This window comes from Myxine glutinosa, chromosome 13, assembly GCF_964187855.1.
Source record: "Myxine glutinosa chromosome 13, kmMyxGlut1.1, whole genome shotgun sequence".
Classification (NCBI taxonomy): Eukaryota; Metazoa; Chordata; class Myxini; order Myxiniformes; family Myxinidae; genus Myxine; species Myxine glutinosa.
In genome coordinates, this window is record NC_136273.1 from 65,271,507 (window position 1) to 65,343,595 (window position 72,089).

Consider the following 72,089-nt stretch of genomic DNA (forward strand, 5'->3'; position numbering starts at 1 on the left):
CCACCCCCATCATCATTCCCTTGTGTCCCACCCCCATCATGATTCCCTTGTGTCTCATCCCCATCATGATTCCCTCGTGTCCCACCCCCATCATGATTCCCTTGTGTCCCACCCCCATCATGATTCCCTTGTGTCCCACCCCCATCATGATTCCCTTGTGTCCCACCCCCATCATGATTCCCTTGCGTCCCACCCCCATCATGATTCCCTTGTGTCCCACCCCCAACATGATTCCATAGCATCCCACCCCCATCATGATTCCCTCGTGTCCCACCCCCAACATGATTCCCTTGTGTCCCACCCCCAACATGATTCCATAGCATCCCATCCCCATCATGATTCCCTCGTGTCCCACCCCCAACATGATTCCTTTGTGTCCCACCCCCATCATGATTGCATAGCGTCCCACCCCCATCATGATTCCCTTGTGTCTCATCCCCATCATGATTCCCTTGTGTCCCACCCCCATCATGATTCCCTTGTGTCCCACCCCCATCATGATTCCCTTGCGTCCCGCCCCCATCATGATTCCCTTGCGTCCCGCCCCCATCATGATTCCCTTGTGTCCCGCCCCCATCATGATTCCCTTGTGTCCCGCCCCCATCATGATTCCCTTGTGTCCCGCCCCCATCATGATTCCCTTGCGTCCCGCCCCCATCATGATTCCCTTGTGTCCCGCCCCCATCATGATTCCCTTGTGTCCCGCCCCCATCATGATTCCCTTGTGTCCCGCCCCCATCATGATTCCCTTGTGCCCCACCCCCATCATGATTCCCTTGTGCCCCACCCCCTTCATGATTACATGTTTCATTTTAACGTTCATAATAAATATACAAGTAAATTTAAAAAATCTCCTTTCCCGTTCCACATTTAATGCTTTGGTTTTACGTGTGAATCATTTGAACACAAGCCGAGTTTACTGACTCGTCATATGTTTGATCACGTGTAAAGTACATATGTTTAAGTAGGTACATTAGATATGAGACGTAGATTTAACATAAATATTTTTTGATGTGAACAAAGCAAAAAATTCCACTGCATGAAGTTGACAAATAAAACTTGACTTAAGCAGCTTTTCAGAACATACTTTGTAATAAATGGAGCCCTGTGTCTCACTTCCTTGATAGCTTATACTCCCAGGTTTATAAGTAAATGTGAGAGTTAGAAATAATACTATGGCAACTTGAAACTTGCCCTCAAAGAATTGAGTCCTGCATGACACTTGCTGAAGTGACTTGTTGACATCTCTGTGGTACACTGAATCCCGTGGTGAGGCAGTTGCCTTGAAACAACTTCCCTTCCCCTCCTGGAAGACAAATCTGACCGAAGGCAACCCAAGATCATTCCACAAAGCCCGCTACAAGTGTGTGTCCACTCTCAAGAGAGCCAGAAAACAACATACGTCCAACCTCAAGCATGAACTTTCAAACTTGTCCCCCTCCTTTAACCCTCTAATCTTCTAATGCATTGAAAATTTCACCGACATTAATGTATGAAATAACCCATGTGTCAAGTGCTTCCAAATGTAACCAATATAAGTAGAATGGCCACTCGGTAGAGTGCATACCACCACTGAGAGGCAAATAATAATATTAAACATAAACAATGTGTATCGTCCATGATGGCGAAACTAGGGGTGATCGTAACGCTGATTGAACAGAGGTGTGCATATCATGTGTGACATTGCTCAGGGTGAAAACGTCATGAGTAATGAGTTCATGAAGGCAGTATATGAGGAGGAACATGAAGAAAAGGAAGGGAGGTAGAATGAGAGGCCAAATAAATGGAGGAAAGGGGGAGAGAGAGCCAGGCCTAGCCTTTCGCATATGACAATGTAATTTTCATAAAATGGGTCCCTCGGGAAAGTGAATGTATTAACAGAGGAACACGTAAAAAAAATCAGTTATAGAAACCTCTCACATGGAATTTAAAGCAAAAATGCGATGTTCGGTCCCCCCGGGGACCCATTCCATGAGTTTGAGGGTTAAAACCTGGTGGGAACTTGGTAGGTCTGTCTTGGTGTATGCTCCCCTTGCATCCCTTCCCTCTCTTCAAATGGCTCCACAGCCGATTCCACCCATGAGAAAGGTGAATGCCTCAATTCTGTGTTTGCTGCCAAATCTTGTGTCCTCAACCCATATCTCTCTCTCACTCTGTACCCATCCTTCCCAGTCATAACCAACTACTCCTAGAATCGGTGTCTTCTGCACCTGAGAAGGTGGACAAGGTTCTGGCAACCCTCGACTCTAATTTGGCAACTGAACCGGACGGCATCAACTCAAGTGTCATGAACAATGGGTGTGGAGCTGTTCTTGCACTTACTCTCTGCCATTTTCTCACTGTCATTTCCCATAGGTCATTTTCAATCTGCTTGGAAATCAGCTGGAACATCACTGCATTATATAAAAAGCTGCAAAAATTGATCCCCTTAACTTCAGATCAATTTTCTTACTTCCAATCATCAGAAATGTAATGGAATCCATCATCACAGTTGACAATTCATTATTTTTCTCCAATGACCTTATCTCAGATAATCAATTCGGATTTAGACCAGGTCACTTTACCTTGAATATGCTGATTCTACTCTTCCAACAATGGATGGAGGTGACGAAGGTGTATCAATTTGAATGTCCGCACATCAAGAAAATTTTTGAATATTTAATTCTCCGGAGAGTATTCACTTGAATACAACAAGGATTACAACAAAGTTTAACAATACTATACCGACGCATATGTTGGAACCCATCTGTGGATCGGTCCCATCGGCCGATGGGTCTGACCCATCTGTGGATGCACGAGAAATGACAATGCAGACCCATCGGCCGATGGGTCTGCGCCATCTGCGGATGTGTTGTTCACCTTGAAGGAATGTGTTGACAGAATGGTGCTCTTCAATCAGGTACACAGTCATTGGAATTACATGTGGTAGGAATTTAACAGAGATGATTTTTAACACAAACAATACAATACGTTAAACAGAATTTACGGATACAATACGGATACAATTACGGATACAATTACGGATACAATTTACGGAATACGGATACAATACGTTAAACAGAATTTAACAGAGATGAATTATGATGCATACACATTCCTTCAAGGTGAACAACACATCCGTAGATGGCGCAGACCCATCGGCCGATGGGTCTGCATTGTCATTTCTCGTGCATCCACAGATGGGTCAGACCCATCGGCCGATGGGACCGATCCACAGATGGGTTCCAACACATACACTCACAGATTCAACACAACATGTCCAGCCAATCTTCTAGCGAGTGGTTGAATGCAGTTCCTTTTTATCGTAAGTTTGGGAGCAAAAGAAATCTGCTGTCTCAGGAGTCAGACTGAGAAATGGAAAGGTCAGGGGTTTTGCAGACAGACTGACGCCATGGACTCAGTAAGGCATATGTTTATCAATACACCTCCGACCATTGAGGATAAGTATCTTAAGATGAAGAGGTGCAAACTTGTTGTTTTTCCCAGCATGGAGCCTCCCGGAAACAGCTCCATTCACCTTTTGTACATTTCAATACCCTTTCAAACATTGTATCTCTTTTCTTGCATAGATTTATCAATGCTAGCCTTATTTCTAAACACAGCAAACACACAATTTCTATAATCCATAATGCAGATTTAATCAAATATTTATCACTAAAGTATAAGCTCCACTTTTATTGACTACATATATATATATCAAAGACGAACAGTAGGAAGTCTATTTAGACTTCCATAGAGGCCCACAATATCCGTCTCTCTGGACATATTTAGAACCTTCGATACATTCTGTCAACCTTTCTGGTCTTGCATCCTCTGCCCTTTTAATGCTGCCCCCCACCCCCACCCCCTACAGGATGCATGTGGTTCACCAGCAACTCCAGCCCAGTGAAAGAGCCGAAATGCAGAACCAATACACCACTCATTTGTTCAGCTCTTTTCCTGCATGTAAAACAGACATCCACACGCTCTTCAATTTCCTTCTTCCCCCCAGGTCTTTGAAATAGTTGTAAAAAAAATGCTGCTGACATCAAGTATCTCCTTTCTTTCTTTCAGCCTGATCTATGAACTTCAGTTTAGATTATTATCTGGTTACTCAACCATGTATATGCTGCACATCTTTCTCAGCAATAGTCAGAGGCCCTTAAATCTCAAAAATGAAGTTCAAAAAGTATTCACACCTCTTAACTTTTCTCACATTTTTTGTGTTACATCCTGTATTTAAAATGGTTTAAATGAAGATTTTTTTGGCACTGATTTATAGTCTATACATAATACCCCATAATGTGAAAGTGGATTTTTTTAAACAAATTAATTAAAAAATGAAAAGCTGAAATGTCACGAGTCGATATGTATTCAACCCCTTTGCTATGACACTCCATACTGAGCTCAGGTGCATCCAGTTTTCTTTTATCATCGTTGAGGTGGCTATACCACTTGATTGCAGTCCACCTGTGGCCAATATTTTTTTATTTTTTTTTGTATACAAGATCGAGGCTCGTGAAAGAGCTAACATTAATCACACAAAAAGCCAAACCGACACACAAAACACAAAAAACAAAGGGAGCGGCAGACAAGATGGGGAGAGAGGGGGAAGGACACAAACGCAACATTTGAGAGCAGGGACATCGGGAGGACTTGGGGGGAGGTGGGAGAGGAATAAAACATATGAACACTGCAAGGACTCTGGGGTGAATTACCGGGGGTAGAAAAGATCAAGGTTTTCGATGGGGGAAGATAAGAGATGGTGGTGAACAGCTGTTTTAAAGACCTGGAGGGAGGAGTGGGATTGAAGGGAGTGGGGGAGTTTGTTCCAGAGGCGGGAGAAAAGGGGAATGAAAGGGTGAAGGTGAGCAGAGAGCCTAGACTTTGGCAGTTTAACCATAAGAGGGTTGCAGGCAGATCTTGTGCGACCTGAAGGAATATTGGGGGGACAGAGCACAGAGAGAGCTGGGGGAGCAAGGCCGGGGAGGAGTCGGTAGAAGACAGAAAGACCACCAACCTGCCTGCGGTGAGTGAGTGAAAGGCCCTCGGAGTTGACTACATCGCAGGAGATTCCAATGATTCTGAAAGCTTTGGCCTCAACAGCGTGAAGCCGAGCAAGGTGTGAGGCAGGAGCACCAGCCCAAAGGGGGGAACAGTATTCCATTGAGCTGCGGATGAAAGCCTTGTATGTGGTGAGGAGCTCAGGTGTGCCAAGGAAGGACTTTGCACGACGGAGGATGCCCAGTCGGCGACTGGCTTTGGAGGCCAGCTTGGAAATGTGGTTTTCCCAAGAAAGATAATGGCAGATAGTGAGACCCAAAAGCTTGAGCGACAGAACTTCTTGGAGAGGATTGTTGAGAAAGTAGATGGGAGGGTTGTCCAGTCGGTCCTTTCGGAGAGACATTGTAAAAGTGTGAGATTTGTCAGGATTGAAAGACATGTTCCACTTGTTTGACCAGTCTGTGATTTTGTCCAGGTCTGCAGAGAGTGAGGAGGCTGCAGACTGCCGATCTGAGGGATGAGGAATGGAGCGGCAGATAGTGGAGTCATCAGCAAAGAGATAGAGAGGATTTTCCAGAGAGTCGGAGAGATCATTGATGAAGACCAGAAATAGCACAGGGCCCAGAACACTACCTTGGGGAACTCCAGCCAGAACAGGAAGGGAAGATGAGAGAAATCCATTCAGGGCCACACGTTGCCTACGACCAGAGAGGAAATCCGCAAGCCATGAGTGGAGATTTCCCTGAATACCATAGGAGGTGAGTTTGGTGAGCAGAGCTGGGTGCCAGACCGTATCGAAGGCACGTGATATGTCAAGTGAGACAGCTCTGATTTCCTGTTTGGCATTGAGGACCGCCATCCATTGTTGAGACAGCAGAAGCAACATGTCCAGAGTAGAATGACCTGGTCTGAATCCAAATTGATGATCAGAGATCAAGCCATTGGAGAAGAGGAAGGATTTGATATCTGAAGCAATGAAGCAATTAAATTTATAAGACCTGATTTAAAAAGATACACACTTTTCTATATAATGTCCCATGGTTGACGGTGCATGTCAGAGCAGAAACTCCACCCTGAAGTCCAAATAAATGTCCATAGAACTTTGAGATATAATTGTGAGGAGGCAGAGATCTGGGGAAGGGTACAAAACTAATTCTAGTGTTGAAAGTTTCCAAGAGCGCAGTGAGCTCCATCATTAGGTAATGGAAAGAATATGGAACTACCCAGACTCTTCCTAGAGATGGCTATCTGACCAAACTGAGCAACCAGGCAAAAGCGACTTTGGTCAGGGAGATGACCAAGAACCCAGTGACCACTCTGACAGAACTACAGAGTTCCTTGGCTGAGATGGGAGAACCTGCCAGAAGGACAAGTCTCTGCAGCATTTCATAAATCCAGGATTTAAAGGAGAATAGCCGGATGGAAGCCACTCCTCAGAAAAAGGCACATGACAGCACGCCTGGAGTTTGCAAAAAGGCACGTGGAAGACTCTGAGAGCATGAGGCAAAATATTCATGTCTGATGAGACGAAAATTGAACCCTTTGGCCTGAATGCAAAGCACTTATGTGGTGAAAACCGAGCACAGTTAATCACCCATCTAACACTATCCCTACCGTGAAGTATGGTGGTGGCAGCATCATGCTATGGGGATGCTTTTCAGTGGCAGGGACTGGGAGACTTGTAAGAATAGAGGGAACAATGAATAGAGCCAAATTCAGGTAAATCCTTGAGGAGAACCTGCTACAGAGTGCAAAAGACCTTAGGCTGTGGCGAAGATTTATGTTCCAACAGGACAATGACCTCAAATATACAGCCATAGAAACACTGAAATGGCTTCAGAACAAGAACGTGAAAGTCCTTGAGTGGCCCAGCCAAAGCCCAGACTTGAATCCCATTGAGAATCTGTGGAAAGACTTGAAGATTGCTGTTCACCGACGCTCCCCATCCAACTTGATAGAGCTTCAGCAAATCTGCAAGGAAGAATGGGAGAAACTCCCCAAATCCAGATGTGCCCAGCTGATACATACATACCCAAGAAGACTCAAAGCTGTAATCGCTGCCAAAGACGCTTCTACGATGTATTGACTGAGGGCTGAACACTTATGGAAATTAGATATTTATTTATTGGATTTTTTTTTTATTCCACTTTGACAATTTGGGGTATTATGTGTAGATCCGTGACAAAAAAAATCTCTATTTAATCCATTTAAAATTGAGAATGTAACCCAACAAAACGTGAAAAAAGTCAAGGGATGTGAATACTTTCTGAAGGCACGGTATATCCCTGGACATGTACCATGCATTTGTGAAGCTCACTGCCTGTGGCACACAAGGACCGCCTTCATACTTGGCTGATATGACTTTAATACGAGATATCACGTGCAACCACATTCCAAAAATATATTCTGATCATATAATAGAATACTGGTGCTCTATCATATGGAAATTGCTCACAACTTCCTTTCTCTGCATCCATATTAGAGTCCCTGTATAAAGAGAGTTGCGCCATGCGCTGACCCGAGATTTCTGGTCACGTGATTTTGTGGCGCCATTTTGTGTCTAACTTCACCGTGCGTGAACGTCAGCTTGGTACGGGAATGTTGTTTATTGCCAAACAAAATGACTGGTTGTTCTGCTTTTGGTTGTTCAAACCAATCTGGGAAATATAAGATGTATAGATTTCCAAGTGATAAAGTCAGAAGACAAATTTGGGAAGCGAAAGTCAGACGAAAGAGCTGGAAAGCGATCGACTCCTCGAGACTCTGCCAGGTAGGCCCACGCCGCTTGATGATCGATGTTCAAAAGCAATTCTATCTGCTCGGTTTTTTTTTGGTTGTCTGTCCGTTGAAAACCCTTTTAAAGGGAAGTGATTTGTGTTTGTTTATAATCTTCAAGGAGCTGACCAAAAATGCATTTCCGTGGGAAGAACCCTGCTCAATTTTTTTCGGGTAGTCCTAGCGGACCGCATATTGTCATTGATTGATGAAATGTCCCGGTACAGTGACATTGCCTGGTCTGCGGTTGGGTAGTCTGCGGGCAATGTCACTGTACTTTTTCAGAGGGAATTAATTTTGATTTTATAGGGGTGGGAAACCCATGGTCCGTTTTGTTTTCAGTTGTCTGTCCGTCCATTCAAAACTTATTCCGAGGCAAGTTATTTTTTTGGTTTAAAATCTTTAGCCTAATCGGCAATCATAAAAGCAATTATAGGGGGGGACCTGCTCAATTTTTTTGCGGGTTGGGCAGCCATCCATACGTCCAAAATTTGACGAGTTATTGTTTGCTTTGTACAGTGCTCATGCGTCTTGTGAGGGGGATGCTCACTTGTGAGGAGTGAACGGAGTAGTGATGAGTCTCACTTGTGAGGAGTGAACGGAGTAGTGATGAGTTTCACTTGTGAGGAGTGAACGTAGTGGGATGAAGTGTTGGTCTGGTCAGAGTGTTGTATTACGGGCAGAGTTTTCTTACGGTCTGAATGTATGAATCATGTTCTGTACTGAATGTATGAACCAAGTTTTGTACTGAATGTTTACTGTGTTGGCCTCATCGTGTTCCTGGTGAAATTAAACAAGTTATGGTGAATACGACGTCGTATCTGTGCTTTTCCATATCTGTTCGACTAGAGTCTAGACGAACCGTGCACACTGCAGGTATTTTTAAAAGTTTTTTCTCTGTTTAATTACGGCTTGGCGCAGTCGAAAATTAAGTGTTAATTAAGTCGCCAGCTATGAAACATATTAATCGATCAGGCAATATCCATCAGAGTTCTGGGCAAGGGTGTAGTAATAAATGAACGTTTCAATCTTACTAGATGCCGATGACGTTTTCCTTATGTCAGAGACAGAAGCTGACTTGCAGCTTGTTAAATCATTACAATGGAAATTGAATATAAATGTCGATAAAACTAAAGTTGTACACTATAGAAATATGGCAATACCAGGTACAGAATTTGTTTTAAGTGTGTTAGACTATATGTCGGCTGGAAGTCCTACACCGGAATTGCTCTCGGCACCCTTTAAAAAATATTGGATATGCCCACACTCCTTTCTAAAAGTTATTAAAATTCAGAGAACGACAGCATTGGTTTGTCTTACTTATAATGTTAGCTCTTATATGCAATGTTGGCTTGTAATATGCATTGCCATACCACTTTTAATATCACCACACAGCTCTTTTTCACGGCAATAGCTGAGTTTTTGACAAAACAAATATCACCTGTATGTAATAATAAGACTAAATATGTGTAGTAAATTTTTTTTTAGCAGGTTTAGAATATATCACCCCATATCGCGAATGTACATGTATATCTAATCCGACACACTTAGACACAAAATGGCGTCCAAATTTGAGTTGACACAACTCTCTATATACAGGGACTCTAATCCATATTAGTCTTATTTCATTGAGTATATTATATGCAGCTCTAATTTGTGCAGATAGGATGTGGTGAAAGTGCAAAAAGCAATTCAACGAATCTGGATCAATGGACAGGAAGTAAGTTAGGTGTAGGGCCACTTCAGGGAAATGCTCTGTGGAGATATCTGTTCATTACCGACCTCCACAACAGCTTAATCTTCATCTCAGTTGAACGAATTGTCTTTTTTTTAATACAATTGAACAAACAATATTTCTTTTTATCGAGTTTGGTATTTGAATGGTAATCGTAATCATCATAAATTTGTGGAAACTCTGAATACTGTACACAGTATCCCATTACCCAGTAAAGTTGACGAATAGATGAATGTGTTTGTTTGATTGTTGTACGGTCAAATATACAGAACTAGAACGCCACTCAGTAGAGCGCATACTCCCGCCGTGGGTCAAGTTGGAATAGTACGATTTCACAAACGTTTGAGGGAGTAGTTCAGTGACAACACAAGACAAGACAACACAAGACAGACACTGCACAGATATATATTTAGAATATATAGAAGATAATGTAAAAAAAAAGAACAAGGCAATTTCACTTACATTTTCGGATTCAGCGTTCAATTATATATAAGTGAGTGTATTTTGAGGCATGTGTGACTTCAAATAAAATTGTAAGACAGAAAAACGTTCGTTTCATTCCTTAGGGATACAACATGTAAAAGTGGCCCAAACGTCAAAACAAAACTCGCTCATTTTAAGTCGTACAAGCTAATGCGACCACTCATTCTTCTGGGAAGAATCCCGTGCACATGCTTGTCACACTTATAACTCACCGAAGTCTTTATGAGTTCATCAAATACTGACACCGCGATTGACATTCGCTGAGGTAAATGTTGATCTCTTCTGAGGTTAAAAAAAGAAAAGAAAAAAAAAAAACAGTTTTAAAGCATTATACGTATCAAACGATAAATTTTATGAAACGGGGAGACAGAATACACACTTTGGTGGTTTTAAAATGACAGAATATGTCTTTATTAGAAAAAAAAACGAACCTTGAAGATGATGCTGCTAACAAAATACACCGCTCTAACGCATAACCACGAGTTTAAACTACATTTACAACAAATATGAAAACTATTTTCATATCACAATGTTAAATATAGAATATATAGAAGATAATGTAAAAAAAAAATGAGCCCTATCTTCCAATGGTAAACAATCCTTCAAAAAATTCCTGGATCCGGAATAATATCCTGAGCTTCGCCAAAAACTAATCAATTCTTCCTTATCCCAAGCATCCCACCAACTTTCATCCAAATCCGTTCAGAACTTTTCCAGATATCTTGTTCACAAACACACGAACACACACACACACACACACATCGAATGCATTATGCACGATCGAATGCATTACTCCCTGGCGGGAGTAATAAGTACAAAGGATTAAGGCTGTACAGTAGAATACAGTATTACAATCTTCTACAGACAATGCTGTATGCTAGAATGTCAAGTCCAGTAAAGAAATAAATAAACAAATAAATAAAAGCATAATATTGAAGCGCGGTGCGACGCGCTACTTGTTTAGCGTGGACAACGCGGTAAGTTAAAAGAGTCTTTATTGCAAGAGCTCCACTGTAGTACTGGAGCGCTCCGGGCTGCGCGCCCGGTGTATATCCCGAGGCCACGCCTACCCCTCGGGCGTGGCCGCCGCCCACTTGGTGCGCAGAATGATGCCATCACGCCAGTGAGCTTTCGTGTCCGCCACACGTGCCCCCCCAGAATTCCCGCGCACCTGGAGGGCCAGTTTGCGGGGCAAACGGATGACCCGGCCGAAGCGCCCTCTGGCGACTGGCGGCGTCCGGGGTGCAGGGATGCCAGCTGGGATGCCTCCGGCTGCACCCGGGATGGGTGCCGGACCGGGGGGCGGCGTGACGGCGGGGCTGGGCGGTGCCGGGGGTCCGCCCGCAGGGGGGCGGCCTCGACGCGGTGGCCGAGCCATCGGCGGTGGGTGGTCCACGTCGAGGTGGGCCGGCTTGAGGCGATCCACTGAGACGCGGTCGGGAGTACCGCCGATGTCCAAGGTGAAATGATTCACCCCGGTCTCCAGCACGTGGAAAGGCCCGTCGTACGGGGGCCGCAGTGGTGTCCGGTGGGCGTCGTGCCGGACAAAGACGTACTCCGCAGTGCGAACCTCCGGGGTGACGTGCGTAGGTGGGTGCCCGTGGTGCGCCGTCGGCACTGGGGCGAACCTCCGGGCGGTCTCCTGCAGCGCGGAGCACTCCTGCGTCGCGGACCATGGTGCCGTGGGGTCGGGGAGGAACTCGCCCGGCACCCGCAGCGGTTGTCCGAAGACCAACTCCGCCGCGGATGCGCGCAGGTCGTCCTTGGGTGCCGTCCGGAGGCCCAGCAGGACCCAGGGGAGCCTGTCGACCCAGCCGCCGTCGCTGAGGGTGGCTCGGAGCGCGGCCTTCAACGAGCGGTAGAAACGCTCGCACAGGCCGTTGGCCTGGGGGTGGTAGGCCGTCGTTCGGTGCAGCTGGACCCCGACCCCCCGCGCGACCGCCCCCCAGAGCTCCGAGGTGAACTGGGGGCCGCGGTCGGACGAGATGTCCGAGGGGGCGCCGAACCGGGCGACCCAGGTGGCGAAGAACGCCTGCGCGACGTCCGCCGCCGTCGTCGCCGCCAAAGGCATGGCCTCCGGCCACCGGGTGGTGCGGTCCACCATTGTGAGGACATGGGTGAAACCCCGCGAGGGTGGCAGAGGTCCCACCAGGTCCACGTGAACGTGGTCGAACCTACGCTCCGGCACCGTAAACGGGGCCAATGGAGCCTGGGTGTGTCGGTGCACCTTCGCGCGCTGGCACGCGAGGCACATTCTGGCCCAGCCGCGGACGGCCTTCCGGAGGCCATGCCAGACAAATTTGTCGGCGACCAAACTCTGGCAGGCCTTCGTGCCTGGGTGGGACAGGCCGTGGATGGCGTCAAAAACCTGGCGCTGCCCGCGGGCACGATGGGGCAAGGCCGCCCGAGGGAGACGTCGCACAAGAGGGCCGCGCCGTCGAACGGCACCTCGGTGATGCGGAGGCCCGTGACGGCGGTCCGCAAGGCCTGGACGTCGGGGTCGGCGGCCTGGTCCGCCGCCATCCGGGCATAGTCGATGCCGAGGTGGACTGCGTGGGCGACGGACCGGGAAAGGCAATCCGCCACCGGGTTGTCCTTCCCCGCGACGTGCCGGATGTCCGTCGTATATTCGGACATGGCCGAGAGGTGACGCTGCTGCCGGGCCGACCACGGCTCGGTGACCTTGCCCATCGCGAAGACCAGTGGCTTGTGGTCGACGAAGGCCGTGAACGCACGGCCCTCAAGCAGATGGCGGAAGTGCCTGACCACCAGGTGGAGCCCGAGCAACTCGCGGTCGAAGGTACTATAACGGCGTTCGGGCGGGCGAAGCTGCCGACTGAAGAACGCCAGCAGTTGCCAAGCACCACGCACCCATTGCTCATGCACCGCACCCACCGCGTAGTCCGAGGCGTCGGTGGTGAGGGCGATCGGTGCATCGGGCGCCGGGTGCTCGAGCATGGTGGCGTTGGCCAAGGCGAGCTTCGCGCCGACGAACGCCGCGTCCATCTGCTCAGTCCAGGTAACGTCACCTTTGCCCGGCTTCCCTCGGAGGGCCTCGTGCAGGGGGCGCAGGAGCTGGGCGATGCGGGGCAGGAACCGATGGTAAAAGTTTACCATGCCCAGGAACTCCTGGAGCCCCTTGATCGTGCGGGGGCGCGGAAACCCCTTCACCGCCTCCACCTTGGCCGGTAGGGGGACGGCCCCGTGCCTGGTGCGCGGTGCCCCAAAAAGTCGATTTCGGCGACGTCGAACCGGCACTTGGCGGGGTTCACGATGAGGCCAAGCTGGCCCAGGCGTTTGAAGAGCGTGCGGAGATGGTGGAGGTGCTCTTCGCGGAACGCGCTGGCAACGAGGATGTCGTCCAGGTAGACGTACACGAAATCCAAGTCACGCAAGGCGCTGTCCATTAGTCGCTGGAACGCCTGAGCCGCATTCTTCAACCCGAAGGGCATCCGAAGAAATTCGAAAAGTCCGAATGGCGTGATGACCGCCGTCTTCGGGATGTCCTCCGGCCTGACGGGGACCTGATGGTAACCGCATATGAGGTCCACCTTTGAAAAGAAGGACATGCCCGCCAACCGGGCGGAGAAGTCCTGGATGTGGGGGACGGGGTAGCGGTCGGGGGTGGTGGCATCTTTGAGGCGCCGGTAGTCCCCGCACGGTCGCCATCCCCCGCCGGGCTTTGGCATGATGTGGAGCGGCGACGCCCAAGCACTCTCGGAGCGCCGCACGATGCCGAGCCGCTCCAGCGTAGCGAACTCCGCTTTAGCTACCGCGAGCTTCGTCGGCTCGAGGCGGCGTGTCCGGGCATAGACCGGTGGCCCGGCGGTGGAGATGTGGTGTTCCACCCCGTGCTTGACGGCCCCCGCCGAGAAGGTGGGCCGCGTGAGGGCCGGGAAGCCGGCGAGGAGGCGGGTGAATTCGTCCGCTGCCGGAAGCGTACAGATCAACCTGGCCGGAACCGAACCGCTCAGCAAGCCGCTCGGCGAGCCGCTCGATGAGCCGCTCCGTGAGCTGCTCAACGAGCTGGGCAGCACGCAAGCGAGCGAGCTGAACGTCTCGGCCTGGACGAGCCTTCTGTGCTTTACGTCCACCAACAGCCCATTAGCGCACAGGAAGTCCGCGCCGAGCAGTGCCATGGGCACGTCGGCAGTGACGAACGACCACCGGAAAACCTGCCCTCCGAACCACAGAGAGAGGCAGCGTTTTCCGTATGTGCGTATGGACGTACTGTTGGCAGCAATCAGCGTGGGGCCCTGGCCCGCGGTTTGCTTGTCGGACGTACCGGCGGGAACGACACTCACCTGCGCTCCCGTGTCGCAAAGGGAACGGCGCCCGGATAAGGTGTCCGTTATGAACAGTAGGCTGTTTGAACGGCCCGCGCTCAGTGCCACTACCGAGGGCCGGCCCGGGCGTTTCCCGACCTGCCGAATGAGCACGGCGGGCGACACTGCCGAGCCTCGTGGCCGAACTGGGCGTGGAAAAAACACCAGGTTGGCGGCGGAGGCGGCGGAGGCCGCGGTTTTCCCCGCGGCGGCGGTGGTGGGCAGGGCGTGGCGGCGGCCGCGAGGTGTGCATCAGCATCAGCCACGAGGTGTGCATCAGCCTCGGGATGCGCGACGGCCGCGCCAAAACTCGCCTGCATGTCCAAAGCCGCGAAGAACTTGTCGGCCTCGGCAGCAAGAGCTCGGGGTTCCGTCGTCGCAGAACCGGCCAACGCGAGGCATACTCGTGCCGGCAGCTGGCATCGAAATAACGCCCGGAATAGAGCATTCGGGGTTTCGTCGCCCATCAGCGACCCGCATATGGTCCATGTGGACCGACGGTCGCGTGTCACCGAGCTCGGGGAGGTCCAGGAGGCGGTCGGCCCGTGCGTCCACCGTGAGGCCGAACGTGGGGAGGAGGAGACGCTTGATCGCCTCGTACCTGCCGTCGGCCGGTGGGTTCCTCAGGACCGACACGACGCGGGTGGCCGTGCCAGGCCCGAGGGAGGCGACCACGTGGCAGTGCGCCTCCCAGAACTCGGGGAGTTTGATTGTGACCGCGTTGGTTGCCATTGCTGTGGCGTGTTCGGGTGGTCAGCGACGGCTGACCAGAACGTCGGAGGGTCACCAATGAAGCGCGGTGCTACGCGCGCTACTTGTTTAGCAAGGAGGAAGCGGACAACGCAGTAAGTTAAAAGAGTCTTTATTGCAAGAGCTCCACTGTAGCACTGGAGCGCTCCGGGCTGCACGCCCGGTGTATATCCCGAGGCCACGCTTACCCCTCGGGCGTGGCCGCCGCCCACTTGGTGCGCGGAATGATGCCATCACGCCAGTGAGCTTTCGTGTCCGCCACAATATTGTTGTTTCAAAAATGGTGGCCTTCAATTTGATGTGAATAGTTAAACTGCAGTTCTTATTGCAGGATATGAATTGGTGAGAGGCACTGTCTTTCAACAACAGCAGCAACAACAGGCATTTTAAGGCCATTCCCTGCTAGAGCGGGGGTTAGCCTTGCGGTCCCCATGACAATCTTCTCCATACTGTCTTTGAAAGAGTAAATAAAAATGAGGATGCAATTGTGAAGGAATCGTCTTCTTGATTTTCCTTAAATCCTCCACATTCTTATTAGCACATTTTGATTGATCGATAACATCCATAGGATAGATCCTCGGCATCATGGTTTCTGTGACCCAAGGGAGTTGGAGATTTTGTGATCAATGTCAAATGCATGAAAACCAGTCCTTACACCATTTTTTTTTTAGATTTACGGTAGGGGATGATGATGATTATTATTATGATGATTATGATGGTGATGATGATGATTATGTTATGTTTGCAACAAGCTTCTTCTACAGTATCTATGCAAATGCTCAAAATCATTTAATTTAGCGGATCAGTGTCCCTTAGAAATAGTGTATAATGTTCGATCAATATCCAGCTTACACACTCAAGTGGCTAATTAAAGAAGTTATTTTGTGACACACCACAAATGTATTATTGCACAAAGGGCATGACGATCGACCTGGAGAGTATTCCACAATCCGAGTCATCAGGTGGGGACGATATATGTGCCATGCAGGGCAGGTCATACACAAAGCTCCAATTTCTGCCTTTTTTGAGAAAGCCCAATTTTCATATCCTGTATGAACCGATCGAGTTGCCATGTGAATTGCTGACCTTCCTTGGGCCTCGGAGTTAATCTCGTCAATAACACGACGGCGCAGCAGAATTCTGCTGAAGACGCCACCGTTTCAATCTCGCTCTCCCCGCACTTTCCAGCCGGTAATCTCTCCTCAAATGCCACGCTTGGGTTTGTGATTAGATTTCCCAACCGTTTCCTGAGTGCCTCAAAAGTTTTGCCTTTGTGTGCTGATTCATCCCGGATTTGGTTTAAAAATCTGCGGCGCTCTGCTTCATCAGGCCATTGCCGTCCGTGTTACAATAATGGCTGCGAACATCCGAGGGTCTAGCTTTGCCAGGCTGACCTTCGAATTGACCTGAACGCATCATTATATTTTTGATGTTGTATTGTTTATGTTTGCTTATTACGTGCGAAAAGCGAAGATTTTTCAAGTATATTGCTTGGTCGCGTTTGTCTATGCCAATCGCCTACAGGTCACACTTTTGAACTGATCTCAATAAAACCTTCACGAAACTGTAGAGTTGGTCATAAGCAAGAAGCCTATTGATTTTGAGGTCAAAAGGTCAACTTACGCCAAAGGTCAGCAACTTTGTCGAATTTCTAAAATCATCAATTTCATCCAATTGACTTGTGATCGCAAGAGGATTTGCATATTCGTCATTTAATTAAACCACCAATTATTTTAATCCAAGAGGAATGTCCTTTCTGTCTAATGTCTAATATCTGTACTTTCCATTGTGCAGCCCCCACCTCGGGTGGCCTTAAAGGGTTTTGCCATGGGCGATAACTCATCAATAAAAGAAAAAAAGGAGAAAGAAAGGATTTTCACACCAGGTATACAAATTTAACCAATTATTTTTGAGGTCAACATAGGCCACAAGGTCAGCATAGGTCAGATTTCTAAAATTGTCAATTTTCATATGATTGACTTGAAATTTGAATAGCATTTACATATCAGACGAATGAATCAACCACTAATAATTTTTGTGGTCAACATAAGCCAAAGGTCAACAACTTAGGTGCAATTTTTAAAATCCTCAATTTTCATCCGATTGACTTGAAATTTGAAGAGGATTTCCATATCAGGTCACTGATTCAACCACCAATTATTTTTGAGGTCTAAAAGTCAAAAGGTCGACATGGGCCTGATCTCCAAAATCAGCAATGTCCATCCGATTGACTTGAAATTTGAAGAGGATTTGCATACCAGGTCTACAAATGTAACAACTAAATATTTTTGAGGTCAACATAGGCCATATGGTCAACATAGGCCAAATTTTAAAAAATGTCGATTTCAATCCAATTGACTTGAAATGTGAAGACGATTTGCATGTCATGTCACTGAATTCAACCACCAATTATTTTTGAGGTCAACATAGGACAAAGGCCAACAACTTATTTTTGGGATTTCACAAGTATCGAATGCACTACGTATTTATTGGTTGTCTGTTTGTTCGAGAATTGTCTAAAGGTCACAATTTTAAACCGATCTTCACAAAACTTCACCAAATTGTTGAGGTGGTCATAAGCAATAAGCCTATTGATTTTGAGCTCAAAAGGTCAACTTAGGCCAAAGGTCAACAACTTTGTCGAATTTCTAAAATCATCAATTTTCATCCAATTGACTTGCAATTGCAAGAGGATTTGCATATTCGTCATTTAATTAAACGACCAATTATTTTAATCCAAGAGGAATGTCCTTTCTGTCTAATGTCTAATATCTGTACTTTCCATTGTGCAGCCCCCACCTCGGGTGGCCTTGAAGGGTTTTGCCATGGGCGATAACTCATCAATAAAAGAAAAAAAGGAGAAAGAAACGATTTTCACACCAGGTATACAAATTTAACCAATCATTTTTTAGGTCAACATAGGCCACAAGGTCAACATAGGTCAGATTTCTAAAATTGTCAATTTTCATATGATTGACTTGAAATTTGAATAGCATTTACATATCAGACGAATGAATCAACCACTAATAATTTTTGTGGTCAACATAAGCCAAAGGTCAACAACTTAGGTGCAATTTTTAAAATCCTCAATTTTCATCCGATTGACTTGACATTTGAAGAGGATTTCCATATCAGGTCACTGATTCAACCACCAATTATTTTTGAGGTCTAAAAGTCAAAAGGTCGACATGGGCCTGATCTCCAAAATCAGCAATGTCCATCCGATTGACTTGAAATTTGAAGAGGATTTTCATATCAGGTCACTGAATTCAACCACCAATTATTTTTGAGGTCTAAAGGTCAACATAGGCCGAATTTCTAAAATTGTCAATTTTCATCAGATTGACTTGAATTTTGAACAGGATGTGCATATCACGTCACTGAATTCAACCACTAATTGTTTTTGAGGTGTAAAGGTGAAAAGGTCAACAGACTGATTTCTAAAATCGTCAATTTTCATCCGAATGACTTGAAATTTGAAGAGGATTTGCATATTTAGACATTGAATTCAACCACCAATTATTTTTAAGGTCAAACTTGCTTGAGGGATTTCACAAGTATCGTGCTCTGCATGCCGTCTTTCTTGTTTGTTTATAATCTGTTTGTTTGGCCTTATAATCCCCTGCTGGCTTTGACAAACAGATTTATGTGATCAAAGCCGTCTGATATCATGTCGAGACAACAGAAAGCCTTGTGGTTTCCAGAAACCTTGACTGGATGCCTTGCAAAGGTAGATGTAGTGATTCATAAAATGGCCAACTCGTACAATAATGTTGTCAATTGAGATATAGGGCAAATTTTAACAAACAAACATTAATATATGATCGTTAACAAAATTTCCTCTTCATATGCTTGAGTGAAAAATGCTTTTGGAAACATTCATATTGTTAATGGAACAACATCAAATTGGGTAAAATTCTAACAAATTACCAATTGCACCACCGTGTTGATATATTGGATGTAAAATGTCACGTGCACATAAGATTGCCAGATCTGATCCTCAGTGATCGCTCTACCAGATTTGAGAAAATGCACTTCGTTGAATTTCCTAGTACATTATTTTGAGATGGCCTTGCTGCCCATGCATTGTCCAGGATTTTCTGTGAAACGTAAATGGAATGTGGCATAAGTTTTTGTTTTTTTTGCCAATCATAGACAAGATATGGCTGCTTACATACAGAACTGGGAAATTCTGACTTTTGACTTGTATTTCACTCTTTAGACCATGTACGAGGGAAAGAAGAAACTCCCAAACTGCATTCAAGGAGGAGGAATCGTAAGAGGGAGTAGTTTTTCCACATTCAGGGAAGGTTATAACGGGGAATGAAGATGTTCAATATCATATGTAGTGAGACGTGCAAGAGGAAGTGCACTACTATGGGAATGAGGAGTTGTAGGGAGGAGATGTAAAAGTGCACTACCATATTGAGGGATAGTTATTGGAGGGAATGAATAAGTACTTCACTAGATTCAGGGATAGGACTCTAACCCTGAAACAGATTTTCGAGGAACTCAAGTGTTTTGGAAATGGGATGATGACAGAAAGATTGCATATTACCTGGAAAACTCCGATTGAGGCTCGCACTAGTGATTTGCTGCTCCACCTCATATTATGTGTGTGTTGCAAAGAAAGAATTCCGGAAAACATGCCCGAGATCTGACCCTGCTGTGTCCACCATTTCTGAGTATTGTTATTTATGACGAGAGTTTTGATGATGGTACTGCGGACAGAAATCCTAGGGTTTTGGTGTGGCTGTAAACACGCCGTTATTTCCTAGCCCCAGGATATGTTGTCAGACTGTCAGTAAGGTGTGCTAAATCATAATCTCACCGTCACTTTGGTTTTGTGCACCCATACCCATCACTTCCATCTTGATTTACTGCTTCAGGTCTGGTGCAGAGGGACAGATGAAGGATAAAAACATCATTTTTGTTTATTTTACTTTTGGCTTCGATAAGCCCATCATTTGAGAAGGGAATGTTACAAACTGATTGTCCTGTGTGTAAGCATTAACGTATAGATGATGAATCTCCAACAGTATATATTGGAAAAAAGTAGGTCATAGTTGTGTGGTGGTACTTTGACAAAATCATATTACTGTCCTAAACTAAAGGGACACTGCATCAGATCAGTCATGATGGAATAAGCAGAAATAACTTGATGAAGATCTGATTGTGGGTTTGCTCATGCTGGGTGACTGAGTGTAGCAGGTACCCAATGGTACTTCTGACCAACAGGCCTGTAGCATTGCAAGTGAGGGTTAATGTTAACCTGAGTGTGCGGCACCAAACAATGGTTTCACTCAATTCATATCACACTTGTACATGCATGCAGGTACCTGAGACAAGATCTGCTGAAGACAGGAAAGTGGATGTGGTTGTGAGGGAGCTGGAGAGATACCAGATGAAGATTGCTGCATTTCAAAAAAATTGCCACTGTTGTCTACATTGGTGGAGAGAGTGTGATTGTGGTAGCTGGTTGACCAACTCAGGGGTTTTAGGAAACTAGGCAGATAGGTGAGGCATTAACAGTTGCTCTGCTTGGTTTTTCTTTGAACTCATGGAGAGCAGGAGGTGAGCAGTGGAAGGCATGGAGCTCCAGGTTGCTTAATGTGAAACTCAAGTTGAGAAAGGGTTGAAGCTTCTCGAATTTCCATATGCTATACTGCTGCACATTCCATGTAGTCCTATTCCTAATCATCATCAACGAACTCCAACTCACTGGAAAATCCTCTTTATCGATTTGCCGATGACCCCACACTCTGCCATGACATCCCTCATCCTTCAGATAGGCATGCAGCAGCACCCATCTATATATATATTGTTGTGGATATGAGGATTGTATTTTTTTTTATTGTGTGTTTTATTAATATTGCTTGATTCTGGACCCTCCTGCCTCCAGTGTTGTGTAAAGGTCAAAGGGCGTCCCATAATTAGTCCATAAAGCATACACGTCAGCCAATCATAGATTTCCCCCTGGTTGATAGTTATATCTTTATTATGTGTATTAGGGTAAGGCCTTGTCTCCCATTAAGATGACACTCCATTGCACCAAGTGAAATAGAGTAGATTCCTTTCACACCCCCCTTTCATCATTGCCAAGCCTCGATTGCCAATTACATCCCCTCCAAAACCACCATTGAACATGTGCTCGGGTCGGGGAAGAAGGGTGTGTCCGCCCGTCGTCATCAAGGGCGGAGCCAGAGGGTCGCGCGACCAACCAGGGCCGAGGTGAGCACACCGATGGGCGTGTCCTAAAGGCCGGCGGCTTGATCGCCGGAGGCGCTATAAAAAGAGCGCGCGCAAGGTACTAAAAAAAGAGAAGAGATCATCCAGCAGCGATTCTTGTCCAAAAGAGATCATCCAGCAGCGATTCTTGTCCAAAAGAGATCATCCAGGGAAGCACAAAGCCTGCTATTCGTCGCCTTGCTCGCCAAAGTTGGACCAAGCAAGAGAGTTGGGCAAGAAGCAAGCACGTTGTTCAGTTGTGTGGTTGGACGAGACGAGTCCGGGAAAAAGAGCACGTGATGTACACAGAGCAGCAGCAGCAGACACAGCAGCAGCAGCGGCGGGCACAGCAGCAACAACAGCAGCTTGGGGCCTTGACGGCAGTTTTGAGGAAACGGCACCGCCGATCGTGCTGCAGTACCCTTGGACCTTCCTCTCCCTCCAGCCATCCATCTCCCGCCAGTCCTATCATCATTCCCCGCGTGAGTCTGTCCTTGTTTGTTCTGTCCCTGGGTTAATTAAGTTTGTATAAGCTAGCGTTGCACTGTGTCTAATATCTTCAGTAAATTATTTTCTTATCTTTCCTTCTTCCTTGGTTATTTTGTGCCTGTAAATAGCAAATAAATTATATTCGTATTTCCAACCTTTTTGTCTGCTTCTTCTTCACATCCGTGTTGCCTTAGTCTTTTCCCTATTGAATATCTGTGGCGCGATCCGGCCAACGTTCGGGAATCGGGTTAGTCGGGGTAACTGTACGGCCGCGGGGCCATCCGCTCGGCAAACACAACATCTTATCCGCAGTCCGTAACAATTGGTGTCAGGAGTGTCGGATTCGGACCTGGGACTAAATTTATTTCGCCCAAATTTTGGAACACCAATTGTACTATTGGCAGTAACAATTGGTGCCTGGGAGTGAGATACGAGGCCCGAACCAAATTTTTTAAACATCTAGAAAAAAAAAATTTGGTCAAAATTTGGAGCGGCCGAAATTTGGTTTGTTTTAAAGAAAAACCCGAACTTTGAAATCGCGCCATGGCTAGTCAAGGCGATCAGATGCAGGTGGGTGAACTAGGAGAGGGGTTAGGAGTAACCCAGGATCAGAGGGAGGAGAACAATGAGGAGGTGGTTGAGGAGGTTTCAGGCGCGCAAAATGGTGCTCTCGCGCATGTGGTTGAAGGGATGCAAAATGGTGCCTCGCACATGGCTACGGCGGCCGCGCCCGCTGCACAAGTGGGAGGGATTGACATGCAGGCCCTCATGGACGCCTTTATGACGCGATTATTAGCGACAATGGGAGTGTCAAGGCAGGAACTGAACGAAGAGATGGATCGAATGGCCAGATTGAAAAAGGCGGAAGGGAACAGAGACCGCAGGTTGGGCGAGCAGGTCCCAGGGGTGCACGAGGAGGTAACGCGGGTCGAGACGCGCTGGTTGAGCGAAGCGGAGAAAAGCGCGGGTACAATGACGGGGGTAGAAATCACGACATGGGGTTTGGAAAAGCCGGCGACCGATGAGGTAGAGGGAATTTTATTAAAGCCAACGGTCGTCGAGGTGAGTAAAGAAAAAGTGGAAGTGGGCATTGAAATTGAAGAGACCGGGGACTTAGAAAACCACTCGCGACGGGAGGAAAAGATGGAATATGTACAAAGTCCCTGCTCAAATCATGATGATGTACTTGCTAATCCAAATGGAAGTTTGCAGGTGCGCGTGGAGAAAAGGATCCCCCAGGTGAGTCGTGCTGTATATTGTGCAGGTAGATTTTGTAGAAGGATGTTTGGCGACAAAAGAATTGTCGCGCGATTGGGGTCAATATGGCACCCGGGCGTTGGTGAAGGGTCCCGTGTGAGTGGAAATGGCACGCGTGTGAAAAAAAAGTGTGCGTCAAGGGGTGAGCGTGTTACGAAGCGCGAGTGTGACACCGAGTGCGAGCGAGAATGCACGTCGGGGTGTACGGAGTGTGACACAGGGAGTGAGAGCAATACGAAGTGTGCGTCAAGGGGTGAGCGTGTTACGAAGCGTGAGTGTGATACCGAGTGCGAGCGAGAATGCACGTCGGGGTGTACGGAGTGTGACACAGGGAGTGAGAGCAATACGAAGTGTGCATCAATGGGTGAGCGTGTTACGAAGCGTGAGTGTGATACCGAGTGCGAGCGAGAATGCACGTTGGGGTGTACGGAGTGTGACACAGGGAGTGAGAGCAATACGGAGTGTACGTGCGAGGGTGAGTGTGACACGGAGAGTAAGGTGGTGGTGGAACGTGTGCGAGGAAGCACAACTGAGTTGGTGGTAGCGCGAGTGTGGGAGAGCCCATCTGAGCGCGTTAGTGGGTGGATGCAAGAGAGCACGCCCATGGTGAGTGGTACGGAGTACGTACCGAGTGGGGAGAGTGCGCAAGACGGTGCGCGAGGTGTGTTAAGGGAGTGTGCGAACGGCGAGTGTGCGCGAGAGGTGTGGTGTGTAACGGGGAGTGCGGTGGTGGAATGGACGGAGTCTGTGGGATGCACTGGAGGCGTTGGAACGCTGGGCTTTGTGAGTGTGAAACGGGTCGCGTGGTGTGAGCCTGCAAGTAAAGCATCGACGTTGAACGGGGTAGCGTTTAGGGCGACGGATAGCCGATGCGAGCACTCGGGGCGCGGTGCGCTTTGTTGGATGCCAGGCCCGGCGTGGATCGATACTGCGTCGCTTCTCTTCGAAGCGTCGTTGCCGATTCGGGCTTGGTCCCGCCCCGCACGGTCGAGTCCGGGCCTTGTCGGGCGAGGCGACCGGTCCGGTTCAAGGGCGAGTGGGAGGGGGCGGAACGGTGCCCCCTGGTGGGGACGGGGTTCCGACCGGGCGAGCCTCAGCCATCGGGCCCGGGACCGCAAGGTACCGAGCCGCGATGATGCGTGGAACCTCGGCCCGAGCATGCCTCCTCCCCAGAGTCGTGAATGCCGGACGGATCCAACCAAGGCGACCAAACCACCCGAATTCATTGCTCGGGTTTGCGAAGCCGGGTTTTAATGATGTCATGACGCACCGAGGCTAGGATATAGCGGACTGTGATGATGGTGATACTGATAGTGTTTTTGGACCCGAAATTAGAAAAACAAAATTTAATGATTGGCAAAGGATTGGCAGAGTGATGATTGGTAGTGGTAGAGTGATTGGCAGATGATTGGCAAATTTTTGATTAGCTGGAATTTGATGAGCAAAATTGGTAGTGGGAAATGCCCCGATGTGGTGGGATGGCAACTCTGCCATCTCTCACAGCGGGGGCAAAGGAGCACTAGTTTTATGGGGTTTGGCAGTGAAAACTAGCCCGGGAGGGTTAGGATGTAATGATAGGGATCTAGAGAAGATGACCTTAGGTAACGTTAAGGTTAGGTAGTGACAATGATACCTGTAGTGGGGACGCAGGTAGATTAGAGGGGATGATAATGACGTGGTATGTGCTTAGTTTAAAGGGAAGACGGGGAGCACTAAGTTAGCAGGGCAACAGGTAGATTAGATGATGCCGTGTGAGTGTTGGAGGTGAATTCAGAAGTGTATTGTGAAAAGTGGGTGAGGAACAGGTGTGATTGCACAGGTGTGCAACTGAACAGGTGTGTGGAGCAGTGTATGAGTGAGAGAAGGTGATTGTGCGTTGTGTTGACCAAATGGTCCAGGAAGGAAGGAGGGTGCAGGTGGCACCAGGTGTGATTGCACAGGTGTGCAACAACAGGTGAATGGAGAATGGTTGTATGGAATACATGGAGTGTGGAATATATGGAGTATTGGAATGGATGGTCGTGGAGTGAGTATGGTGGAAACTATGGAGTGGAGTGGATGGTGCGAAGGTGTGAATGGGGGAAGGATGGACCCCCATCACGAATACCCGGGGAGGGTAGTGTAAGTGTTAGGTAGAGGGTATAGGTAAATTGTGGTTGGATATTGGCATCTGTGGTGCGGGTGAAAGAATGGTATTTGGATGGGTGCATTCGTGTTGTGGAAATGGCTGGGCGTGTAGCCTGTTAGTGTGTGTAGTTGGTTTGGGCACTCCACCACTGTGAGGATGTCGGCCAGGTGAGGCCGCAGGTGGGCTCTGGGAGCCGGTAGAGTTGTTGTGGATGGGGCCCGAGGATCCGGAGGACGGACCCGGGTAGCCCAGTGCCAGAGGGCACCGAGGGGTGACAGAGCCAGGAGGGGCCTTCCCCAATTAGATAGGTTAGGGTGAGGAGCTAGGTAAGCTCGGGTGGCAACTGCAGTGGTGGAGGTGTGCAGGTGGGTAGACCTGCTGGGAGAGCTACACGCCCCAGTCCTGAAATTGTACAAGGGCACAGGGAGTTGAATCGGGGGAGTGAGACCCCAAATTGAGAAGCACCACAGTTTGGTCAATGGGAATTGGTTTTTAAAACCCATCGTGTAAGTTGGCCAATGGATTGGCAGGGAAAGACCCCGGGTAGTGTAAAGTGTGTTAAAGTCATTTAGAGGATAGTTAGGATTGAAGTCTCCTCGCACCATCTGCATCCACTCACCTGAGATGACGTACCTCCACACCATGCCAGGTTGTTTTTATTATTTTTATTGATGCAAATGTTTGGATTGTGAGACGCATCATGACGTGGGTGTGACATTGTGCTTTGTTGTTCCATCTCTTCCTCCTTATGAGGATTGATGATGAATTGGGTGATGGCAAATTTTGAAGTAGAGGGATTGTGGGAACGAATTTGGTATAGGGGAAATATGGGGAAGAAGTGACATTAGCGACGAATTGGTAAATGTGTAGATTTTGTACATATGGGGTAAGGGCAAGGGTAGTGTAGGTGACAGGGGGGGTGACGTACGGTAGGGACGAGCTTTTCTCACTTCGCTCTCCGTACGCACTTCGCCTTGCATTGCCTTGTTTGATGTGTACCCTTGTGACCTTACCCCTCGCTCATCTGTCTCTTCCCCCCTTTTTCTCCCACATGAGGACCTGTGCGCCAGTGGGCGCCGAGGGGAGCATGCGTGAGTCCGCCATTGTGCGCCCGGGACTCCCAGAACCAGCTGTCTGCATCGATGCACCACATTATGGACCACATGTCTGTGGCTGAGCATCACTGATGGACCCCATGGGTTGGGGCATGGCCCCTCTGCTGGAACCGGCCATGAGGGCCCGAAATCTTGCTGGCAGACCTTGGCCACAGGGCACCGATGCCCCACAGGTGAACCATACATAGTCGGCCCCTGTGGGCCATAAATAAAAAGAAATGGACACGTTGGGTGCATTTTATTTTGATACAAATAGGCCGCCAGCAAAGAAGATGACAACATCAGGAAAATAGCAAAAAGCCAGCAGAGGGAGCCGAGGAGCAAGAGACCACCTGCAGGGTTAGGGGTTGTTGTTTTTATTTTTATTGATGAACAATGATGACTGTGCACCGATTGGTGCTTGAGGGTGTTTTGGTGTGTTTTGGGTGCTTTCATGGTGCATTGATGAAGAGCAGACTGTCTCTCCCCCCCAAAAGAACAATCACAGGTCCTGGGTTAGTTTTGTAAATAAAAGCAGTCATTGTAAATAATGCTCCCCACCGTCAGTGTATAGTTTGAAGACCATTCCGCAATTCGGTTAGCTGTGGGTGTGAGTCTGTTAGGTAGGGTGCAATGGAGCAGCGGGACATATTTATTTATGTTTTAAAACTGTCGCACTCAGGGTCAGGTTAAAAGTAGAGGGAACTACAACTACGTGTCACACTAAATTAAAGTTATAGGCCCGGGCCGTGCCTAAGAGGAGGAGGGTGCAGTGTTGCGGAGATGAGGATTGTATTTTTTTTTATTGTGTGTTTTATTAATATTGCTTGATTCTGGACCCTCCTGCCTCCAGTGTTGTGTAAAGGTCAAAGGGCGTCCCATAATTAGTCCATAAAGCATACACGTCAGCCAATCATAGATTTCCCCCTGGTTGATAGTTATATCTTTATTATGTGTATTAGGGTAAGGCCTTGTCTCCCATTAAGATGACACTCCATTGCACCAAGTGAAATAGAGTAGATTCCTTTCACACCCCCCTTTCATCATTGCCAAGCCTCGATTGCCAATTACATCCCCTCCAAAACCACCATTGAACATGTGCTCGGGTCGGGGAAGAAGGGTGTGTCCGCCCGTCGTCATCAAGGGCGGAGCCAGAGGGTCGCGCGACCAACCAGGGCCGAGGTGAGCACACCGATGGGCGTGTCCTAAAGGCCGGCGGCTTGATCGCCGGAGGCGCTATAAAAAGCGCGCGCACAAGGTACTAAAAAAGGAGAAGAGATCATCCAGGAGCGATTCTTGTCCAAAAGAGATCATCCAGCAGCGATTCTTGTCCAAAAGAGATCATCCAGGGAAGCACAAAGCCTGCTATTCGTCGCCTTGCTCGCCAAAGTTGGACCAAGCAAGAGAGTTGGGCAAGAAGCAAGCACGTTGTTCAGTTGTGTGGTTGGACGAGACGAGTCCGGGAAAAAGAGCACGTGATGTACACAGAGCAGCAGCAGCAGACACAGCAGCAGCAGCGGCGGGCACAGCAGCAACAACAGCAGCTTGGGGCCTTGACGGCAGTTTTGAGGAAACGGCACCGCCGATCGTGCTGCAGTACCCTTGGACCTTCCTCTCCCTCCAGCCATCCATCTCCCGCCAGTCCTATCATCATTCCCCGCGTGAGTCTGTCCTTGTTTGTTCTGTCCCTGGGTTAATTAAGTTTGTATAAGCTAGCGTTGCACTGTGTCTAATATCTTCTGTAAATTATTTTCTTATCTTTCCTTCTTCCTTGGTTATTTTGAGCCTGTAAATAGCAAATAAATTATATTCGTATTTCCAACCTTTTTGTCTGCTTCTTCTTCACATCCGTGTCGCCTTAGTCTTTTCCCTATTGAATATCTGTGGCGCGATCCGGCCAACGTTGGGGAATCGGGTTAGTCGGGGTAACTGTACGGCCGCGGGGCCATCCGCTCGGCAAACACAACATCTTATCCGCGGTCCGTAACAATATATATATATGACTCAAACTTTAGGGCCTTATTATCAGCCATGACCTTTCTTGGGCAAACCACACGCCGCAAGTTTGAGTTCCTCAAATCACCAGCGAGTTCCTTTATGACCTCATACATGCCATGTGGAGTGGAAACGAAGGACTGAATAACTGGTCCAACACTGTTCTGGTGCTTATACCTCAGAAGGGACACATTTACCTTTGTGACAACTGGGGAGACACTGCTCTTCTTGATGTGGCAAGATTCTGCAAAAATCTTGCAAAAAAGAGTGCAGAAAGTGGCAGAGGACGCACTGCCCGAATTGCAGTGTGACGTCCGGGAAGGGAGAGATTTTTCAGGCATCATATTCACAGTCCGACAATTTCGAGAACAGTAACATGAGCATGAAGCTAAGAATTTCTTCTTCATTGTTGACATGACGAAGCCATATGACTCAATTCTCCATACGGCCTTGTAGAAAGCACTTGAGAATCTCCCTGAAAGTGTTGTTATGCTAATACAGTTTTATCATTGGCATATGTAGGCCAAGATAGCTGTGAATGGGAAGGCATTGGATGTGATGGATGTTGCCTTCGCATTTAACTTGAATGCATACTGTGTGGTAGAAAGTTGGAGTGAGCGAGTCACAGGTGTGGAGGAATGGGAATCCTCTTGTCATTGAGGATTTGCTTTGTCATTGCAGAACAGACATTATTTCCTGTCCGAAGTTACACGATTAGGTCCTCCACTGAATGCCATCGAATTCATGTTCAAATTGAGACAAAGGGAAATATATCAAAAGTAATTTAGTAACTTAAAATATGGATGTTTGTGAGTATATTATATTTACTAGTGGGGTATGCTTACACATTGTGTAAGCAATAACAAATCATGCTTTGTACGTCGTTACATAATATATAGAAGCTTTATGATTATAGGCAAGCATCATCGACCTCCTGCTGGATATCAATTTCGATTTATTAATTTATTTCTTTTACGGACGTTTTTACGGTTTTTACAGAAATTTTCATTGAGATTTTTATTTCACCGTTTAGTCATATAAATTACAATTTTCACGTGTCAAATATTGATTAAGGTTTTTCTTTTAAGGACATGTTTATGTTTTTTTACGTAAATTTTCATTTACGGCGGTGAGCAGCGGAAAGCATGGAGGTGAGCGGTAAGATCACAGGTGAGCAGTGGAAAGCAGTGGAAAAGTGAGCAGTGGAAAGTGAGTGAGCAGTGGAAAGCAGGGAAAGTGAGCAGTAGAAAACATCATCAACCTCATGCTAGATATCAATTCAGATTTATTGATTGATTTTATGGACGTGTTTACGCTTTTTACATAAATTTTCATTGAGATTTTTATTTCACAGTTTACAGTCATTATAAATTACAATTTTCAAATGCTAGATATTGATTGAGGTTTTTTATTTTACGGACACGTTTATGGTTTTTTTAACGTAAATTTTCTTTTTTATATAGACATTATTGTCATGTTTATTTCACAGTTTACAGTGAAATTAATTACAATTTTCAAATGCTAGGTATTGATTGAGGGTTTTTTACGGACACGTTTACGGTTTTTCTATGTAAATTTTCATTTCCGGACGCTTTTTCTTTTTTATAGACATTATCACGTTTATTTCACGGTTTACAGTTAAATAAATTGCAATTTTTCAAATGCTAGATCATGATTGAGGGTTTTTTTAAGGACACGTTTACGGTTTTTTATGTAAATTTTCATTTACGGATGCTTTTTTATTTATAGACATTATTGTCACGTTTATTTCATGGTTTACTGTTAAATAAATTACAATTTTCAAATGCTAGATATTGATTGAGGTTTTTTATTTTACGGACACGTTTACGGTTTTTTTACGGAAATTTTCATTTACAGATGCTTTTTCTTTTTTATAGACATTGTCACGTTTATTTCACGGTTTACAGTTAAATAAATTGCAATTTTTCAAATGCTAGATAATGATTGAGGGTTTTCTTAAGGACATGTTTACGGTTTTTTATGTAAATTTTCATTTTCGGATGTTTTTTATTTATAGACATTGTTGTCACGTTTATTTCACGGTTTACTGTTAAATAAATTACAATTTTCAAATGCTAGATATTGATTGAGGGTTTTCTTTACGGACACATTTACGTTTTGTTTCACATAAATTTTGATTTATGGACGTTTTTTATTTTTTTTATTTATAGACATTATTGTCATGATTATTTCACAGTTTACAGTTAAAAAAATTGCAATTTTCAAATGCTAGATATTGATTGAGGGCTTTTTTAAACATGTGCGTTAACGGTTTTTTAAAGTAAATTTTCATTCACAGACGCTCTCCGGCGGTTCTCTGATTTTTCCCGGTAGATCCCGAGATCAGCTTCGATGTCTGTCGGCACACCAAATTTCAGCTTTCTCCGACACCCAGAACGTACCAAACATTCATATCAAACAGTCAGTCAGTTCATCAGTCCGTGGTTAGAAAGAGCTTCATATATTAGATTACTCTCTCTGGTATATTGTACAGGACTGCTTGCTCGGAGGGAGTCTGTTTACAATGGCTCCTCTCGTGCTTGCTCACCTTGACCATTTCATGTCTTTTGATCACGTGCAAACATTGCTGGAGCTGCAAAAAGCACCAGCTTTTCGCCTGATTTTAAACCCACTGCATCACATACGATTTGTAAAATTCAAGACCAACAAAACACCTACGTACCGATATCATGATTCGAATATCATAAGGATTTGGAGTTATTCGATTTCATATTCAGCGGGAAGATTGAAACAAAATTAAATCTGAGTCAAAAGATGATTCCGAGCGAGGCACCAATTTCGTTTTACAAAGCATCTCAATTGTTGTTTGTACGGAATAGTTTCCAAATGAATTGGTGTTTACGACAGTGATCTTGCACCTGAACATTCACCAATTATTCATTATCTCTGTACTCCGGCCACAATGGCTCAGTGATGTAACCAGACACCCGGCACTTCCTTTGTAGGATGTTAAGGTTCCATCCGCTTGTGTGCATATCGTAATGTAAACAAATTAATAGAGTGTCCATATTTGGCCGGTATGTGTAGCTTATAATTACTACTTAAGTCTGTTTTGTTCTCGGGGAAAATAGAAACTGAGGCCAGTTGGCTCATCATGCTGCGTCTTATTATTTATTTGCTTAAAATGAATCGAACCTGGTTAAAAGGAATCTATCCCATTGCCTACTTTTTGTTTAACATTCATGTCTCGTTCAAACTATTTTAGTCATTGTACAATGCGATCACCATCATCTAGAGATATATGACAAGGTACCACAGAGGTCATAGGAGGTTGTTAGTCAAGGTGAGGGCTCTTGTGGAGTTGCTGGTCAGGTATGTAACTATATTGGAAACTGGATTAGTTATAGGAAGTGAAGAGTGGCTGTGAGTGGGAGATTGTCTAGCTGGAAGGATGTACGTCGAGGGGAACCTCAGGGACCAGTACGAGGACCATTGTTAGCCCCCGTTGGACTTAGTCCGAAATGGGGGCTTATGGATTCGGTCTCGTCCGTCCGTCCGTTTGTCTGCAACCATATCTCAGCAATGTATGGACCGATTTTGTTCGTACTTGGCGCGAAGACAATACATTACGGTATACATATGCACATCATTTTGTTTCACGATGCGATAAAAGATGGCTGACTGGCGGCCATTTTAGTTGTAAAAAAAACAACTGATATTGAGCCCGACCTCAACCATTTCTCGGACATGCATTTACCGATCTTGTTCAAACTTGGCACACAGATAAAATGAATGACGGGGATACATATGCACATCATTTTTTCCGAGATCAGATCAAATATGGCCGACTGGCAGCCATTTTGTTACATAAACGTGTCCCCAAGCATTTCTCAAACATGCATGGATCGTTTTTGTTCAAACTTGTCAAAAAGACAATACATGACGGTGTTGTACATCTGCACATCATTTTGTTTTGTGATGCGATCAAAGGTGGCCGACTGGTGGGCATTTTAACTCCGTACATAAATAAATATAAGGTGATTGAGATGGGTAAGAATAATGATAATAGGATTACATGACGTAAGGGGCAATCTTGGAGTGTATTATGCAGAAGGATCTAGGGTGGTAATATATATGGAGGATAAGCAGGCAGCACAATACCAGGTACATATAGGTAAAGCAAACAGGGTTTTAGGTTTTACTCGTCGGGGGATAAATTATAAATCAAAAGAGGTCGTTTCAACACTCTCTAGGAATTTAGTGAGGCCTCCTCAAGAATACTGTGTACAGGTATGGTCACCAAAACTCAGGAAGGATCGACATAACTACAACAGAAAGGATTCAGTGCAGGTCTACGAGATTGATTCTGGACCCAGCTAGACTCAGTCATGAGGAGCGGTTGAAGGAGACAGAACTTTATTCATTAGAAAGGAGGTGATTGTGAGGAGATCTGATTGAGATGTTGAAGATAATGAAGGATGTATAAAAGAGAGTTGCAGTGCAGTTTTTCAGCAGAGCGGACTGCGTTAGGACAAGGGGCCAAACCTTGAGGGTAAAGGAGATGAGAATTAGAACAGTTTTAAGGCAAGGGTCTTTCCGTTGGAGAGTGGTTAATGCATGGATGGTCGTCCCGGAAAAGTAGTGGCAGCGGAGGTGGTGGATAAGATTAAATGGGATTTAGATAGGTACCAAGATGTATTGGAGATACAGGAGTATGGGGATATAGGCTTGTATGGATGGTAAATATCTTGGATGGGTGATGATAGTGGGGTTAGTGCAGATGGGCTGGTTGGCCTGCTCCTGCGCCAAAGTTCCATGCGTACTCTTGTGTGGGCAGTTTGGTTATACTGGGTCATTTGGTTATGCTGGGTGGTTTAGTTAAAAATTTTGTATCGTTACAAATTTTTTTTCTTTTTTTTATTGTATCCATAGACAAGGCTTGTGGAAGAGCTAGTACACTGAACATATCATGACGTAACAGACAAAAACAGGACACAAAACACGCATACATGGGGTAGACAAGATGGACACAGAAGGAAACTCTGAAGGAAAACTGGAAAATTGGAAGGAGGAGGGATTTGGGTGAGGGTTAAACCAATAACCAATAATACGTAACATAACCATTGCACATTTAAAATTGCAAAGTATACAAAAAGGTGGCCAATTTAAAGCAGGTAAATAATTCCAAAGTAAGGCAGTACGGGTGTAAAGAAACTGCAAGAGTACCTCATTGGGTTCGTCCTCAGGTCAGATATATTGCCTGTATGGCAAGAAGCGGCCTAATGTGTCGAGTGAAAAAGTATTCACAGGTGGAACAACTTCTGAGAGACCCCTCAGAGCAAATGCCATGAAAATATCCATGGAAAAGTCTCAAAGAAGCAACAAAGTGGTACACTGAGAGAGAGGTTCGAGGGATGATGCCAACTTCTGTCCCACCAGATTGGCAGTAAGTCACTGGATTCTGTCAAGGAGAGATACTAAGTGACAGACCAGAGCAACAGCCCAAATGTGGCAACAATACTCCATGACAGGTCGTATTGTGGCCTTGTATACATATACAGTGCATTCAGAAAGTATTCAGACCCCTTCACTTTTTTCACATTTTGTTATGTTGCAGCCTTATGCTGAAATCGTTTAAATTCATTTTTTCCCTCATCAATCTACACTCAATACCCCATAATGACAAAGAGAAAACAGGATTTTAGAAAGTTTTGCAAATTTATTAAAAAGAAAAAACTGAAATATCACATTGACATAAGTATTCAGACCCTTTGCTATGACACTTGAAATTTAGCTCAGGTGTCTCCCATTTCTCTTGATCATCTTTGCGATGTTTCTACGCCTTGATTGGAGTCCACGTGTGGTAAATTCAATTGATTGGACATGATTTGGAAAGGCACACACCTGTCTATATAAGGTCTCACAGCTGACAATGCATATCAGAGCAAAAACCAAGCCATGCGGTCGAAGGAACTACCTGCAAAGCTCAGAGACAGGATTGTGTTGAGGCACAGATATGGGGAAGCCGACAAAAAAATTCTGCTGCATTGAAGGTTCCCAAGAGCACAGTGGCCTCCATAATTCTTTAATGGAAGAAGTTTGGAACAACCAGGACTCTTCCTAGAGCTGGCCGCCCGGCCAAACTGAGCAATCGGGGGAGAAGGGCCTTGGTAATAGAGGTGACGACGAACCCGATGGTCACTCTGGCTGAGCTCCAGAGATCCTGTGTGGAGATGGGAGAAACTTCCAGAAGGACAACCATCACTGCAACACTCCACCGATCTGGGCTTTATGGCAGAGTGGCCATACGGAAGCTTCTCCTCAGTGAAAGACACATGAAGGCCTACTTGGGGTTTGCAAAAAAGCACCTAAAGGACTCTCAGACTGTGAGAAACAAGATTCTGTGGTCTGATGAAACCGAGATTGAACTGTTTGGCCTCAATTCTAAGCGTCATGTCTGGAGGTAACCAGGCACCGCTCATCACCTGCCCAAAACCATCCCAACAGTGAAGCATGGTGGTGGCAGCATCATGCTGTGGGGTGTTTTCAGCAGCAGGGACTGGGGGACTGGTCAGGGTTGAGGGAACAATGAACGAAGCAAAGTGCAGAGATATCCTTAATGTCCTCAGACTGGGCCGAAGGTTCACCTTCGAACAAGACAATGACCCTAAGCACACAGCCAAGACAACACAGGAGTGGCTTAGCGACAACTCTGTGAAGGTCCTTGAGTGGGCCAGCCAGAGCCCTGACTTGAACCCAATCGAACATCTCTGGAGAGACCTGAAAATGGCTGTCCAGTGATGGTCCCCATCCAACCTGACAGAGCATGAGAGGATCTGCAGAGAAGAATGGCAGAAAATCCCCAAATCCAGGTGTGCAAAGCTTGTGTATATATACATATATACACACACACACACACACACACACACACACACACACACACACACACACACACACACTTAATTAATTGTACAGTATCGGTTGTACCTAAACTTAAATAATTTAAAGGATTGTTGTAAATGATGTTAATTTTACAACATCCCATATTCAACTTTATTTAAATTGTAAACCTCAAACATAGTTTCTCCACCTAAAGCAAGAACCTTAACCCGTAAGCAATTGACTAGTTTCCCGACTGCATGGATCATCAGCTGGGCACCGTTCTTCCTGGAGGTTTCAATCCTTTCAGCCCAGGACCTCTCCAAACGGCGGATCCACAACCTCGATCATGGATCCACATCAATTGATGATAAATCAGTAGATCCACAACCTCAGTTGCGTCCAGGCAGTCAGTCAACCCATCAATGCGACATCACTTATTCCAACTTTACTCGCAATAGGATTTAATGTATTATCATAATTATATTTATAACTTTCCTTACATATTATCGAGTGTGTAAGGAAAGTTATAAAACCATGGCCTCTAAACGGTGGTTTTATAACTTTCCTTACACACTCGATAATATGATAATATCATTAAATCATGTACATATTACCTTAAATACATCAATCTACGAACTCGCACGACCACACCACCTACATCTCGATCAAACTGTACTTCGAATGTTCAAACTGTCACCTATAACGGTTTTTTGCATGCTGCCGTATCCTAGCAACCACTGATTCCTAGCAACATTGATTTGTAGTATATTTAATTATTATATTGTACTGTACTTACATAAAAATCTCATGAATAATATTTTTAATATTCGTATTATATTTTACGAATTTGATTTGGTGCCTTTTTGTGATTTTAAAGAAAACTTGTTTTAATCTACCAACTGTAGCCCCCTGTGCTAGCATACGTCTGATTAGTTGTTGTAATTTATTGACCAGTTCAGAGCTGTGTGTGTTCAAACACACACACACAATGAGGGGTGAAAAATTACTTCATCCACCTTCAGTGGTGGTGGCGGTGTAAAAATACAAACAATAAATTCACTCTGTGGCGTCATGTTAAATGTCAGTGAACTTACAACATTGTCGCATGCCTACCCTGTAGTGAAGACCGCAGGGTGACGGATGGCCGACCAAGCTTTACCTCCGAGGTGTAGTCACGTGAAAAAGTAAGTACACCCCATGTAAAGTTTTGACTTTTTCAACATATTTCAACATACAGCTATTTGATCTTCATTTCAACAATATTGATAGATAAAGGTGATATAATATAACAAATATCATGAAACATTTACATTTTGTAGTCCATTGTATAATTTAAATAAACATAAATGCAAATTTCGCATGTGGAAAAAGTAAGTACACCCTTGGCTCTAATAGGTGGTATTGCCCCCTTTGGCAGAAACAACCTCAAGCAGGTGTTTCTTATAACTGTCTGCCAGTCTCTGACATCGACTGGGAGAAATTTTGGCCCACTCCTCCATGCAGAATTCTTTCAGCTGTGCGATGTTTGAGGGGTTTCTTGTATGCACAGCTCGTTTCAAATCCCCCCACAACATCTCGATGGGATTTAGATCCGGGCTTTGACTTGGCCATTCCAGAACCCTCCATTTCTTTCTTATCAGCCATTCCTTGGTGGAATTACTGGTATGTTTAGGGTCATTGTCATGTTGCAAGGTCCACCTTCGGTTGAGCTTCAACTTTCCGACAGATGGCCTCACATTATCTCTCAAGCACCCTCTGGTACAATAAAGAATTCATAGTGGATTCGATGATGGTGAGCTGCACAGGCCCTGATGCAGCAATGCTGCCCCAAACCATAATATTTCCACCACCATGCTTTACAGTTGGTATCAGGTTCTTGTGGTCAAATGCTGTCTTTGGTTTTTGCCAAACATGTCTTCTGGTACTGTGGCCAAATAGCTCTACCTTTGAGTCATCTGTCCAGGGCACATTGTTCCAGAAGTGCTGGTCTTTGCCTCGGTGTTCATTGGCAAACTTTAGTCTTGCCCTGATGTTCTTTCCTGACAGCAAAGGTTTCCTCCTGGCACACCTCCCATGTAGATCAAATTTGTGCAGCCTCTTTCTAATAGTAGACTCGTGCACTTTGACATCAACAGTGGCAAGAGCTACCTGTAGGTCCCGTGATGACATTCTGGGGTTCTTGGAGACTTCTTTCAACATCTTGCGGTCTGTTCTCGGGCTGAACTTGCTGGGGTGGCCTAGCCTGAACAAGTTGGCAGTTGTTTGGAATCTTCTCCACTTGTAGATGATCTTCCGGACAGTCGAATGATTGATTTCAAATTGTTTGGACGCATGGTGACATGACACATTGGTGACGTAATTTGATCTAGGCATGGTGATGCTGCACACTTCAACAACAAAGAGCAAACCAAACTAAATGTCTGAGGTTTAAATAAGACAGGTTCCTCCAAGATCTTCTCTAACGATGGTCTAATCATTTGCACCTGAGCTGGTGCACATGATTCTAATTTTAGGTATTTGAAGTGGTGATAAATGTAGGGGTGTACTTACTTTTTCCACATGCGAAATTTGCATTTATGTTTATTTAAATTATACAATGGACTACAAAATGTAAATGTTTCATGATATTTATTATATTTTATCACCTTTATCTGTCAATATTGTTGAAATGAAGATCAAATAGCTGTATGTTGAAATATGTTGAAAAAGTCAAAACTTTACATGTGGTGTACTTACTGTTTCACGTGACTGTATACCCAACTATAGCGGTAGTGACACGCGCGGGGGGTCATGAAGGGCAGCGATATCCTTACCTGTACGGACAGACGTGACGAGGGTTTTCCGAACCACAAACAAATAAACAGGTCCTGTGCGTTTATTTTTCGTAACCTGCGAGAAACTGGCGTGACTGCTTGCACCAAAGGCAGCATGGGGGAGAGAGAAAATGCGTCTGCCTTCCACGAACACCAGAAGAGGTAGAGCAAAAGTGGAACTGCTCGCGCTAATGCCCAGCACCCGAACGAGAGCACAAACTGCGACCTCATGTGGTCAGACCGGGACAGAAAGAGAGCAAGATGGCTGTTACTTCGCCTTTTTGCTCCTCGCAGTGGAATTTTCTCCCTGACATCACCCAAGCTCCAATCATCGAGTGCCTTCGCTTCTGGCCATGGCCATGACCAAATGACCAATCATGACCATTTTTTTCAGGGCGGGGCCTCAGGGCCCTTCTTGACGCCCCTTGAGATGACTCAGCTCGGTGGCGTCAGTGGTAGTGTTCGGATCCGGTCGGAGATCGCTTTATTAAATTGTAGGCGCTGATCACATGGCTGGTGGTGTAACTGTCATAAGGAACGAAGGGAAAACTGGAACAATGTGACTGTGATGCCAATATTCCTTCGCATAGTCCCACAACGGGTAGATGTCATCGTTCACTGTCCTAAAAATAAACAAGTTTGATTTAAATCCCTTCAGCTCTTCTCAAGTATCACATTTTTAGCTGACATGACAGGTTTCACATCGATCGGTGAAGCAGTTTCAGAGAAGGGATTTTTTTAAATATCGGCTTTCAAGCTAATATGGCTGCCATACCACATGAAATATCACCTTTAAAATTGTACACTCTGCATATGTATGGTTAGGGGATCACATTTGTGAAGTTTTGTTTTGATTGGATAATGTACGTTTTTCTATACAATATGGCTGCCAAACCACGTGCCCTAAGACATCATCATTTTCAAACTATATGCAACAGTGCTGTTAGATGATATTTGTAAAATTTCGCATCGATAGGGTGAGTGGTTTCAGAGAAATAATTATTTAATATTTCCTTAAATCTAATATGGCTGCCAAACCATGTGACCTATGATGTCATAAATTTAATATTTCAATACAAATTGGTCACAGATTATGTGCATGCAATTTCAGATTTTTAGGATAAGGAATTCAATTAATACATTTTTGGCTGGTATACCACTTTACCTATGATGTCATCATTATCATGATTTTGTTCCCCATTAGGAGTACTTGACAATGTGCCAAATTTCAAATTTTTCCATTTGCGGTTTCCGATAAAGAAATTTTTTTTTATTTGCTTTTAATCCAAGATGGCTGCCATACCACGTGTCCTATGACGTCACAATTATCATAAAAAACATTCTGCACGGGTGTCACTTCTACCCTGAAAGATTCGTCTCAATCGGACATTGGTTGCTGAGAAAAACAAGGTTTAGCCAGTATGGACAGATGGACGGACGGACAACCTAAAAACATAATGCCTCTGGCGACTTCGTCAGCTGATGCATAAAAAACAGAGGCGACTACACACAGGGAATCTACCCTTACACCCCAACTAATTAGCATAGCTCCACCCCTCACCATGGAGACATAGAATGCTTACTCGGACATCCGCGCCTACTTGGTTACATCGAGATGTCTACACGGCATATGGGGCACGCTAATCTATACAATTCTACCTGGACTAAGGTATTTCATTTCCTACCCCCACAAACGTAACAATATGATTTTATTTTAACTGTTTCACTTGATTTATTGTACATTTGTCAATTTATTTTCGCTCAAACAGTTTAAAATACAAAACGTGTACTTTGCTTCTATAATTCGCTTCTAAACCAATTTCTTTGAAATCATAAAGCAACATGAACACTTTTAGGAGTCAAGTTGTGTCACCATAAATCAACTTAACTGTGTGTCCTCGAGTTAATACAATAAATGTAACTTTGCATGTGTAAGCAATTTAAGCTTAAATATCCCACAATGCCATGCTGGGTTCAATCAATCTCTTAACATGCAATGAATTTGCACGGTTTATACAATTTAATCCCCACGTGTGAACCCTGTTCAATCAGAAGGGAAACCCTTAAACTTACCCTGTTCAATCAGAAGGGAAACCCTTAAACTTGCTCCTACCACTCCCTGGAGTCTGAATACGCGGATCGGATGAAATGGATTCCATTATTGTTTCAATGTATCGTATTCATGTAAATGTGGGACGTGGTATGTACCCCGTGCACGTGAAGCGAGAAGCGGGGTTAAGCAATTTGTTGAATTCTGTCTGTCTGTCTGGAGGGAGGAAGGGGGGTGTGGTTCCGCCTCTGTTGTCTATCCACAAACGTCCGTTTATGATCGATGAACTCCTTTATTTAAATTGAATGTTGTATTTTAAACACGAAGCGGAACATGAATCAGAAAACGAACATGTAGTTTAGCAAATGCACAGAGAGGCATGAGAATTTTTTTTTATACTGTCTGTCCATCTGGTCTGTCAATCAAACAAAATTGAAAATCCTTTCAAAACAGGAAACTTACTATTTTAAAGACGTTATAAAAGACACAAACACCAGGAACGCAGAACTATTGTAATCTATCTATAATTCCAGTAATCTCTGTGTGTATGTTTGTATGTTTGTATGTTTGTATGTTTGTATGTTTGTATGTCTGTATGTCTGTGACCGCTGTTTCTCGACAACCACGGGTCCGATATACTTGAAACTTGCCAGGTATATTGCTGGGGACCCGAGGATGTGCCTTTTCAAGGTTTCATATTAATCGGAGAAGTAGTTACCGAGCTATGTCCAAAAAACGATTCAACCAATCAGAGAGCAGCGAGCTATCACGTGTGCCGAACGTGGCGAACAGACTCTGCCTCGGACGGCACATTTGAGAGCGTATTCATTTATTTCACGTTGGAAAACTATGTTGCCGTTAAACTATGTTTTAAAACTAATTAAAACTAATTTGCGATTCATCGTAACTGCGATTTGCGACCTTCCGGACAGTGAAGACTGCACTTCCGGCAGCCAATCACAGAACGCGTTGTTGCGTAGGCGTGGCCGATGTGAGAGCGAGCCGAGCCGAGCGCGTGCGCCATTACGGTTCGTAATTCGATTTCTTCCGGAGAAAATAATAATTTCTCGATTTCTTATGCGCATTATTTCTCCCAATTCAGTCAGAGCGAAGGGCGGAAGCGAAGAGCGTTGTTATTTTTGTTTACGGGCGTACGGGCGTACGGGCAGGGTAGAGCGTACGGGTAGCGTTATTTTTTTTTTTTGGCAAGGAACGGGCACCCACGTACGGGCATGCCCTAGTGTGTTAAATAAGGTGATGTAAAAGCTGCTGTATCAACGGCGTCAAACTTCCGAAAACAAATTTCTAGCACCTTTATTTTATTTCAATTGAATTATATACTTGAACACCGGAGAGCACACATCACTTTCTTGGCACTTTCAATTACCTTCCATTTAGCAGTATACTTAGAAAAATATTACGGCTGTTCTTGTTCTCCTTTTCCCCTTTATAAGGGGTGAGGTCCGATGGTACAAACTCCTGCCCTGCCTTGACCACGATACTCCTCCACTCCCCTCTGTCCTCAGCCAACTCTCTCTACTCTCCAACCACCCCCACCTTACTTATATTCTTCTTCAACACAATCCTCCCATCTCAACCACGGTCTACCTCTTTTTCTCCTACTTTGTTCCCTCGACCTATCCACTCTCTTTGCCATTCTCTCTTCCTCCATCTACACCAAATGTCCAGCCCATCTCACCAGGCATTTCACCAATCTCCCTGTCAAGCTCATCTACACACAAATCTCTTCCCTCGGTTCATCCATTCTCCTTCTATCCACCCTCTTCACTCCCACAATCCTGATCCAGTTGGCATCACAAACCTGCAGTCTCTGGTGTTGTCTCTCTGTCAGTGCCACCGTCTCCAGACCGTAAAGGTAGGCCGGCGTTACACAAGACATCAGAACCTTTCCTTTCAATCTCCTTGAAATATTTATGTATGCCATTACTCCCTCCGCCCTTCTGGATGCATTCGCACCCATCTGAATCCTTCTGCGCAACTCTGCCTCTGACTTATCATCCCCAGTCATTAGTTCCCCCCAGATACTCAAACGTATTTCCTTGTCTCATCTTCTTCTCCTCTAACCTGATATTCATTTATTTTCTCTGCTGTCCGACCCACATCACCTCCACCATCTCCAAGCTCATCTTCAGAACATGTTTCTCAAATGCCTCCTTCCACTCCCCCAGTACCTCATGCATCTGCCACCCACTGTTCATCACAACAACCAGATCATCCGCATACAATATCATCCTGAGCATATATTCAATGTTTACCTTCCTACGCATTTTACATAGTCACGACCTATCAAATTTGCTAGTTGAAGACCCTGCCCATGTCTTTCTTTCTCAAGATGTTGTGGGGTAAGGTGTTCTATGAACTCTCTCGTTTTATATATATTTATACTGTATATGTATGTATATATATATATATATATATATATATATATATATATATATAATTATATATATATATTATATATATATATATTATATATATATAGTAATACCCCGGCCTACGTCATTAATTGGTTCCATAAGCCGTGACGTAACTCGGTTTTTGACGTAAACCAGGCGTAATGTCTTTAAAATGCCTTAAAATGAAGACAAACACCGTAATTCGTAAAACTAGAGTAAATAACTGGAGGAGGCTGCGGCTTCGCCGTGAATCTTTGCCGCTCCCCGTCGGGAGTCCCTCCGTTGTTTTCTATCGGTCTGGTCTTCTCCTCGAATGGGGTGACCGGCACGGACGTGTCGACCGTGAGCTGGCTTGTGTGCCGAGTGGCTCCGCGGCCCGCTTCACCACGGCGTGCTTTACCCAACTTGCCCGAGCAGTTTCACCGGTGGTCGTGTCGTGTCGTCTGTGACGAAAGAACGAGCTCAGGGTTCCGTGAACCCGGCTGCCCCGTGGATCGACGCTCGCCTCCGAGTCGTAGGCGTGCCCTGTCTTTCCTCGAGCGGCCGAAGTTGCTTGCTTCTTTATTTTTGGACGATGCGATATACGCAGAAACGACGACGTCCAGGCGGGCATTTGCAAATCCATGCACATGTGCACATGCACACGTCGATCGGTTCTTTACAAGGATATGCATCAACAACAACTTGCTACTCCCTGCACCACAGATGTCAATTTCCAAACAATTTACCTATTCCCTCTACCTAACTTTAAACTACCCTCCCCGAGTATTCGTGAAGGGGTCCATCCTCCCCCATCCACTCCTTCGCACCATGCACTCCACACCACTCAATCCACACTACTCACTCCACACACCATTTATTCGCACACACCAAGTATTCTCTCCATTTATCCACTTGCACCCCATGCAAGTCAATCACTCAACACCATTACACATGTCCTCAATACACCACTCATACACTTTCTCCGGTCATCCCAGACCATTGCCTCATTTCACCAAGTTCAACGATAACCAGATTCACACACACACAACCATTCTCGACCAACACCTTATTTCACCAAGTTCATTCCAAAGATCCTCATTCAATTCCTCATTTGCGCCTAAAGCTCATCCTCATACTCACACACATGATACACCAAGATACACCAAGAGCGGCTTCAGCTTGAAGTCGCCGGTGCAATTACCCCCAAGCATTAGCGTTAGCCGCTCCTTCGCGACATTGTAGCCTGGCATGGTCTTCTCCTCCTTCGAGATAAAGGAGATGATGATGTAGGAGTGACGTAAAGTCACACATAATGACGTTCGCTGAACTGAAATTTACTCTAGAAGAGTGGCGTAAAGTCGGATTTGACGTAGGTCGAAATGGTGTAAAACAGGGTATCACTGTATATATATATATATATATATATATATATATATATATATATATATATATATATATATATATATATATATATATTACGTTTGTGGGGGTAGGCATGGAATACCTTAGGAAAGTTAGAATCGTGTAGGTTTAGAATGCTCCGTATGCCACGCAGAAGCGATCTCGATGTAGGTAAGTAGGCAGTCTGTCCGGGTAAGAGGGTTTGCATGTCGCCATAAGGGGCGTGGCTTTGTGCTAATTAATTTGAGGGCTTAAAGATTAATTCCCCAGTGTGTAATTTGCCTCCTCTGGTCTTCCCTTCAGTTTTATTACATTCGGCCAGCCAGGAAATTGAGGGCTCAGTAAAACAACAATAGCGCTGTAATGTAATGGGACCCATGCACTCACAATGCCATCAGGGCCGACAGAAACAGCATTTGCCGATCGGCAAGGAAACCGCTACGTCATCCAAACATTCCCAAACCACGACGAGGCTCCCCCCCCCCCCCCCCCCCCCAACGACTCGTGATGATGAGGCCATGCCCTGGCCTTCATGATTGGTAGAGGTGCAACTGGATGATTGAGTAGCGCTCGATGATTGGGTAGCGCTCTGTGATTGGGTAGCGCTCGGTGGTATTGAGCGCTTGAGTGGCGCTCAATACCAATGATTGATATTGACGTCACAGCATGACGTCAGCGGTCGAATATTCGAGAGCTGGAGGGAAAAAGACGCTGTCTCGCCATCTTGCTCTCTTTTGTGCTGGCTTTCAACAAGGACGGCTGCTTTGCTTTTTGCTCTCTCTCTTCTGGTCCTGGCGTTCGTTGGAGGTGGTCGCATTCTCTCTTTTTGTGCCGGCTTTCAACGAGGATGGCTGCATTGCCTTTTGCTGTCTTCCTCTGGTCCTGGCATTCATTGGAGGCGGTCACATTTTCTCATTGTTCTGGCTTGGTCGCAGGTGGTGTGGCATCTTTGGCTCGTGTGCGCTTGTGGAAATAGACTGAACAAGAGAGGTTTGTGGCAGTCGGCATCGCGAGAAGTACCTCATGTTGGGACGTGGAGGAGCATGACACCGTGCCATTTTGTGTGTTCCTGCTCTTGTTTGTGAGCGTGATTCTGGTTCGAAGTCCAGCAAGCCCTACCAGCCATTTGGGGCTGCAAAGCTGAGTGCCGGCCGATTATCAAATCATTTTATTTTCTTTTATTTCTCCCTGTGTTTGTAATTGAGTCCGCATGAAGGGACCCTCATCTTAGCCTCTTACTATTAGTTTTTACCTCAACATTTTTATTGTGCTTGCATTATTTTCATTAAATCATTAGTTGTTGATTTTCAATTTGTTGTCTTGTTTCGTTTATTTGTTTGTGGGTTTGGATTAACCCATTGTAGGCCGTCCGATCAGGTAAGACTTCGAACCTTCCCATGCGCGTGAAAAGATAATCTCGCCAAGTTTGAAATATGCCACAGAGTTAAAGCTCGTTTCGGTCATTTGTCCTCTTGTGGTGTTAACCCCGGGGACGCGACAATATATGTATCACACATAATTGATATATTTGTGTACAATGTGACTTCTAGTATTGCAACCTGTAATCTCCTAATGCCAAAGTCAATCAGGTTGCATATGATGTACTGGTAATCTTAATTTAGTGGGCCTCTAAAAACAGGCTGTTCCTTCAACAAGCATTTTCATCTTCGGGTCAAGTTTTTCGGGCTGGATTTCCAAAAGGAGTGTGCCATTGTGTGCTGGTGCACTGGCCAAATGTCAGATTGCTGTTGTGGATTGTGGCAAAGGCTGAGCACAAATCTGGAAGTAAAGCCCAACCCAATGTATCGCATATGTAATTAGTAGATGGTTCCCGATATTTTTAGTTGCCGTACTGATCGAAGCATTCAAAACGTCATGTACATCCCTATTACCTGTATTTATACCAACTAGGACGTGCCCGTACGTGGCGTACCCGTAACCGTACCGTACCCGGAACCGTACCCGTACCGTACCCGTACCGTACCCGTACCTGTGACGTGCCCGTAATGAATATGTACAAAATATAAATATGTATGTACTACAATCGATCGTACCTTACAACAATCAACACAGATTGCAACGTCAAATAAATGAATACGCTCTCAAATGTGCCGTCCGAGGCAGCGTCTGCTCGCCACGTTCAGCGTCACTATGACTATCCGTAAGTCCGGAAGTGACGTCCTCATTTGACTGTCCGGAAGGTCGCAAATCGCAGTTACGATGAATCGCAAATTAGTTTTAATTAGTTTTAAAACATAGTTTAACGGCAACATAGTTTTCCAACGTGAAATAAATGAATACGCTCTCAAATGTGCCGTCCGAGGCAGAGTCTGTTCGCCACGTTCGGCACACGTGATAGCTCGCTGCTCTCTGATTGGTTGAATCGTTTTTTGGACATAGCTCGGTAACTACTTCTCCGATTAATATGAAACCTTGAAAAGGCACATCCTCGGGTCCCCAGCAATATACCTGGCAAGTTTCAAGTATATCGGACCGGTAGTTGTCGAGAAACAGCGGTCACAGACAAACATACATACATACATACATACATACATACAAACATACAAACATACAAACATACAAACATACACACAGAGATTACTGGAATTATAGATAGATGTACACTTTTTGTATTGGGTTGTATTTTGATTTTATCTCTTCCAGTCAATCACCATTTGGGCCCTCATGCACACTTGTGAGCTCTTCTATCCTCACTGCCCCTCTTCCCTTTGTCTCCCTGCAACATTATGTACATTATGTACAACATTATGTGTTGTATTATCTTTTCGTCCCTAGTGTACCCACCGGTCTTCAACTCTATGCCTTTTTGTGATCTTCCATCCTAAGTGACTCAGGTCTTCCTTTACATTTAGTTCATACCAGAGCAGCGCATAATGCTTGCTGTAACCGGAGGTTTTCAAAGGTATTTGCTTGTGAGTCGTGAAGAAGAAAATAATTTGGTATACAGTTCTGTGGGGTATTTGTAAATTACAATTCCTACCTGACGTACCATACTATTTTACAGTACGTTGGTTCTGCTTAAGCAGTTTCTAGGCCAGGCTCATGCCGGGTGGGTTGCCATCCCACTCCCAGCAGTTGTTTGGGTAGGAATGGCCTGGAATTTGTTCAGGGTGCCGCGGTAGCTCGACTACTCTTCACGAAGGACACCCGGTAGTAGTTTGGGCAGGAATGACCTGGAATTTGTTCAGGGTGCTGGCGGTAGCTCAACTACTCTTCACGAAGGACACCAGGTAGTAGTTTGGGCAGGAATGACCTGGAATTTGTTCAAGGTGCTGGCGGTAGCTCAACTACTCTTCACGAAGGACACCAGGTAGTAGTTTGGGCAGGAATGACCTGGAATTTGTTCAAGGTGCTGGCGGTAGCTCAACTACTCTTCACGAAGGACACCCGGTAGTAGTTTGGGCAGGAATGACCTGGAATTTGTTCAGGGTGCTGGCGGTAGCTCAACTACTCTTCACGAAGGACACCAGGTAGTAGTTTGGGCAGGAATGACCTGGAATTTGTTCAAGGTGCTGGCGGTAGCTCAACTACTCTTCACGAAGGACACCAGGTAGTAGTTTGGGCAGGAATGACCTGGAATTTGTTCAGGGTGCTGGCGGTAGCTCAACTACTCTTCACGAAGGACACCCGGTAGTAGTTTGGGCAGGAATGACCTGGAATTTGTTCAGGGTGCTGGCGGTAGCTCAACTACTCTTCACGAAGGACACCCAGCAGTAGTTTTGGCAGGAGTGACCTGGAATTTGTTCAGGGTGCTGGCGGTAGCTCAACTACTCTTCACGAAGGACACCCGGTCGTAGTTTGGGCAGGAATGACCTGGAATTTGTTCAGGGTGCCGGCGGTAGCTCAACTACTCTTCACGAAGGACACCCAGTGGTAGTTTGGGCAGGAAAGACCTGGAATTTGTTCAGGGTGCTGGCCTACCGCTCAACTACTTTCCATGAAGGACACCCAGCAGTAGTTTGGGCAGGAGTGACCTGGAGTTTGTTCAGGGTGCCGGCGGTAGCTGAACTACCCTTCACGAAGGACACCGTGGTGTCTTTCAGTCCACCAACTAATTCTGGCAGACGGGATGCCTGGTTGAACGTCTATCTCAGGGACGATACACACATTAATGAACCACCTGCCTATGAAGAAACTCCAGGTTGGGAGTTTATCGTTGGGTTTCATAAATAGGACATTGGTTGTGGGTGCTCCTCAAAACTCCCCTTGGTCGGGATTCGTATCCAGGCTAGAAAGCTTTGAGGCGAGCGTGCATACCTCAAGGTCCGAGGCTATCCTACCAGCCCAAATTAAATTGATAACGTTGGAATTCAAATCACAGGGAAAAAGGAATGTGTACATTGTCAAACCCTTCACACTCCCAATGTTATTCCAGTTAATCGCACTCTTAAAACCTCCTTTTCTTCTCACCGGGCTCCTTGTCAGGTACATTTTTATTGTCATTTTATGCATTGCACTGCAAGGGATCGATAAATGAAATAAGGACGAAGAGAAAGCATAGGCCTCCAGTGCGGCGGCCATTCAGGTATGGCAGTCCGATAACCATGGGTTCTCCTGCGATCCGTTCAAGAGGCAGGAATGAATAAACAGATATCCACAAATGGTCCACACGCCATGGGAAATCAACGAGTGTGAGCGTCTTGTCGCACCGATATTCTTCAGGGCGATAATTCTGAATGGAAATTCAATCAATTATCCTCGGCCTCTGCATTAATTCCAAGTGAAAACCTGCCAGTTAGTTCTTCAGGGACAGAACACACCGAACCGGGCCGTTTGTTTCTGAAATGGGAATGCTTAGCGAGTTCAAGTCATTGTGTTTTGGGACACGAAGGAAGCACAGAAAGAATGGCTGTGCGGCCGAAGGGGGGATCGAGGTACGGCGAGTTCGCCGCCATCGCCAAACGGAGCCTATTCCAATGTGAACGCAGTGACGAAGCAAATTCTCCACTCATAAAACCATCACCTGAAAGGAAAGCAAACTGCGGCACTTTCCCCAAAGGAGTGTGGGTAACCTATCCGCACCGTTGGGGCCTTGCAAGCCTACGTGGAGCCGGGGCCTTGGACGGGCAGACTGCGAAACCTTGATTAATGGATAGCGGGCCTGATGCGAGCCGCGGTACTGCCAAGCGCCCCACGGCTTGGGATTTTGCTGAGGCCCTTTATAGGGAGCCGTTCTGAAGGTTCTTATTAAAAACAATACGCTGTACGGCTAAGGAAACCGGAACTAAATTCATGGTTTGGTCAAAATTTGAATTGTCTGGGAACCTTTAACCCCCCTTGATAATACATACCGCAGACGTTTACATTTCATAATGACTTATGCGTGATAATGAGAGTCCTCAGCGTACTCACAGATGCAGAGGCTCCAACGTAGTTTAAGTTGTTGTGAACGACACAGAGGGAAAAGGTAAGCAGCATAGAGAGGACGGTACCACAAACCAGGAAGTGTGCGATAGTCACGTGGGTGGACAAAGGTTTTGATTAATAATTAAAGCTTCAGTTGGCTATTCTGGGTTCAGCCTCAACTTACCATTAAAATCTTGGTGGTGTGTGTGTTAGCTCTTACACGAGCCTCGACTTAGTATTAAAATAAAAGGGCAGCAGGGGGCGCTGCATGTCGGAGCATACCATCTCTCAGGCAAGAAGGTAAATCAGGCTCAACAATCTGTATTTAGGCTGTGGATACTAAATATGTAACTGTTTCTCTGACAAATATAAGGTCAAAGCTGGTGGATGCTCTTTAAAAAAAACTGGCTGCTCACAGTTTAAATGTACATAAGAAATTCGTTAGGAAAGGATGACGAGGTCATGCCAGAGTAAGTTAATGCTAAATACGGAATTTAGGTGTTTGTAGGGTGGATATTATGTAGTATGGTGTGTGTGTGTGTGTGTGTGTGTGTGTGTGTGTGTGTGTGTGTGTGTGTGTGTGTGTGTGTGTGTTTGTGTGTGTGTGTTTGTGTGTATGTGTGTGTGTGTGTGTGTGCGTGCGTGCGTGTGTGTGTGTGTGTGTGTGTGTGTGTGTGTGTGTGTGTGTGTGTGTGTGTGTGTGTGTGTGTGTGTGTGTATGTGTGTGTGTCTGCGTGTGTGCATGTGTGTGTTCGCGTGCGCTCGCATGTTAGGCTTAGAAACCGTTTGATGTCGATACCTATGTAATACCTCTATGCAACATGGTGTAAATATTTACCCTGCGCTCGCGAAGCGAAGAGCAGGGTTAAGCATTTGGTTGCGGATGCGTGGCGTGCGTAAGTACGGCGTGCGTATGTACGTGTCTGCATTTTTAAATTCCTTTTCTCGGCAACTGTTGGCCCGATTGACACGAAATTTTACCATATGAGCGCCTCCACGTGTAGAATTTATTTGTTTATTATTATGACGTCATATGTCACGTGGTACAGACGCCATCTTGGAAAAACGTTGCACCTCTTTATCTCCGAAACCACTCAATGGAAAAAGTTTAAACAAGGCTCATTTTCAAGTAATCTCCATGGGGAATAAGATATGTTGATGATGGTTTCATCGTTGCCTTCATTATGACGTCATAATTCGACAAGTACAATGCTTGATCTGATCAGTATGAAATTCTTTTTTCCTCTGCAACTGTTAGTCTGATGGACACTAATTTTGTACAAGTGTGCCTCCTTCTGTAGAATATTGTAATTATAATAACGCCATCTTGGAAAAATCGAAAAATGTTGCACCTCCATATCTCTAAAACCGCTCCATGGGAAAAATGGAAACATGGCTCATCGTAAAGAACTCCCCATGGGGAATAAGAAATGTTCATTATAATGTCATTGGTACTTTATTGATGACGTCATAATTCGACAAGTACAATGCTTGATTTGATCAGTATGAATTTTTTTTCTCTGCAATTCTTGGTGCAATTGACACGAAATTTTCACCATAGGAGCACCTCCTCATGTATAATATTTCAATGATAATTATGACGTCATTTGTTACGTGGTACAGACGCCATTTTGGAAAAACTGAAAAAAGGTTTCACCTCCATATCTCCAAAACCGCTCCATGGAAAAAATTGAAACGTGGCTCATTGTAAAGAACTCCGCATGGGGAGTAGGTGTTGTTTACGATGCAGTCATTTGTTTCGTAATTATGACGTCATAATTTGACAGGTCAACACTTTGATCATTTTGAAATTTATTGAGTGTGATCTATGCAACTATTATATTAGAGAATATAAATGTATGATGTAATCACTCACGTAGTCTGGCAGCCATATTGGATCAAAGAAAAGAAAAACGTTCAAAAACAAGAGTTGGCTCGCACCAAGTTGACTGCGCAGGGTAGGTATTGTCAGAATACCATCTGGTTGTTCCTGTGGGGTGATGGTGAGGGTTCTATCATGCCCGAGCCCCCTCCCTGTGGGGAATTTCACCTGGGATGTAACGCATTTTCAGGGATTTCGAACACATCTCAACAACACAACCTACCATGAGATACCTCCTATGAAAAGTAGTGAGAAGTGAGATATTGTTATTTTATAAAATCCAGGGGATGTCACACCGTACCAGATCGTGGGACACTTATTTTGAGCGTTGCGTGGGAAGGAAGCTTCTGCCTTATTACTCTGCGCACGTGAAGTGAAAAGCTCGGTTAAGCTATTGGTTCACTCCTGTCTGTCTGTCTGTCTACAAACGTCAATTATGATCGAGGAACTTAAATCATTCCAAACAGGAAGCTTACTGTGTTTAAGGACGCCTTAAAGGACACAAACAACAGGCACGAATTACTAATGCAACATGTTAAATAAGATGCTGTAAACGTTGCTGCATCAACGGCGGTAAATTTCCGATATTTTTTTTTCTACAATCTTAAGAATTATTGTTTTATTTCAATTGAATTATTTACTTGAACACTGTAGAACCCAAATGGCCTTTTAGCACTTTCAAAATCCTTCCATTTAGCAGGACTTGGAAAAGTATTACAGCGTTTTACATAATCTCGACTAATCTTATTTGCCACTCGTAGACTCCACCCATGTCCATGTTTCTCAAGGTTGTGCAAGGTAAGGTGTTCTATGAACTCTCCAGTTTTCAATGTGTAAATAGTGAGTTTTTTTCTTCTTCCTTTCTCACTGCATGGGGTTTGGTGGTCTTGTAGTCGGTTTCTTTAACTGCTATAATCTGGTCTTGCTCCTCCTCTCATTCACTTCTCAACCTCCCTCCTATTCCTCCATGTTGCAGCTGTTCTACCAGAAACCCTTACCATGTTAACCTCCCCAAATGTAAACTTAACACTCCCATCTATTTATACCCTTCCCTCACAAACACAACCATCTTCCAAAGTCAGATTAACTCTTTTTCTCGATTAACAAGTCAGCTGTCCACCATCATTTAATGTTTTCTCGCATTTTTTCCTCTAAGCTTCACTAAACCTACTGAGACGCTGTCCTCATTTTATCTGCAAATACTGTCTGCACTGTAGTGCATTCACATGTTGTTGTCCTCCCTTTACCCCCTTGTCCAACTATCTGTTGACCATCTTCAACTGTTGGTCTGCTCTTACATTATCAATGGACTCTATCAACTTCTGTTTGATTAGAGTTGTATACAACTAAGTGCTGCTGGAATTTTGAGCATTAGCCCTTCATCAGAGCCAAATATGGTCTACAAAATAAAATAAACCACCTTAAGAAAGTGTACCTTACTTCGACTATGGAACACAACATCTTGGCCAACAAAGCCTCAATGCGATGTTTTAATTTTTCAGGGAGTATCACAGTTACGACTACCATCGCGTGAGGAGGCACCTGAAGCACTTCAACCCAATGCTCACACTCGAAATTCCTCATGATTCAGAGGATGGGCCTGAATCTTCAGACCAAGGAAGAGGATGTTTCAACAAAAGCTCAAACTTTACTCCTCCATAGTGCTCAGTTGAAGTGCTGCAGCAGAACATTTCGAGATAAACATTTTCGAAAAGAGTTGCAGGTGCTTGAGGAGGTTTTGCAGATATAATAGTAATGGATACTTTGGGAGGTCCGATATCACTCTCACTAATAGAAACAAACGAAATGAAGCAGCAAAGGTAGCACAACATGACTTATTGAAGAGTACTAATGCTTCCTCATCACCAAAGCAAAGTGTTGGTACAGGTAACAAAACAATCATTCCCCAATATGAATTCTGTCCAACAATGTCTCACTGCTTATGAAAGATATCAATTTCATAGTTTGCTCTTCACCGGACGACTTACTGAGTTTCTTGCATCATCTAATGATCTAATCGAACCTAATACCCCTAATTAAACAATTTCAGAGACAGACACAAAGGCCTAGAGCAAGGACTTCTTCACGACGACATCAATGAGCCAGAGTTAAGGATTCTGTGGGCCTTAAGCCTGGAGGATATAATTAAGGTTGCTGCAATTTAGATGGACTCATTAAGCCTCGTTGCTGCCACAAACTGCATCACTCCATGTCTATCTTTCAGAAAGGGATCTCATGAGATATGTGGATAATAATTAATAAACACAAGCTTGTAGCAAATCTTGAATCGTCTTTAATACCATCAACCAATGGTCCAGCATCAATCAAACATCCTCACCTGTCACTTGGTTTCAGTGTCATGGTTGTGTTTCCTTGGATCTCCTTGCTCTGCTTTATGTCTCAGCAATGCCCTTCTTTTGACAAACAAAACCATATTTTACTCCGATAGGCCTATACAGGAGTGTTTTATTGACCAGTGGGACTTAAAAGAAAGTTCGATTTCTCTTTTCACTCTCATTAATTTTTCCTGAGTACCCAAGAGGGGCGATGGAAGGAAAAAGTGTCTGCACAGAAATGATATCCAAAGTATCTATTATAAGGATCTGTTGTGAATACAAGGTTGGTCCAGTATTCATTCAATAAATCATTGCCTTGATTCCACAAAATACTGGGGGTAAAGAGGGTGTTTTTCGGGATAGTTATCCAATCTATTTATATTTTTATGAAAGTTAACAATATCACATGAACAGACATGGATGTAAATAACTCACGAAATCACAGCAGACAAGAGCTGCTGACTGTCACCATGAAAATTCACAACAAAGCACAAAGTCTCATGGACATCAAGGGTTAATGAGTCTAAAACTAATAGGTTTGCCTTTTAAGTGTCCCACCTGAACTCTTGCCTTGGGATAGGCCTACTGAGAACCTAGGTTCAAAACCCATTGACTGTGTCAACTAGACTGCTTGTTGAAGCATCGCTTGCAAAAAGATTTTAAAGATTTTCCTTGCACAAAATTCAAAAACCCCTCTTATAGGCAACGTTTTTGTTTTGGTGATTCAATCTGCTGCTGCTATTGCGAACTGAATATTTTGAAGATGGCAAAATGCAGGAAGCACCAACATATAGTTGGCCTTGTGTGAAAACTGGATCACGCAAGTACACTCCAACTCTTTATTTTTGTATACACCGTCGAAGCTCGTGGAAGAGGTATAATTAGTACAGTGAATGGATCAGGATGCAACAGAACAAAAGGAACAGAGTAACTGTCAATCAGGGCAAGTGTAGAATGAAGTGCATGTGGACTAGAGAGGATAGGATAGTGAGTAAGGAAAGATCAGCAATAGGAATAAGGAATATCACAAGTTGATTGTCCATTCTGTAGTCAATCCAGAGGTTTTTGGTGATGCAGGTCCACCTTCTGGACTTTCACTTTTGGGCCAATCACAGAATAGGTTCAGAGGGGTTTGATAACGATTATTTCAAATGAGACAAGATTAGTCTTTTCGGATTTGCAAGAGTGAAGATTAGCTTCCCCACTTAAAGCTGGCATTTGCTTCTGCTTGAAATTCTGTTTTGGCCTGTGTTTCATATTCAGGGTGTGAAACAATGACATTGATTAAAACAAGCGAGGAAAATATAAAATAAAGTTGTCTATTGAAGAAGACAGGCAACCTGTTACAGAAATGAGAACATGTCTTTTGAAATTTGAAGTGTCATAGGAATTGTGTGAAAGTCATGGCAACAACTTGCTTCAATGAGGGTGTTGAAAGTTGCTGCAATGAATAAATAGAGGCAGAGGAGGCATAATACAGGAATGGAAGGCTTGGCAAACAAACATGGGAGCCAGATTGCCTGAAAGTCATGAGAGATGTCCAGAGAGACTGCTGTGATCATGTTTATGTGTGGATTTAGTTTTGTTTATTGTGGATAAAGAGCAAAGAGATCCAATCTAGTTACCAGGATGAAAACAGAAATGTATGATTTTGTGTGTATACAAAATCTAGACTCATGGAAGAATGAGATAACAAGAGAGGGGATGAATGAAAAGGAAAAAAAGGAGAGAGGGGACGGAAGGAACCACAGCAACCTGCAATGTAAGAAGGTTAGTTAAGGTAGGGTTAATGAGGGTAGATAAAATCATGGGTGTAGGGATGGGATAGGAAGACATGGTGGTGCGCTGCCTTTTGCATGCCCTGTAGAGAAGAGTGGGATTAAAAGCCCTCTGGGAAGCAGCTGCACAAATTGAAGAAACTGAGGAACAAAGGAGTTGAGGTGTGCAATAAGATTGGATTTTGGAAGTTGAACCAGAATGGGGTTACTGGAAGAAATTTACACCCTGGATGAGACAGGGAGGGTTTTTTTTACACCAGAGGAGCGGTGGTAATAAACAGAGGCCTGTCTTTGATTTGAGAGCAACACATAGGGAGAGAGTGCAAGGAGGGGGGGAGAGCAGATATAGATATGTATGTATACTGAAACGCAAAAGAAACTTACCACCTTTGAAACCTTTAAATATCAACAATAACACTGTGTGTAGTAAATGTGTGAACTTATTTGTGGACAATAGTGTCCTCACTGTCAGACAAAACGGTCACGGATGGTCACTTGAACCTTCAATGGTCACTTCATAGCACAGCTGTTAAACAGCCGTTTTGACTGTCAGTGATTAGCCAAGGGGTACGGGATGATTTTAATGAGCTGCACGTGATGTCTTGATATTGGCTTTAAAAAGGCCAGTGCAAAATGGGCATTTTGAACAAAAAATTTGACCATTTTGACCAACTTCAAAAATACCGAAAACGCAAAAGAAACTTATCACTGGTTTGAAATGTAATAAAATTGTAACAGTTCAAAAGAAAACAAACCAACAATTGCTAATTGAAACATTGGCATTTTATTGATGACATGTCAAGTTTTTGACCAAGATACACCATCTCATCAGTTTGTTCTACAGTACAGAACAGCACAGGGTGCAATGTCAGTCCCTCCCCTTTCAATAGCGTGTGTGGCCACCATTGTTTTGGATACAGGCAGTGCATCGTCGGCGTATACTGCCTACCAGTCTTTTTTTTTTTTTTTTTGTTTTGTATACAAGATCGAGGCTCATGAAAGAGCTAACATTAATCACACAAAAAGACAAACAGACACACATAACACAAAAAATAAGGGGAGTGGCAGACAAGATGGGGAGAGAGGGGGAAGGACACAAAAGAGAGGGGGAAGAGGGGGAAGGACACAAACACAACATTTGAGAGCAGGGACATCGGGAGGACTTGGGGGGAGGTGGGAGAGGATTAAAACATATGAACACTGCAAGGACTCTGGGGTGAATTACCGGGGGTAGAAAAGATCAAGGTTTTCGATGGGGGACGAAAAGAGATGGTGGTGAACAGCTGTTTTAAAGACCTGGAGGGAGGAGTGGGATTGAAGGGAGTGGGGGAGTTTGTTCCAGAGGCGGGAGAAAAGGGGAATGAAAGAGTGAAGGTGAGCAGAGAGCCTAGACTTTGGCAGTTTAACCATAAGAGGGTTGCAGGCAGATCTTGTGCGACCTGAAGGAATATTGGGGGGACAGAGCACAGAGAGAGCTGGGGGAGCAAGGCCGGAGAGGAGTCGGTAGAAGACAGAAAGACCACCAACCTGCCTGCGGTGAGTGAGTGAAAGGCCCTCGGCATTGACTACATCGCAGGAGATTCCAATGATTCTGAAAGCTTTGGCCTCAACACTCAACAGCGTGAAGCCGAGCAAGGTGTGAGGCAGGAGCACCAGCCCAGAGGGGGGAACAGTATTCCATTGAGCTGTGGATGAAAGCCTTGTATGTGGTGAGGAGCTCAGGTGTGCCAAGGAAGGACTTCGCACGATGGAGGATGCCCAGTCGGCGACTGGCTTTGGAGGCCAGCTTGGAAATGTGGTTTTCCCAAGAAAGATCATGGCAGATAGTGAGACCCAAAAGCTTGAGCGACAGAACTTCTTGGAGAGGATTGTTGAGAAAGTAGATGGGAGGGTTGTCCAGTCGGTCCTTTCGGAGAGACATTGTAAGAGTGTGAGATTTGTCAGGATTGAAAGACCTGTTCCACTTGTTTGACCAGTCTGTGATTTTGTCCAGGTCTGCAGAGAGTGAGGAGGCTGCAGACTGCCGATCTGAGGGATGAGGAATGGAGCGACAGAGAGTAGAGTCGTCAGCAAAGAGATAGAGAGGATTTTCAAGAGAGTCAGAGAGATCATTGATGAAGACCAGAAAAAGCACAGGGCCCAGAACACTACCTTGGGGAACTCCAGCCTGAACAGGAAGAGGAGATGAGAGAAACCCATTCAGGGCCACACGTTGACTACGACCAGAGAGGAAGTCCGCCAGCCATGCGTGGAGATTTCCATGGATACCAAAGGAGGAGAGTTTGGTGAGCAGAGCAGGGTGCCAGACCGTATCGAAGGCACGTGAAATGTCAAGGGAGACAGCTCTAATTTCCTGTTTGGCGTTGAGGACCTCCATCCATTGTTGAGAAAGCAGAAGCAGCATGTCCAGAGTAGAGTGACCAGGTCTGAAACCAAATTGATGATCAGAGATCAAGCCATTGGAGAAGAGGAAAGATTTAATATCTGAAGCAATGATGGATTCCATGACTTTGCTGATAATTGGGAGAAGGCTGATTGGTCTGTAGTTGCTGGGATCTGTTTTTGCACCTTTTTTGTGCAAAGCGGTGATGTTGGCTGATTTCCAAGCAGATGGCAGATGACCTTGAGCAAAAGAGAGGGTGAAGAGAACAGAAAGAGGGAGTGAAAGAGCAGAAGAACATGATTTTAGGACCCGTGGGCTGATGCCGTCAGGACCAGTTGCAGAATCAGAGTCGAGGGTTGACAGAAACTTTTCCACCTTGTCAGGAGGAAAGGACACAGAGTCCAGGAGCAGCTGGGTACGACTGGGTATGGTGGGTACAGAGAGGGATGGGTTTGGGACACAAGATTTAGAGGCAAACACAGAGTTGAGGCATTCAGCTTTTTCACGTGCGGAGTCAGCCGTTAAGCCGTTTGAGGTGAGGGAGGGGATGGAGGGGGAACAAACACCAGAAACAGATTTGACCAGACGCCACCAGGATTTGGAAGAAGGAGACAGATAAGAGAGTTCGGTCTTGAGAATGGTGAGATATTGTTTCCTGGCTCTCCTGAGGGTGGACACACACTTGTTTCGGGCTTTGTGAAAGGAAATGAGATTTCCTTCCGTTGGATTTGCTTTCCAGGAGACGAAAGCAAGTTGTTTCAGGGCAACAGCCTCACCACAAGATTCCGTGTACCATGGACGGGAGGAAGGGTATGACAACTGAAGACGAGATGGTATAAATCTGTGCATGAGAGAGAGCAATTTACTTTGAAAGAATTCCCAGGATGAGTTGATGTCAGAGGCGGTAGAGATGGGAGACCAGTCCAGATGATTGATGGCTGCTTGAAGACCGTGCCAGTTGGCCTGAGTGAAATGCCAGACTCGTCGACGCTGAGGAGGCTCTCTGAGAATGGTCAGAGAGATGTCCACTTTGACAAGCACATGATCAGATGAGCCGATTGGAGCAGAAGAAGAGCAGCAGACATTTTCAGGGATGTTTGTCATAACCAAATCCAGAAGAGAAGATGCTCCGTTGACTGAGATCCGGGTCAGGAAATTGACAGATTGTGTCAGTCCCAGTGAGTCGCAGAAGTCCTTTGTTGAAGAGCCATGGCTGGTGAGAGAGGTACCCACACCCAGCCAACTGGCATGGTGACAATTGAAATCACCACATATGAGGAAGAGAGAGTTGGGATGGGTAGATAGAAGTTGGTCCATATTATCAGACAGTGAGATGTAGATGGAGTCATCGCTGATTGGTGGACGGTACAACACACATATGAACAAAAGGTGGGAGCGAAGGGGAAGCCGTAGCCAAAGGTATTCCTGGGGGTGAGGTGGAGAGAGGGCAGTGGAGGGCGAGTGAGGAAGAGAGTTTTTTTATAAAGATAGCAACCCCTATTTTAAAAATGGTCTTTCCCTCGCGGTCCCCATGTACTGTCTTTGTCTTTCCCTCGCGGTCCCCATGTACTGTCTTTCCCTCGCGGTCCCCATGTACTGTCTTTCCCTCGCGGTCCCCATGTACTGTCTTTCCCTTGCGGTCCCCATGTACTGTCTTTCCCTCGCGGTCCCCATGTACTGTCTTTCCCTCGCGGTCCCCATGTACTGTCTTTGTCTTTCCCTCGCGGTCCCCATGTGCTGTTTTTGTCTTTCCCTCGCGGTCCCCATGTACTGTCTTTCCCTCGCGGTCCCCATGTACTGTCTTTGTCTTTCCCTCGCGGTCCCCATGTACTGTCTTTGTCTTTCCCTCGCGGTCCCTATGTGCTGTCTTTGTCTTTCCCTCGCGGTCCCCATGCGCTGTTTTTGTCTTTCCCTCGCGGTCCCCATGTACTGTCTTTCCCTCGCGGTCCCCATGTACTGTCTTTGTCTTTCCCTCGCGGTCCCCATGTGCTGTTTTTGTCTTTCCCTCGCGGTCCCCATGTACTGTCTTTGTCTTTCCCTCGCGGTCCCTATGTGCTGTCTTTGTCTTTCCCTCGCGGTCCCCATGTGCTGTTTTTGTCTTTCCCTCGCGGTCCCCATGTACTGTCTTTGTCTTTCCCTCGCGGTCCCCCTGTACTGTCTTTGTCGTTCCCTCGCGGTCCCTATGTGCTGTCTTTGTCTTTCCCTCGCGGTCCCCATGTTCTGTCTTTGTCTTTCCCTCACGGTCCCCATGTACTGTCTTTGTCTTTCCCTCGCGGTCCCTATGTGCTGTCTTTGTCTTTCCCTCGCGGTCCCCATGTGCTGTTTTTGTCTTTCCCTCGCGGTCCCCATGTACTGTCTTTCCCTCGCGGTCCCTATGTGCTGTCTTTGTCTTTCCCTCGCGGTCCCCATGTGCTGTCTTTCCCTCGCGGTCCCCATGTACTGTCTTTGTCTTTCCCTCGCGGTCCCCATGTACTGTCTTTGTCTTTCCCTCGCGGTCCCCATGTACTGTCTTTGTCTTTCCCTCGCGGTCCCCATGTGCTGTCTTTCCCTCGCGGTCCCCATGTACTGTCTTTGTCTTTCCCTCGCGGTCCCTATGTGCTGTCTTTGTCTTTCCCTCGCGGTCCCCATGTGCTGTTTTTGTCTTTCCCTCGCGGTCCCCATGTACTGTCTTTGTCTTTCCCTCGCGGTCCCCATGTACTGTCTTTCCCTCGCGGTCCCCATGTACTGTCTTTGTCTTTCCCTCGCGGTCCCCATGTACTGTCTTTGTCTTTCCCTCGCGGTCCCCATGTACTGTCTTTCCTTCGCGGTCCCCATGTGCTGTCTTTGTCTTTCCCTCGCGGTCCCTATGTGCTGTCTTTGTCTTTCCCTCGCGGTCCCCATGTGCTGTTTTTGTCTTTCCCTCGCGGTCCCCATGTACTGTCTTTCCCTCGCGGTCCCCATGTACTGTCTTTGTCTTTCCCTCGTGGTCCCCCTGTGCTGTCTTTGTCTTTCCCTCGCGGTCCCCATGTACTGTCTTTGTCTTTCCCTCGTGGTCCCCCTGTGCTGTCTTTGTCTTTCCCTCGTGGTCCCACTGTACTGTCTTTGTCTTTCCCTCGTGGTCCCCCTGTGCTGTCTTTGTCTTTCCCTCGCGGTCCCCATGTACTGTCTTTGTCTTTCCCTCGCGGTTGTCAGCTCTTTCACGAGCCTCGATTCAGTATAGAAAAAAAACCAAAAAAAAAAACCCCACCTCCAGGACGAGGCTCAGGTCTATCATACCGGAGGAGGGAGTAACCTGGGAGAGATACCAAGGCCTCAGAGACATCATGAAGGAGGAAAGTTTCTGTTAATCAGATCACATCTGGTTTGTCAGAAGCAACCTGTATGGAGAGGTCAGTCAAGTTTGAGCGAAGGCCCCAGATGTTTGAGGTCCATACCGTTAATGAAGAGGAAGGGGGAGCATCGGGTCCAGAACAGGGGGGGGAGGGGTAGGGTAAGATGTGGAAGAGGAGGAAGAGGTAGGTAGAGCTGTTGAAGGTGTGTCAGAGATTTCAGAATAGCTTGGAGAAAGGGAAGAATGGGGCGGACAAAAGGTTTGATGGAGATTGGGTGAGGCACAGTGAGGTGTTATTTGAGGAGGGGGAAGAGCAAGGCAGAAGGTTTGGGGAGATGAAGGTGAAAGTTGGAAGGAGGAAGAAGCAGGGAGGATGCTTTGAGGAGGAGGGGTGAGAGGGGAGTCTAGGAGGGGAGGAGCGAGGGAGAGTCTCGGAGGGGAGGGGTGTGGGAGGAGTTTAGGAGGGAGGGGAGGGAAGGGGCAAGGGGGGAGATTTGAAAGGGATGGGTGATGGGGAGGATTTGGAGGGGAGGGGTGAGATTGGATTTTGAAAAGTGTACGATTCATGGGAAACGAACATTTTTTGCAAAATGAGTTTGAGACCTTCGAGTCAAAAATACGTTTGAGGACACTGGAGGAGGGATGGAGTTCTGGATAGTTTATGGAATGTAGAAAGGAGGAACTGTAAGAGATGGTATTATATATATTTTTTGGAATGAATAGATTTGGTGAGCAAGACGAAAGCATCTTTTTGTAGGAAAAGAAGAAAAGGGTGTTATAATATATGAGAGAAAATAGTTGTTCAGGGGAGAGATTATACATTTCTAACCGCGTGATCGCGAACGAAGAACGAACGAACAAAAAGAACAACAAATAAACGAATAAGACCTGGGAAGGAAATCTATTTTTTGGGGTTTTTTTTTTTTTTTTTTGTGAGTACAGATATTAAACAAGGAGGTACGGGGTGAACGACTGGTACGAAACAGAGAACGAAAATAATTTCAGCGCATTCGACGAATCGCTGAGAGAAAAACAAACCACAAGGTCGGAGACGGTACGGTAGTCTAAGCCTACGAGTACTAGGCCGCAGAATACTCGATACCATTAACCGACGATTGTGTATACATGTACGAAAAATTAGCACCGAAAATTTTCCAAAAGATACGCTATAGGTACATACACCGAAAGATAGATACAGTCTCGACAAAAACACAATTGAGAAATATCACTTAGCTTCAAAAGCGTGAGCGCATGGAGCAGCTTCGAAAAGACGTGACCTCGCCGTGATCTCGCGAGATCTCCTTTGGATGGATTGCTGCTGGATTCTGTCCCACTCAGTCCTCAATGTCTGAAGCAGCTCTGCCCATGTCCTGGCCCTGCCAACTACGCGTCTCCCAAGCTCATCCCACAGGTGCTCTATGGGATTCAGGTCAGGGGAGAACGCAGGCCACTGCATGGTGTTGATGTTCTCGCCTTGGAGAAATGCAGTGGTAAAGCGAGCAGCATGGGGACGAGCGTTGCCATGCTGAAAGGTTCTCAGTTCTGGGTGGTCTAGCAGGAATGGCAGCAGATGAGGTCGCAGGATGTTATCCACATAACGCTGGGTGTTAAGATTCCCATCCACAACCACCAGTGGCGTCCTGTACCGGCCTGATATAGCGGCCCACACCATCACACTTGGGCCACCCCACCTGTTGGCTTGACGCACGCAACAATCGGCATATCGCTCGCCAGTTCTTCTCCAGACACGCTCACGCCCATCAGGACTGTCCACACAGAACCTTGACTCATCGCTGAAAGCGACCTCGTTCCACTGTGCCAAGGTCCACCGCTGATGCTGCTGGCACCATCTCTGTCGGTTGCGGCGATGGGCAGCCATCATCACAGGGCCTCTGTATGGTCTTCTGGCAGTCAGACCATAGTCATGCAGTCGTCTTCGTGCAGTATCATTGGAGATCCGTGGTTTGCATGCCCCGGAGTTTCTGCCGCAGTGCGGGATGCTGGACGGAATCGATCCCGCAGGTGACTTCGGACCATCTGCCTGTCCTGCCTTGCAGTGGTGACTCTTGGCCTCCCTGATCGAGGTCTGTCATCTGCAGAGTTGTGGAGGGTGTCTCTGTCCACCAGGGCCGATATCGTCTGGTGTGAACAGCCAAGGCGACGTGCCACCTCACGGTAGCTCAGTCCGCCTTGCAGCATGCCCAGGGCACGCTGCCGTTTATCCCTTGACAATCGTGGCATGTTGATTGAAATGCCCATTTTGCACTGGCCTTTTTAAAGCCAATATCAAGACATCACGTGCAGCTCATTAAAATCATCCCGTACCCCTTGGCTAATCACTGGCAGTCAAAACGGCTGTTCAACAGCTGTGCTATGAAGTGACCATTGAAGGTTCAAGTGACCATCCGTGACCGTTTTGTCTGACAGTGAGGACACTATTGTCCACAAATAAGTTCACACATTTACTACACGCAGTGTTATTGTTGATATTTAAAGGTTTCAAAGGTGGTAAGTTTATTTTGCGTTTTCGGTCTTTTTGAAGTTGGTCAAAATGGCCAAATTTTTCGGTCAAAATGCCCATTTTGCACTGGCCTTTTTAAAGCCAATATCAAGACATCACGTGCAGCTCATTAAAATCATCCCGTACCCCTTGGCTAATCACTGACAGTCAAAACGGCTGTTCAACAGCTGTGCTATGAAGTGACCATTGAAGGTTCAAGTGACCATCCGTGACCGTTTTGTCTGACAGTGAGGACACTATTGTCCACAAATAAGTTCACACATTTACTACATGCAGTGTTATTGTTGATATTTAAAGGTTTCAAAGGTGGTAAGTTTCTTTTGCGTTTCAGTATATATTGTATATGTGTGTGTATACTGTATAAATATATATCGATAGATAGATATATATATATATATATCGTTTTTTTTTTTAAGCAGCAAGTTATCAAATTTGCATTGCATTTTCTTCAAAAGTTAAAATGTAAACTACAGAGTGATAGAAGGAAACCATTAAATTCCTTTTTGTAACTGGCGTGTGGACATACCTGTTAAGGGAAGTTGTTATTGTACATACAGTAATTACATGACATCATAATTACAAAACAAGCCTGTATTGGAAAAGGAAAGGTGTTTGCTGCACCTGCCATCGAGAGTGAGCAAAGAAATGGGAGTTCAGTTGAACCCCAAGGACCCTGAAATACTCCCGTGACCCATTATAATATCAAAATTAATCTTCTTCTGTTTAAAATCTCTTGAAATATCGGTTATTAATTTATTAAATCATGTGATAATTGTTACGTGCATGGATGGTTATGTGTTTGATCTTCTACTCACGATCACTTTTCAAACAAGGGGAATAGACGACATGTCAAGGCAAGTAGGAGAGGGTAGTTTTTTTGTATACATAGTCGAGGCTCATGGAGGAGCTACCATTGGTCCACTGAACAGATCAGGATGCAATCAGGGTAGAACAGTTGAGAGAGGGGGGGGGGGGGGGTAAACCAACAGCAGAGTTTAAGGCCAATACAGAGGCAGACTTGGGCAAGCATTACTGTAGGTGTGGGAAGGAATGATGGGCAGGAGACGATGCATGGGGTGGACAAGATGGATACAGAAGGAAACTTTCAAGAGGGAAAAACTGGAAATTTGGAAGGAGGCATGATTGGGCGAGGGGAGCGAGTTAACAAAGGTAGAAAAGATCATGGGCTTGCATTGGGGACGATCTGAGATGGTGGTGAAGATGGCAAAGTGATAGGTCCACAGAATCTGCTTCATCGCGGGAGATACCAATAATCTTAAAGGTCTTGGTTTCCACAATGTCAAACTTAACAAGATGTAAGGCAGGAGAGCCAGCTCAGAGGGGAGTGCAGTACTCCATCAAGCTGCCGATGAAGGCCTTGAAGGTTGATATGAGTTCAGGACTTTTCATGATGTACGAAGACCAGGCTGGCTTTGGAGGCCAACTTTCAAATATAGGGGTGCCCCAAAAAGATCATGGCTAATAGTGAGACCCAGGAGTTTAAATGACTGAACCTCCTCAAGAGGCTTGCAAGGTAAGTAGACAGGAGGGTTTGCCAGATTGTCCTGTTGGAGAGAGTTAGTGAGTGTGACATTTGTCAGGATTCAAAGATATTGTTACTGATCGCGGATTAAGATGTTATTTACCGAGCGGTGGTATTGCCGCGACCGTTACAAGATCCCTGACTCACCCGATTCACCCAGAACTTTGGCCGGATCACACCGCAGCTGCTCAATGAGGGGAAAAGACTAAAACGACGAATGCAAAGAGGAAAAGGAATAAAACGAATAGACGGACAGAAGAGTAATTGGATTTATTATTTACACAAGCAAAAAGGAGCAATCAAGGTTTATTTACAACACATAAGACGCAGGTGACACAGTGCAAATTTTAGCTTACCTACAGACTTAATTAAATACCCAGGGACAGAACAAACAAAACAAACTCACGTACACAAGAAGGGTGGAAAGGCAGGAGGTGGATGGCTGGAAGGAGAGGAAAGGTCCAAGGGGGTCCTGCAGCTCAACCGGCGCGTTTAGCAGCCGCCGTTCCTTTACGGTCCTGCTCCAAACCGCCGTCCAGGCCCCAAGTGGCTGTGGGTGTTCTTGCTGCTGCGGCCTCCGCTGCGTTCCCAGGACTTGTCTGACTCGTTGGTCCAAACCCTCAACTCTTTCTTGGTCCCTCACTCTTTACCACCGACTCCTCACTGCAACCAACGCAACCACTTGACCACCACCTCTACTGACTGACTCTTCACCACTCTTCACTTGACGACCGACTCTCAACCAACTCAGACCAACTCACTACTCACTTCCGTGCGCGCCTTTTATAGCGCCTCCAGCGATTAAGCCGCCGGCGTTTTGGACACGCCCATCGGGGTTCTCACCTCGGCCCTGGTTGGTCGCGCGACCCTCGGGCTCCGCCCTGGATGACGACGGGCGGGCACGCCCCTCTTCCCCTCTATGACGAGGTGGAGACACGCCTTTCTTCCCCGACTCGAGCCTCGTGGTCAATGGCGGTTATTGGAGGGGAGGTAATTGAGAATCGAGGGCTCAGCAATGACGAAAGGGGATGTAAAAGGAAATGGAGATTTTGGGGATGGGAAGGAAAGGGAGATTTTGGGGATGGGAAGGAAAGGGGATCTATTCTCTTTCACTGGTGCAATGGAGTACTTCAATTAATGGGAGACACAGCCTTACTCTAAAACACAGAATAAGAGATAACTATCAACAGGGGTATTCTATTATTTGGCTGATGTGTATGCTCGTGGACTAATTATGGGATGCCCTTTCACCTTTATACAGCTCCGGAGGTAGGGGGGCGCAGAATAAACAATAATAATAATAGTACAGCACTCAATCAAAAAATATACAGTCCTCATCTCCGCAACACTGCACCCTCCTCCTCTTAGGCACGTCCCGGGCCTACAACTTTTATTTTTAGTGTGACACGTAGGTGTAGTTCCCTCTACTTTTAACCTGACCCTGAGTGCGACAGTTTTAAAACATAAATAAATGTGTCCCGCTGCTCCATTGCACCCTGCCTAACAGACTTACGCCCACAGTTAACCGAATCGCGGAATGGTCTTCAAACTATACACTGATGGTGGGAAGCATTATTTACAATGACGCTATTTTTATTTACAAAACTAACCCAGGACCTGTGATTGTTCTTTCTGGGGGGGAGACAGTCTGCTCTGCATCGACGCACCATGAAAGCACCCAAAAACGCACCAATACAAGCACCCTCAAGCACCAATCGGTGCAGTCACCATTGTTCATCAATAAAAATAAACCAACAACCCCTAACCCTGCAGGTGATCTCTTGCTCTTCGGCTCCCTCTGCTGGTTATTATTATTTCTTCCAGTTGTTGTCTTTTCCTTCATTTTCTTACTGGCGGCCTATTTGAACTGAAAAATGCACCCAATGTGTCCTTTTTATTTGATTTTATTTATGGCCCACAGGGCCGACTAGTGTGGTTCACCTGTGGGGCATCGGTGCCCTGTGGCCAAGGTCCGCCAGCAAGATTTCGGGCCCTCACGGCCGGTTCCAGCAGAGGGGCCATGCCCCAACCCATGGGGTCCATAAGTGGTGCTCGGCCACAGACATGTGGTCCATAATGTGGTGCATCGATGCAGACAGCTGGTTCTGGGAATTTCGGGCGCACAATGGCCGACCCACGCACGCTCCCCTCGGCACCCAATGGCGCACAGGTCATGTGGGAGACAAAAGGGGAAAGACAATTGAGCGAGGGGTAAGGTCACAAGGGTACACATCAATAAGGCAATGCAAGGCGAAATGCGTACGGAGGGCGAAGTGAGAAAGCTCGTCCCTACCGTACGTCACCCCCCTGTCACCTACCCTACCCTTGCCCTTACCCCATATGTACAAAAATCTACACATTTACAAATTCGTCACTACTGTCACGTCTTCCCCATATTTCCTCTATACCAAATTCGTCTCCACAATCCCTCTACTTCAAAATTTGCCATCACCAAATTCATCATCAATCCTCATAAGGAGGCAGAGATGGAACATCAAAGCACAATGTCACACCCACGTCATGATGCGTCTCACAATCCAAACATTTGCACAGTAAAAATAATTTAACATGGCATGGTGCGGAGTACCTGTCACCTCAGGTGAGTGGATGCAGATGGTGCGAGGAGACTTCATCCTAACTACTTTCTAAATGACATTAACACACTTTACACTACCCGGGGTCTTTCCCTGCCAATCCATTGGCCAACTTACACTATGGGTTCTAAAAACCAATTCCCATTGACCAAACTGTGGTGCTTCTCAATTTGGGGTCTCACTCCCCCGATTCATCTCCCGGTGGCCTCGCACAATTTCTGGGCTGCGACGTGTAGCTCTCCCAGCAGGTCTACCCACCTGCACACCTCCACCACTGCAGTTGCCACCCGAGCTTACCTAGCTCCTCACCCTAACCTAACTAACTGGGGAAGGCCCTCTCCTGGCTCTGTCACCCCTTGGTGCCCTCTGGCACTGGGCTACCCGGGTCCGTCCTCCGGATCCTCGGGCCCCATCCACAACAACTACTACCGGCTCCCAGAGCCCACCTGCGGCCTCACCTGGCCGACATCCTCACAGTGGTGGAGTGCCCAAACCAACTACACACACTAACAGGCTACACGCCCAGCCATTTTCACAACACTAATGCACCCATCCAAAGACCATTCTTTCACCCGCACCACAGATGCCAATATCCAACCACAATTTACCTGTACCCTCTACCTAACACTTACACTACCCGCCCCGGGTATCCGTGATGGGGGTCCACTCTTCCCCCATTCACACCTTCGCACCATCCACTCCACTCCACAATTTCCACCATACTCACTCCACGACCATCCATTCCAATACTCCATACCATTTATTCCATACAACCATTTATTTCACACAACCATTCTCCATTCACCTGTTGTTGCCCACCTGTGCAATCACACCTGGTGCCACCTGCACCCTCCCCCTCTTCCTGGACCATTTGGTCAACACAACACACCTCACCATTACTCACTCATACACTGCTCCATACACCTGTTCAGTTGCACACCTGTGCAATCACACCTGTTCAATCCTCAAACACACGGCATCATCTCAGCTAACTACTCCCCTCTGAAACTTGCGCTTCCCAGTCGTCCCTTTAAACTATTGCGCTCCCACGTCATTATCATCCACACTAAACTACCTGCATCCCCACCACAGGTATCCTTGTCACTAACTAAACTTAACGTTACCTAATGTCATCTTCGCTAGATCCCTATCAATATCCTAACCCACCCGGGCTAGTTTTCACTGCCATCAACCCCATAAGCTATTGCGCATTTGCCCCCTTGGTGTGAGGGATGGTGGATTGCCCATCCCACCACATCGGGGGTCTCTCACTATAAATTTTGTTCGTCCAAATTCCAACCAATTCAAAAATTTTCCATTTACTGCCAATTCTACCCACTATTATAAATTTCGTATCAAATCACGATCACTATCACTATCATCACAGTCCACTATATCCTAGCCTCGGTGCGTCGTGACATCATTAAACTCGGTTCGTAAAGCCGAGCAATGAATTCGGGTGGTTTGGTTGCCTGCAGGTTGAATCCGTCCGGCTTTCGGTTCAAGGGAGGTGGTTTGGTTGGCCCGAGATTCCACGCACCGTCTCGGCGCGGCACCTTGCGGTCCCGGGCCCGATGGCTCAATCTCCCCTGGTCGGAACCCCGTCCCCACGAGGGGGCACCGTACCGCTTCCTCCCACTCGCCCTTGAACCGGACCGGTCGCCTCGCCCGTCAAAGTCCGGACTCGACCGTGCGGGGCGGGGCCAAGCCCGAATCGGCAACGACGCTTCGAAGAGAAGCGACGCAGCATCGACCCGCGCCGGGCCTCGCACCCAACAAAGCACCCCACGCCCCGAGTGCTCGCATCGGCTATCCGTCGCCCTAACCGCTAACCCGGTTACCGTCGATGCTTCACTTGCATGCTTACAAGCATACGCTACCCCTTTCACCCTCACAAAACCTGGCGTTCCAACGCCGTCCGTACATTCCACCAACGCTCTCCCTGTTACACACCACACTTCTCGCGCACACTCGGTTTCACACTCGCGCTCCGATGTGCCCTCTCGCACCTGCGCCATCACCAACTCACTATTCGTGTCACACTCCGTACACCCCGACGTGCATTCTCGCTCGCACTCGGTTTCACACTCGCGCTCCGATGTGCCCTCTCGCACCTGCGCCATCACCAACTCACTATTCGTGTCACACTCCGTACACCCCGACGTGCATTCTTGCTCGCACTCGGTTTCACTCCCACACTTTATAACACAACAACTCGCCGACGCACACTTTTTCCTCCCACGCGTGCCATTTCCACTCACATGGGACCCTTCACCAACGCCCGGATGCCTCCTCAATCCCAAGCGCGCGAAAATTCTTTTGTCGCTAAACATCCTCCTGCAAAATCTCCCCGCACAATACACAACAGCACGTCTCACCTTCGGGGTTCTTCTTCCTCCCTGCACCAAAACCTGCAAACTTCCATTTGGATTAGCGAGTACAGCATCATGATTTGAGCAGGGACTTTGTACATTTTCCATTTCTCCCTGCAATTCCCGGGCTACCTCCGTCATCTCTTCAATTTCAATGCCCACTTCCGCTTTTTCTTTACTCACCTCGACGACCGTTGGCTTTAATAAAACACCCTCCTCTACCTCAGCGGTCGCCGGCTTTTCCAAACCCCGTGTCGCGATTTCTACCCCCGTCATTGTACCCGTGCGCTCCTCTGCTTCGCTCAACCAGCGCTTTTCGACCCGCTTTACCTCGTCGTGCACCCGTGGGACCCTTTTGCCCAACTTGCGGTCTCTGTCCCTCTGCTCCTCCCTTGCTTCATATGCCAATCTGTCCCTCGCCAGTCCCTCATTTACTTCTTTGGCCCGGTCATTTATTCCCTCCAATTTTCCCCGATCACACCTTGTTTTGTCTATCATGGCATCCATTTTTGCTTCTAGCCTCTCCATAAGGGCCCTCATTTGTATCATCATAAAAAGGTCCGAATCCCCCAGCGGCGCTGCTACGGTCGCGGGCGCAGTCGCCGTGGCCATGTGCGAGGCGCCATTTTGCGCGCCTGATACTCCCTCAACCGCCTCCTCATTGCTCCCCTCCATTTGATCCTGGGTTACTCCTAACCCTTCTATCTCTCCCACCGGCATCCCGTCGCCTTGACCAGCCATGGCGCGATTTCAAAATTCGGGTTTTTCTTTAAAAAAAACAAATTTCGCCAGCTCGTAATTTTGACCAAATTTTTTTTTTTTCTATTCGTTTTAAAAATTTGGTTCGGGCCTCGAATCTCACTCCCAGACACCAATTGTTACTTAATAACACAATTGGTGTTCCAAAATTTGGGCCTAACAAATTTAGTCCCAGGTCCGAATCCAACTCCTGACAACCAATTGTTACTGATCGCGGATTAAGATGTTATTTACCGAGCGGTGGTATTGCCGCGACCGTTACAAGATCCCTGACTCACCCGATTCACCCAGAACTTTGGCCGGATCGCACCGCAGCTGCTCAATGAGGGGAAAAGACTAAAACGACGAATGCAAAGAGGAAAAGGAATAAAACGAATAGACGGACAGAAGAGTAATTGGATTTATTATTTACACAAGCAAAAAGGAGCAATCAAGGTTTATTTACAACACATAAGACGCAGGTGACACAGTGCAAATTTTAGCTTACCTACAGACTTAATTAAATACCCAGGGACAGAACAAACAAAACAAACTCACGTACACAAGAAGGGTGGAAAGGCAGGAGGTGGATGGCTGGAGGGAGAGGAAAGGTCCAAGGGGGTCCTGCAGCTCAACCGGCGCGTTTAGCAGCCGCCGTTCCTTTACGGTCCTGCTCCAAACCGCCGTCCAGGCCCCAAGTGGCTGTGGGTGTTCTTGCTGCTGCGGCCTCCGCTGCGTTCCCAGGACTTGTCTGACTCGTTGGTCCAAACCCTCAACTCTTTCTTGATCCCTCACTCTTTACCACCGACTCCTCACCGCAACCAACGCAACCACTTGACCACCACCTCTACTGACTGACTCTTTACCACTCTCCACTTGACGACCGACTCTCAACCAACTCAGACCAACTCACTACTCACTTCCGTGCGCGCCTTTTATAGCGCCTCCAGCGATTAAGCCGCCGGCATTTTGGACACGCCCATCGGGGTTCTCACCTCGGCCCTGGTTGGTCGCGCGACCCTCGGGCTCCGCCCTGGATGACGACGGGCGGGCACGCCCCTCTTCCCCTCTATGACGAGGTGGAGACACGCCTTTCTTCCCCGACTCGAGCCTCGTGGTCAATGGCGGTTATTGGAGGGGAGGTAATTGAGAATCGAGGGCTCAGCAATGACGAAAGGGGATGTAAAAGGAAATGGAGATTTTGGGGATGGGAAGGAAAGGGAGATTTTGGGGATGGGAAGGAAAGGGGATCTATTCTCTTTCACTGGTGTAATGGAGTACTTCAATTAATGGGAGACACAGCCTTACTCTAAAACACAGAATAAGAGATAACTATCAACAGGGGTATTCTATTATTTGGCTGATGTGTATGCTCGTGGACTAATTATGGGATGCCCTTTCACCTTTACACAGCTCCGGAGGTAGGGGGGCGCAGAATAAACAATAATAATAATAGTACAGCACTCAATCAAAAAATATACAGTCCTCATCTCCGC

The 72,089-nt window shown here is 46.1% G+C and overlaps 1 long non-coding RNA gene across 1 annotated transcript; it reads right to left on the reverse strand.

The window, feature by feature from the left end:
* Positions 1-10,060: 10,060 nt before the first annotated feature.
* Positions 10,061-49,216, reverse strand: LOC137438470 (uncharacterized). Its single transcript, XR_010986716.1, has 3 exons — positions 49,143-49,216; positions 19,883-19,942; positions 10,061-10,258 (listed from the first exon to the last, which is right to left on the reverse strand). It is a non-coding gene; the product is annotated as an uncharacterized LOC137438470 (long non-coding RNA).
* Positions 49,217-72,089: the final 22,873 nt, after the last annotated feature.